General features: G+C 46.4%; 2 protein-coding genes and 1 pseudogene across 3 annotated transcripts in view; all 3 read left to right on the forward strand.

Moving 5' to 3' along the window:
- LOC121461509 (apolipoprotein L3-like) overlaps window positions 1-593 on the forward strand; it is a 9693-nt gene extending 9100 nt beyond the window's left edge. For both annotated transcript variants that reach the window (XR_005976184.1, XM_041672597.1), the window contains one exon: window positions 1-593. This exon is cut by the window's left edge and continues 924 nt beyond it. The gene's annotated coding sequence lies outside the window, so the exon portion shown is untranslated.
- Window positions 594-30803: 30210 nt separating this feature from the next.
- LOC121461459 lies at window positions 30804-31646 on the forward strand (annotated as a pseudogene).
- Window positions 31647-48660: 17014 nt separating this feature from the next.
- On the forward strand, window positions 48661-57696 carry LOC121461524 (apolipoprotein L3-like). Its single transcript, XM_041672616.1, has 4 exons — window positions 48661-48728; window positions 51288-51370; window positions 53753-53879; window positions 56850-57696. Exons 2-4 carry the CDS (start codon window positions 51361-51363, stop codon window positions 57661-57663), a joined length of 951 nt encoding a protein of 316 aa, XP_041528550.1. The 5' UTR covers window positions 48661-48728; window positions 51288-51360; the 3' UTR covers window positions 57664-57696.
- Window positions 57697-72089: the final 14393 nt, after the last annotated feature.

Consider the following 72089-nt stretch of genomic DNA (forward strand, 5'->3'; position numbering starts at 1 on the left):
GGTCTGATATGCAGAGCAGTACACGAACAAGCCATGAGAACCTAGGAAACCTGGATGGCTGAAGATGGGAGAAAGCCAGAGTAGGCACTGAAGCCAGAGCAGGTGACCACATCCCGTTCCCTGAGGGCAGGGTCCCTATGACCTCTAGGTGATTCTTCCCAGCATCAGCAGGATCAACTCACCCTTGTGTCTTCTAGGAAGTAATGTCTGGATAGTGATGGTGATGGTGATGATGATGGGGATGTAGATGATGTTGAGGATGGTGGTGGTGACAGCAGAAAAGATGGAGTTCCTGAGAAGTAGTCAGTCCTCCAGGGGGACAGGGTCACCAGAGAGACCAATGACATCAAAGTGAATGTCTATGCTGTGCGGTGTCATTATTGGGTCTTTTGAGATAGAGAGTCGAGGCAGATGTACATAAGATGTCAAACAAAGTATTGTTTGGGGTCAACATGTTTGTGACAAGAGACTCAGTCTGTGACCCTCAGCTTCCTCTCATACTGTGTGTGTGGGGGGGGGTGTGATGGCCAAGATAGTGTCTAGATAACCTGGATTTTGTCCTCTTGTCTTTTATAATTTTTGTTCAATAAATATTTACTGTGGTCTAGAAAATGGAGTATATAGCAGTCAATGACAGCAGAAGAAGGTGGCATGGGACCAAAGACAAAGGCGGTCAGGATAAATCAGACTGATCTGAGGTAGAAAGATATGGGCAAACACCAGGCTGAGGAAGGTAAGAAGGCTGGTGGGTTGCCACAGCTCTCAGAGGGAGGAGTGGTGAGCAGGATAATCCTGACATTAACCAGAGTCAGAAAGTGTCTGTTCTAGTCTCAGCTAATGACACCAATGTCAGGCTTGGTTCTAGCACTGGCTGCACTTGGGACCCCTCACAAACACCTACAGTCCACTGCAAAAACGGGGGCCCATGCAGGCAGAGCAGGTTGGGGTTTCTTGTCGTGGCTCTTGATGGTTGGACTCAAAACAGCTGAAGTCAGGCCAAGATGGATCCCTGCACTGACACATTGAGCCTGTGTAATGTTGGCTCACTGGCGCCTCTAGACACGGGTCTCCTCACTTCCCTTCACCACAGGACAACAATGTCATGGTGTTTGAAGTGTCCTGATGCATCTCAAAGTCTCAAAGACGAGAATCACATGAAACCCTTGAGAGCTCAGGGATTTCACTTCTTCTGGGGAAACAGACTGGTTCAGAATGGGCTGTCGGTATGGCATGAAATTGCCTTCTCTGTGTTTGTGGTCCCAGGTGGTTTGTCTGTTTTAGTTGCTCAGATGATTACACCAGTCATGATGTCACTATTGATATGGAAGATTCCTGTCTCCTTTAAGATCTCTACACAAAGGGAGGCTGCATGAAAGGTCGATGCTCTCTGATACAGGTAACAACATGCCTGGTCCCGTTGGTCTGAGACAACCCTCTTCTCTAGAGTTCTGAATAGGGTAGGGTAACCTTGGTGGCCTGACTCCTTTGTGCTGATCCCCCACCCCCTGAAAATGGGAAGGTTAATATTTATACAGCATAGAAATAGGTTACCTTCAATTGGATTCAGATCACATTTCATTGGCTGAAGTTTCCTCTAGACAACTCTGAGCTGGCAAATGTTTGCAAGACTGTCTTGTGATGTCACTGTTGATGTAAAAAGTTTCCTGGAAGATCTTCAGGATCTCCAGGTGGGATGAGATCTGCTCGTGTTGTTGGAGTTACAGATGGCAGGATGGGGTTGTCTTGACCCCTGACTTAAGAGTCAGTAGCCCCATCCTGACTGTTAAAAGTCTATGAATGTTCCAACCCATTCCCCACCATGTTTGGCCTGTGGCTCAGGAGACATTTACATGGTCCTGACTCTCACTGTGGTTTCCTCTACTAAGCTAAAGTCATGCTGATGAAAAGGCAGAATCAAGAGTAAGAAGAGCCTCATCTGGAGAGCTCAGCACAGCTGAGGAAAGAGGTTCCCTGCCTCAACTTCCAGGAGCAGGTCAGGCCAGACACCATCAGAGATCCCTGAAAGCATTTACCCAGGGGACAGTCATCCAAGAAGGCAAGAAGGGTGAGGTCCAAGGCAGGTTCAGAGCTGACCAAGAGAGCCTTCCTCCATCTCAGCGCGGAGGATTCAGGGTGTTGCATGCTTGGGAAGTGGGCATGTCCACAGCCCTATACGAGCATAGAAGACCAAGACCCACAGTGCAGATGCTGCTAGGCAAGTGTGGAGTCACCCAAGATTCCATCTCATTATCCCATTTGCCCGTTCTCCCAGCTCTGTTTGGCACATGGTCCTCATGTCTAAGGGTCTGAAGGGGGCCATGGGAGCATACAGTAGGTGACAATTAGTGTTCAGTAGGTCAACCCACCAGATGAATGACTGTCATGGGGAGTCCTACCTGGGAACGTCACGGAATCATTGAATATAAGTGACCCGTTGCTTCTGTCTGTAATTTCTCTCTTGTACCACTTCGTTTCTTCCTTCCCTGAGAACTGGATGGGTTTTTCCCTCTGCTTGTGTGTTTCTCTCATGTGTATATTCCATATATTGGGCACACGTACAGCTGTGGATGGTCAGGATGATGATTTCTGCATAACCTGAGATGATTTTGATAAGTAGAAATAATGCTAAGATATTTTACATTGTTCAGACTGACATAGGAAAGTAACTTTATTTTCAATCACAAGAACAGCTAATTTTAGACTTCAGAACAAATTCAAAGCAACTGGTTGCCCTGGCAATGAATACACAAGGTGAATTCCCAGGTGTTTATTACCGATTCAAATCAGACTTGAAGCAACTTTGGTAGACAATAGTAATGGATCTCATGGACATACTCCATACCACTCAAGGTTCAACCAACTACTTATTGTTTAAGTCCTGAATTTCAACGACACTTTCTGTCTGGAACCCTCACCAATGTAGAGCCATGTGCATAGCCCTGCGTTCCACACTGGACAGTTAATGTGACCTCCCTAGCCTAAGAGAAACTCTGATTTATCTTGTGTTATGAAAATGAGTAAGGTCCTGGAAAGGTAACATATAATTTTCCAGAATTTGGATTGAGGAGAGACTGTGTAGAGCTACATAGAGAGCTGTGGAAAATGATATAGAAGAGCAAGAGAGATTTCCAGAGAGGATTTTTTTCAAGAGAAATAAAAGAGAAAGATACCATCAGATAGCATTTTTTCTTATCCCCCCCCCCCCCCCGCCGGAGAGGAAATTTTGGAAGTTGCTTGATTGCACTTCTTGCTTCCTCTAGTAGAATTGCAATTCATACAATGTTGTTCCTACCAATCCAAGAGAATGGGGGATCCCTCCATTTCCTTGTATCCTCTTCAATTTCTTTCTTCAAAGCCTTAAATTTCTTGTCAAATAGATCTTTCACTTCCTTGGTTAGAGATATCCCAAGATACTTCATGCTATTTGTGGCTATCGTGAAAAGTCATGTTTCTCTGATTTCACTCTTCTTTGTTCTTTGTGTATCGGATTTTTTGGAGTTGATCTTGTATCCTGCCACATTACGAAAGGTATAGTAAAAATTCTAACAAGGTAATCTATAAATTCAATGCAATCCCCATCATCACAGCTACATAGAGAGCTGTGGAAAACTATGTAGAAGAGCAAGAGAGATTTTCAGAGAAGATTTTTTTCAAGAGAAGTGAACGAGAAAGATACCATCAGAAAGCATGTTTTTCCTTATTTTCCCCCCTCAGATAGATAAGAATATTTCCTAAGACATCACTGAATTCAGGTCTGTTTTTGTATGCCCTCGTTCTGACTGGAGGCCGGCTCCCCCGGTAGCAATCGGGGTACTACAGCCTGTGAGGCAGGAAGAACTGTGAGGCAGGAAGAAAGAGAAAGGGACAGCCATCCATCCTGACTCACCTATGTCTTTAACAAGAGCCCCCAGAACTCCTTTAGCAAGTTTCCCTTCATTTCTGCCCATGTCACACAGTCACTGTACGTTTTAACACATCCCACAACTAGGGCTATGGATGTCCAGTGTCCAACAGGAGAGGCAGGCATGGGGAGGAGATCAGAGGAGTGGCTTCTGGACAGGTGGATGCGCATCAGCGTCCTCGGGAGCCACTGGGCTGCTGTGATGAGGCAGTGAGCAGCCAGTGAGGAAAGGAACCTTTGGGAGCCAGGTTCCCTTTGACTGGCTTCACAGGGACACCTCCCAGATGCCTCGGTTTATTCATTCCTCCTACAAGACACTAGCAGCATATGCCAGTACAGTCCATGTCCATCAGCCAAAGGTCCCAAGGACACTCCTGCCAGAGTCAGGTGAGTCAGTCATGTGTTCTTCTCAGTGAGGGAGAAGGGTCACGCTGGCATCAGGATATTACTGAAGGTGATGGGAGAAGCCACTGTAGGAGCTGGGCTTTGGTGAACTTGGTTGGAAGTGACCACACCACCCTTCAATACATTTCCTCATGTTATGGTGACCCCAGCCATAAAATTGCCACTTCAGAACTCTCATTTTATGGCTGTTTTGAGTCTTTTGCTTTTTTAATTTTTTGAGATAGGACTTCTCTGTGCAGCTTTGTAACCTGACCTGGAACTCATTCTGTAGACCAACTTGGCCACAAAATAGCAAGTGCTAGGATTAAAACCATGTACCACCACCGCCCAGGCAGTTATGAATCTTACTGTAAATATCTGATATATCCAATGGTCTTAGGAGACCCCTATGAAAGGGTTGTTTAACTACCAAACATCTTGTCTACAGTGTCTGCTGCAGAAAGTGAGAGATGGATCCACTTACACGTGTCTCCATTAATCCTATCTCTACAGACAGACAGCAGAGAGGGAACACCTTCAAAACGTCACTCTGTCTTGAAGGTCAAAACAAATCTCTTCATCTATTCTGAGACACCGACAGGATGAAGCCTATAACTAGCTAATTAGGAAGAATGAAGTTCTGTGTAGCTCATGGACCAGAGACTGGAGTCCGGGAACACGGCACCAGCTCGGCCTATGATTCTTCATCACACACAGGATAGAGCAAGCATGAAGGTTCAGGGTTCCCGTCCTTTTCTTCATTCTTAATTTTATTCTTTAAGTGTTTTATTAACATATATAAGTTATATATAATAGTGGATTTTATTATTACATTTTTATCCATGTATTTTATACATTTTGATCAAATTCAGCACAATGACCCACTTAGGCCCCTCTTACACCCACTGACCCCTCCCTCTTACCAACTAGCCAAGCTTCAACTTTCCTGTGTTGGTTTTGAGACAGGGTTTCTCTGGGTAACAGCCCTCGCTGCCCTAGAACTGACACTGCAGACCAGGCTGGCCTTGAACTCTATCAGATCCACCTGCCTCTGCCTCTGAAATGCTGGGATTAAAACAATGTCTCCCCACCACCCAGCCCCTGATTAGTTTGTGAGTGTGGTACTATTGTATCACTAGGGTTCACCTGTGACTTTATACCTAGCAGCTCTGTTTTCGGGACTTGTTCCGTCAGTTTGGGTGTTCACACATGTAGAATTGTGATCCCTTCTTGACCAATTTCTCTGATAATCTGAGGCCATCTCTCTCCTTTCACAGTCGTTTCTGTTTGAAGTTTATTCCGAGAGACACTAGAACAGGTGCTAGCTAGTTCCATTTGCCTGGGTGGCTGTCTTCCCTCTTTTGACTTTACCGGGCATCTGTCTTTGATCACCATCACCCGTGTGTTTTCGGAGGCAACAAGCAGAGTCTGTGTAGCTCTGTTTTTAATCCAACCTGCTTGTCTGTCTTTTGATTGGGGAATTGAGACTGTTTATATTCAGGGATAGTAATTACTGAAAGTATGAATTCTTATCATTTTGCTCAGTTAGTAATGTTTGATATTTTCCTAGTTCTCATCTACTTAACCAGGATTCTAGTGTGATTTTTTTCTCTCCGGTAGACTCTTGGATATATTGACCTTCCTCCTCACTCTGAAAGAATCCTTCCAAGATCCATTACAAACCTGGCTGTAATCATGAATTCTCTTATCCTGCCTTGATCATGATATGTTTCCCTTTTTCTTTGCATCGCGACAGTAATTTGTCTGGGTATAGTGGAGTGGGTGAACAGCAATGGTCTCTCAGCGCTTGAAATCCATTGTTCCAAGTCCTTCTGCTTTTCAAGTTTTTCTGTTAAGAAATCCTTGCTAGTCTGATGGGCCTATCTTTATACATGACTCACTCTTTCTCTCTTGCAGCCTCTCATATACTCTCTGTCTTATATATCGAGTGTTTTAACTCGAAGGCTGTGGGGAGTTGATATTCTAGCCCTGTTGGATGGTCTATATGTCTCTAGTACCCATCCAGATGGGCACCTCTCTCCTCAGAGAGAGGGCAGAGCACTCATGTTGTGAACATGCATCAGCGTCCAGATTTGAACTCATTCCATCTTGCAGTGACACCTGCTCCTGGAAACCCTAAGTCCTCCCCACAGTGCTCGCAGCACACAGATCCTCTGCAGGGTGAGTGTCATGAGTTTTCATAGGAGATGCAGGACTCATTCTCAGGAGCTGACAAACCTTCTGTGCACAAGATCACACACAAGTGTCTTCCCGTGTGGTGGGGAATTTGGAGTGTCCTCAAACACTAGGAGTTGTCACTAAGTCACATGCCCTGTTGTCCCTCACTTCTCCAGGCTGTCCTGGCAATATGGAGAGGCAAAGGAGGGGGAAGATGTCCCTAAGCATGTGTCCCAAGACAGAGCCAAGAAGAACAGCCTTTAGCCAGTTTCAGGAGACACCCCCCCCCCCCCGCTTAGTCCATGTTGGGGTCTCCTTTTCTTTTTTTTTTATTGAGAAAAGGAGAAAAAAAAACATAAACAAAAAACAAGTTTCCACCTCCTCCCAGCCTCCCATTTCCCTCCCCCTCCTCCCACCCTTCTCCCCCTCCTCCCACCCTTCTACCCCTCCCCCCACTCCTCTCCCCCTCCCTTTCCAGTCCACAGAGCAGTCCGGGTTCCCTGCCCTGTGGTAAGGCCTAGGACCTCCCCCTTCCGTCCATATCTACGAAGGTGAACATCCAAACTGGCTAGGCTCCCACAAAGCCAGCATATTAAGTAGGATCAAAACCCCGTGCCATTGTCCTTGGGTTCTCATCAGCCCTCATTGTTCGCCATGTTCAGAGAGTCCGGTTTTATCCCATGCTTTTTCGGTCACAGTCCAGCTGGCCTTGGTGAGCTCCCAATAGATCAGCTCCACTGTCTCAGTGGGTGGGTGCACCCCTTGTGGTCCCGACTTCTTTGCTCATGTTCTCCCTCCTTCTGCTCCTCATTGGGACCTTGGGAGCTCAGTCCAGTGCTCCAGTGTGGGTCTCTGTCTCTATCTCCATCCATCACCAGCTGAAGGTTCTTAGCCAAGAGGATAACTATATGTTTTTCCTTGGGTTCACCTTCTTACTTAGCTTCTTTGGTTTCTAGCCATAAATAAGGGTCACGGAGTCTACAATGGGGTCTCCTTTTCTATCCTCAACTCATCAGGCTCTTATGTGGAGGCCCTAGGTTCTAGTCCATGCTCAGGAAACAGCCAGAGAAGAAAAGTCGGTACCTCTGGGGTCCATGAGGGCTGCAGTGTTTCTGAGACCAGGTGTGGGGTGGCTCACTGGTCTTCCTCACAGCTATATATGGGTCCAGGCTGGAAGGAAGAGAAAAGCAAACTGTTGGGACGGAGTAGGGACAACTGTAATGGAGGCTGGGGTCTCATGGCTCTGTCTGAGAGAGCAGAGCAACTAAGATCAAAGAGGGTGTCTGCGCTGCTGCTAAGGACTCAGTCCTGGGCCTCCCTCACTCTTCCATCACCCTAGCCAGAGCACAGGCTCCCGTCCTGCTAGGTCCAGGGAAAAACAGGCATCTGGAAACATGTCCGTGTAAAGGGACTAAAGCTGCTTGGGAGAGATGTGCTGAAATCTGGGTTGGGAGCTGTGCATAGCAAGGAAGGCAGATAACATCAGCTGAAGAAATATTGGCTTCCTTGCTCATGTTCTCCCTTCTTCTGCTCTTCATCTGGACCTTGAGAGCTCAGTCCAGTGCTCCAGTGTGGGTCTCTGTCTCCATCTCCATCCATCGCCAGATGAAGGTTCTACAGTTATATGCAAGATGTTCATCAGTGTGGCTATGGGATAAGGCCATTTCAGGCACCCTCTCCTCTGCTGCCCAAGGACCTAGCTATGGACATCTCCTTGGACACCTGGGAACCCCTCTAGAGCCAAGTCTCTTGCCAACCCTAAAATGGCTCCCTTAATTAAGATATCTTCTTCCCTGTTCCCATATCCACCCTTCCTCCATCTCAACCATCCCATTCCCCCAAGCTCTCCCCAATCCTCCCCTTCTCCCTTCTCTCTCCCCATCTTCTCTTCCCCCCACCCCACTGTGAGGGGTGCGTCCACCCACGGAGATGGTGAGACTCATCTAATCGGAGCTCACCAGACCCGTTGGACTGAGACTGAACGAGCATTTGATCAAACTGGACTCTCTGAACGTGGCTGACAATGGGGTCTGACTGAGAAGCCAATGACAATGGCATGGGATTTGATTCTACTGCATGTACTGGCTTTTTGGGATCCTAGTCTGTTTGGATGCACACCTTCCTAGACCTGGATGGAGGGGGGAGGGCCTTGGACTTCCCTCTGGGCAGGGCACCCTGACGTATCTTAGGACTGGAGAGGGAAGGGGAGTGGGGGGAGTGGGAGGGAAATGGGAGGAGAGGAGGAGGTGGAAATTTTTAATAAATAAATAAATGTTTTAAAAAAAGAAATATTGTCTATGGATCTGGACTACTGTGCTAGAGCTCATGGCACTGTGAGAAGAGAAAGAAGCCCTGAGTCTGCACACTAGCTCGGTCCTGCTGTGTAAAGACAACTTCTTCTGGGGCATCAAGAAGGTCCTGGCAGAAACAAGAGTCGTGCCCGGTGGAGCAAGTTTTTCAGGATCACCAGCCCATGACATGGAGACTTAGTACTAGTTATAAATGTCAGCTCTTCATTTAGGTTTGTTTCTACCCAGCTTTTTTTTTTTAAACCTAATTTATTCTGTTTCTGTTTAGCTCCTTTTTTGCTCAGGCCTTTTTGCCTTTCTTTCATTCTGTATGTCTTACTTTCTTGCTTCCTCCATGTCTAGCTGGTTGGTCCCTCCCTGGCTGGCTGGAGCCAGGTATCTTCCTGACTTCCTCCTTCTTTTTTTTTTCTGCCTCAAGCCTAGATTTCTCCTTCCTCTTATTCCCTCTGCCTGCCAGCCCCACCTATTCCTTCTTTTCCTAGCTATTGGATGTTCAGCTTTCTATTGAGGCACCTTAGGCAGGCAACGTAGAAGAGAAACACATCTTTACATAATTGAACAAATGCCATCCTCTGAACCTCCCCAACCTCGTACGTGTGCACTACATGAGCAGTTATCTCAGGAAGTCATGTCGGCACAGTTAGCTTCTCATAGTCCCAAATGTTACATTTATCTCTGGAAGTCATGTCGGCACAGTTAGCTTCTGATAGTCCCAAATGTTCTGAGTCCCTCTTACTGGAGAGGAAGATGAGTGTTCGTCTTTGCCAAGTAGGGCTTTACCTCCTTGATGGAGGAAGGTCATTGGCTAATAAAGGCACTGCCCTGGCCCATTTTATTGGTTAGAGGATAGGTGGGAGGAGAAAACAGGACAGAACGCTGGGAGGAAGAGGAAGTGAGGTCAGAGACTCCACCGCTGTCCTCTCGGGAGCAGACGCCTGAGAGAGACGCCATGCCTCGCTCCCGGGCAGACACACGGCATGAAGCTCCAACCCAGGATGGACTAGGCTAGAATCTTCCCGGTAAGACCGGTTCTCACAGATTATTAGAGATGGGTTGATCGGGATGTGAGAATTAGCCTGTAAGTGCTAGAGCTAAAGGGCCAAGCAGTGCTTAAAAGAATACAGTGTCTGTGTAATTATTTGGGGGCATAAGCAGGCCGAGCAGGCGCGCGGGGTGCTGGGAACGCAGCCCCGCCGCCCGTATTACTACACCTCCTGCTCTTTGTCCACAGACAGGGCTTCCACGGATACTCCGGACACAACTGGCCCTCACTTCCTGCAGCACACATCTAGACTCTCCTTCAAGCTTCCCCTGCCAAAGCCTGGTCCTGACAGGTTCTGTCTACCAGGCTGGTCCAGGCGTGGATCTCACATGAGTCTTCACTTTCACCGAGAATAACCACACAGGCTGACTGGACGACAGGAGTGTCCTTAGCCTCTGGACATGAGACACTGACTCCACAGACACCTGCTGCTTTTGTCATGTGGGGAGGGAGCAGGGAGGCCAGGCTGTGATAAGAACTTACTGCCAGGACACAACAGCTTCCTTTTTTCCCTTACTCACAGCTGCCCTGGCCATTCCCAGGATAGTCCATGTGCAGCTGGTCTTGATGTACCTCAGTAGGAGAGCGGCTATGAGAGCCACAGATGCCTGGCCACCCTGTGTGGAAGCCATACTCCTCTAGGTTGCCCTTCCTTCTGGACTTCATGTTTTCCAGACATTAGTTTCCAGACTTGGGAACAATAACACAGTGACCAAGTGACCCAGCTGAGACTAGCCAGACATAAGGAAGGCTGATAGTACAAGCTCTTGCTACAGACACTAATGTGACAAGATGGCTGCTGTCCCTACCTCGTGTGCCCTGTTTTATAGACTACAGGACTCCAGAGGCTGTCAGGAAGAAAGACTGGCATTTGGGGTGATCTTATACTTGGGTGAAATGTCTGTACTCTCAGTTTCCGGTGTCACTCTGTGCTGGTGGCCTAGCCCAGTGGTAAAGCCCTTGTTCAGTGCATAGGTCCAGGGCTGACACCTAGTACCACAAAAGAAATGAAAGGAAAAGAGAAAGGAAAGGTCAGCTCTCCTTCATGCTTTCCTTGAGCCCTCCCACACACTTAATCAGCTACACAAAGAACCCCTTAGCATTGGCATCCTATGGATGTGAGCCAAGAGGAAGTGTGGGTGGCTCCAGCCCTTCCCTCTTCATAGCCAGCTGAAGCCCAGGCTGGGAGCCTCCCTTCCCTAGCTGTGCACAAGCTCTTCAGAGGAACAAATAGAGGCTCTCAGCAAGTCTTGATTCCCAGTATCTGTGGGAAATCTTCCTAGGGAAAGGAGACAGAGGCTCAAAACAGCATAAACCTAAGAATTTTTATCAGCTGTCAGGGTCACATTCAAGCCCATGTACACTGGACAGAGGATTTCCTGCTACCTCAGCCCCTCCCTTCACTCCATTCCCTCCATTAGACCCCTGACCCCAAGCAGTCCCCAGAACTCCAGGCCTGTGCTGAGTCTCCTTCACAGGAAATGTCACCCAGTCACACATGGTGCCAGGACCAACCAGGACTGCCTCATTCCATGTGAACAGACTGCTGTTCTCTGGACTCTGGAGACATTCATTGGACATCAAATCACTAGCTGCTGAGGAAACAGCCCCATTACAGGAAACAGTGTGGATTAAAAAAATAAGAGTTTCCAGGACTTTCTTCTGTTACAGACACACAGGTAATCAATCTCCTCTCCCCCGACCTGCCTGCGGTCTGGCCTTGGACCTTGGGGTGCCAAGACTCATAGTTCTGAAGATGTGTTTGTGCAGCTTCTCCCTCCATGCCCCACACTGTGCCCTGTCCACCCAAGCACAGGACAGCCTGTCTTCCTTCTCCACCCCTCACAGGCTGTGCAGGGGCTGGGGAGGCCCAGAGGGAGGTGGGCTTTTCGCCCACCTGCTCAGCCTGCTTCACTGAATCCTCAACAAGACTCAGATTCCCATGGAGCCTCACACAGATGCACGCTCAGAGATACAGTGAGAGGCACAAGTCCTGGGCACCTTGAATCTCACCAGTCAGTATCCGTCCCATTTGGTCCTGGCAGCAATAACCACTCTGGGCAATCCTCAGGGTACCAAGGACTCAGAAACTGCAGTCTGTACAGTGGGGACCCCCAAGAGCCACCTTCTCCTGGGAGTCTGCTGGCCAGGTCTTAGGCAGACTTCAGCAGAGCCCTGGGGCCTTGTTAACCTCATCTGAGGGTTTCCACATTTTGTCATGCTTATGACAGAGGGAGAGAGGCACAACCAGAGCCCAGCACGGCTGCATGTCTACCTGGTGTCCAGGACTGATGTCTGATTTGATCATCTTTCTCTTCAAGAGCTGCTGCGAGGATGATCAGGTAGGGAGCTTAAGAGATCCCCAACTTGCTGGAAAATCTTCCCATGGTTGAGCCGGAAGGGAACACAACTGTCCTTCCCATGGCCAAATCAGGACCCCAATAAGCAGCTGCCTGCTGGTTCAACCCAGCCACCGAAAATGAAAGTCCCACCTCTCCCAGCAAGGTCAGACCCACACAATACAATGGCCACTTGTGGGGAAGCACCCACAATCCTGACATCCTTGTTTACCCAGGGAAAGGAATGAAGTAGCTGCACATCCCAAGTCCCCCTCAGTCCATGACACTTTGCTAGGGAGTTCTCTGTGGACTTCAGGAAGACCTGCCACCAGAGACCTTAATGCAATGGGAAGCAGCCCCGCTATGGCTCTGGGAGGCAGAGAGTGAACACCAGCACCACCTAGTGGAGCCCAAAGGGGTCAGCACCCAAGGCACAGGGCCATCATGGTCACCACTGCACAGGCTACAGTCTGGAGAGGACAGAGCTCAGACAAGGTGGATACTGCACTGGCTGCCTCAGAACAGAGGCTACCTCCCTGCTGACCTCCCTTTCTCCAGGTTCCATGCAGGAAGCAGGTATTGTCCAACAGAGCATGTGACACGGAACATCTGGAGTCACACAAGGCATCGACACAGACAAACCTGCCAGGGCTGCAAAGCACAGGGAAGGAAACTGGATCCCATGTTGACGTCCCTGGGTGACTGTGTGGGACTGGAAGTGTCCCGACACTCAGCCTGGCTTCCACACTCATCCTCGGGACAACACTAATTGTCTTTGCTCACATAGAGCATCTATCTTGAATTATGTGGGAACTTAATGAGAAATTAGAGCTAAGTGTAAGACGATAGAATTGAACCCACGAACTTAGTATTTCCTGATGGAGCGCAGATAACTCTGCCCTCTGTGAGATGCACACCGTGCTCACAATAGTCGGGAGCTTCAGACACGTTTGCTGAGTGGACACAGCCGCCTTGCAATCCTGGTTAAACAGGATTAAAAACTGATTCAGAGGCTGGTGTTCACCTTGAAGACTCTCCTGAGTACTGAGGGAGCTGCCAGTGAGTGGTAGAGAGAGGATGAGACCTCAAGTTCAGAAGATCCCCACATAGATGGAGAAGAGGGGTTGGGGGTCAGGGACCGGGATGGGGATCTAGCACAGCCGGCAGCTCCGCATCGTTGGCCACCACAGTACTCAGTCACCAAGGAGGGTCACTGTCGTGCCGGGCATGGCCTTGAAATCTGTCACACTTAACTTTGGTAACCAGGGAGAAGGCTTTCCCTGCTTCCTGCTCCCTGCAGCCTGGAGTTTGCCTGTCACCTCCTAATAAACGAGCAGTCAAGGCCACCCTCTCTGCATATTTCTTTGGTTCCACACCACCTTCTCCAGCAGCAAGTGTTTTATATTCATTTTCCCAGTCAATGGCTGTGTATTGAACCCGAGTCCATGGAGCAGAAGGCAGAGCCAGTTGACCTGAGACATCATCTTGGCCAGTTCTGCTGCAGAGAACCATTTCTTCAATATAACCGCGCAGGGTCTTTTTAACACATTATATTACACTTGTTTACATGTGGGTATGTATAACACATTATATTACTTGTGTGTGTGTGTGTGTGTGTGTGTGTGTGTGTATGTCTGTGTGTAGGAAGGAACACATGTGGAGATGCTGAGACAACTCTAGCCAGGTCCTCCTGCCACCATGAGATTTCCAGAAATCTAACTCAGGTTCTTAAGCCCAGCAGCAAGTTCCTTCATTCCTTGAACATCTGCCAGGGTGGAGACTGTCGAAGAAACCAAATGGCTGGGATGTTTTTATCACAAGTTGTGACCCATTACTCAAATATGTCTTTACTCTCCACCCCCAAATCCACCCTTGGTGCTGCACAGCAGAGAACATATTGATTCTTTTTACTGCACTGGTCTCTCAAATCACCCTGTCCTTATGGAGGACAAGCCTTTTGTCTAGAACACGACCTACTGTGTATAGTAGGGCTATTGTTTGTGTGTGTGTGTGTGTGTGTGTGTGTGTGTGTGTGTGTGTGTTAATCTTGTACCCAACCATTTCGCTGAAGCTGTTTGTCGGGTATAGGAATTCCTGGGTATAATTCTTGGGGCCACTTATGTATGCTATTCTATTATCTGTGAATAGCGATAGTTTGACTTCTTCCTTTCCAAACTGTACCCCCTTGATCTCCTTTTGTTGTCTTGTTGCGTTAGCTAGAACTTCGAGTACTATATTAAATAGATATGGAAAGAGTGGATCCTTGTCTTGTTCCTGATTTAGTGGAACTGCTTTGAGTTTCTCTCGATTTAATTTGATGTTGACTACAGGCTTGCTGTGAATTCCTTTTATTATGTATAGTGTTTCTCTTGTATCTCTGATCTCTTTAAGACTTTTATCATGAGAGGATGTTGGATTTTGTCAAAGGCTTTTTCAGCATCTAATGAGATGATCCTGTGGTTTCTTTTTCCTTTCAGTATGTTCATATGGTGGATTATATTGATAGATACGTTTTGTGTGTTGAACCATCCCTGCATCTCTGGGATCAAGTCTACTTGATTGTTAGATGTGCTCTTGAATTCAGTTTGTAAGTATTTTGTTAAGTATTTTTGTATATAACTTCACGAAAGAAATTGGTCTGTAATTCTCTTTCTTTGTCAAATGTTTATGTGTGGGGGGTATCAGGGTAACTGTGGCCTTATAAAAATAAATTTGGCAATGCTCCTTCTGTTTCTGTTTTGTGGAGTAATTTAAGAAATATTGGCATTAGCTCTTCTATGAAAAGCTGGTAGAATTCTTCACTAACACCATCTAGCCTTGGGTTTTGGGGGTTTGAGAGATTTTAATGATGGCTACTATTTCTTTGGGGTTATAGATCTTTTTAAAGGGTTTACCTGATCTTGACTTAACTTTGGTAAGTGGTATCTATTGATAAAATTGTCCGTTTCTTTCAGATTTTCCAGTTTTGTGGAGTACAGCTTTTGAAGCATGAGGTAATGATTCTTTGTGTTTCTACAATGTCTATTGTTGTACCCCCTTTTCTCACTTTGTTGGTTTGGGTGTTCTTTCTGTGTCCTTCAGTTATTTTGGATAAGGGTTTGTCTACTTGATCAGATCCTGTTGATTTTCTCAAAGAACCAATCTTTCTTTGTATTCATCTCTGTTTCTATTTTATTGATTTCAGCTTTCAGTTTATTTCCTGCCACTGGCTACTCTTCTTGGTTTGTTTGATTCTTTTGTTCTAGAGCTTTCAGGTGTTCTGTTAAATTGCTGGTATGAAATCCCTCTAATTTCTATATACTTAGAGCTATGAACTTTCCTATTAGCATTGCTTTCATGTGTCTTATAAGTTTAGGTTATTGTACATTCATTTCCTTGGAATCTAGGAAGTCTTTTAACTTCCTTTTCTCTTTCTTTAACCATCAGTCATTCCGTAGAGAGTTGTTCAGATTCTATGAGTTTGTAGACTTTCTGCTGTTGTTAAAATACAGCTTTAAACCACTGTGATCTGATAGGCTACCGGGGGTTATTCCAGTTTTCTTGTAACTGTTGAGACTTGCTTTGTAACCAAGAATGTGGCCAGTTTTGGAGAATATTCTGTGAGGTGCTGAGAAGAATATTCTTATGTGTTTGGGTGAAATATTCTGTAGATATCTGTCAGGTCCATTTGGATCATAACATCTCTGAGCTCCATTATTTCTCTGTTTAGTTTTGTCTGGATTATCTGTTCTTTGCTGAGAGTGGAATATTGGAGTCTCCCATTAAGTGAGGGTTTATGTGTGAATAAAGACTGAGTAATAATTCTTTTGCAAATATGGGGGTTACCTTTCATCCAGGGTATAAATATTAAGGATTGAAATGTCATCTTGGTGAATTTTTCCTTTGATGAATATGAAAAGTCCTTCATCATCTTCTTTGATTAACTTTGGTTTAAAGTCTATTTTGTTAGATAGTAGAATAGGTACAGCAGCTTGCTTCTTGGGTCCAGTTGCTTCGAAAATCTCTTCCCAGCTCTTTACTCTGAGGTAATTTCTATCACTGATATTGAAATGTGTTTCTTGTATGCAGCAGAAGGATGGATCTTGTAATCATACTCGTTCTGTTAGCCTGTGTCTTTTTATTGGGGAATTGAGTCCATTGATATTGAGATATATTAATGACCAATGTTTGTTAACTCCTGTTATTTTGGTGGTGGTGCTCATTGTGTGTGTGTGTGTGTGTGTGTGTGTGTGTGTGTGTGTGTGTGTGTGTGTCTTCTTTGGGCTTTTGTGGTGTGAGATTATGTATTCTTTGTGTTTTTTGTGAGTTTAGTTAACTGCTTTGCCTTGGAATTTTCCTTTTAGTACCTTCTGCATTTCTGGAAAGATATTGTTTCAATTTGACTTTATCATAAGTTACATTATTATGTCCATCTCTGGTAATAGAAAGTTTTGCTGGGTATGGTAGTCTGGACTGACATCTGTGGTCTCTTAGAGTCTGTAGGACATTCAGGCCCTTCTGGTTTCTAAGTCTCCATTGAGAAGTCAGCTGTAATTCTAATGGATTTGCCTTTATATATTACTTGGTCCTTTTCCCTTGTAGCCCTTGATTGTCTTTTTTTGTTCTGTATGTTAAACTTTTGATTATCATGTGTCATGGGACTTCCTTTTCTGGTCTAGTCTATTTAGTGTTATTTAAGCCTCTCTCACCTTTATAGGAATGTCTTCCTTTAGGTTTGAACATTTTACTTCTGTAATTTTCTTGAAAATATTTTCTGAGCCTTTGATCTTGGATTCTTCTGCTTCTTCTATTTCTATTACTCTTTGGCTTTGGCTTCTCACGGTATTCCACATTTTGAGAATGTACTGTTTTAGGAATTTTTCAGATTATACATTTTCTTTCACCAATGTATCTATTGCTTCTATTGCATCTCTACCCCTGAGATTCTTTCTTCTGTCTCTTGTATTCTGTTGGTGATACTTGTGTCTGTAGCTCCTGTTCACTTACTAGATTTCCATTTCCAGAATTCCCTGTTTTTGTTTTTTTACTTTTTATTATTTAATTGAAATTTTACATACCAGTCCCAGTTTCCATTCCCTCCCCTCCTCCAGTTCCCTCCACCTTCCTTTCCATCCCATCCCCCAACCACTCCTCAGAGAGGATGCAGCAAGGTAGCAAGGAGAACTCTAAAAGAAACATACTTGGATCCCCCTGGGAAAGGGAAATAAACAAGATCTTCTAAGTTTGTGGGGATTTTTTTGTTTGTTTCTATTTCCATTTCCAGGTCTTGATCTCTTTGCCTTACCTGTTTGCATTTTCGTGACTGTCCTGGCATTATTTAATGGATTTGTTTATTTGCTCCAATTTTGTTTGTCTTTCCCCAGATTTCCCTTTTTTACCCATGAGTTTTTTTTTTTGTTTTTTTTTTTTAGGCATTTAGCTTGATGTTTATTGCTCTGTGAATTATTTTTTTTTAATAATTTTTTTTATTAAGAAAAGAAGAAAAAAAAACATAAACAAAAAACAAGTTTCCACCTCCTCCCAGCCTCCCATTTCCCTCCCCCTCCTCCCACCCTTCTCCCCCTCCTCCCACCCTTCTACCCCTCCCCCCACTCCTCTCCCCCTCCCTCTCCAGTCCACAGAGCAGTCCAGGTTCCCTGCCCTGTGGTAAGTCCTAGGTCCTCCCCCCTCCGTCCATATCTAGGAAGGTGAACATCCAAACTGGCTAGGCTTCCACAAAGCCAGCACATTAAGTAGGATCAAAACCCCGTGCCATTGTCCTTGGCGTCTCATTAGCCCTCATTGTTCGCCATGTTCAGAGAGTCCGGTTTTATCCCATGCTTTTTCGGTCACAGTCCAGTTGGCCTTGGTGAGCTCCCAGTAGATCAGCTCCACTGTCTCAGTGGGTGGGTGCACGCCTCGTGGTCCCGACTTCTTTGCTCATGTTCTCCCTCCTTCTGCTCCTCATTGGGACCTTGGGAGCTCAGTCCAGTGCTCCAGTGTGGGTCTCTGTCTCCATCCATCACCAGATGAAGGTTCTATGATGATATGCAAGATATTCGTCAGTATTGCTCTCGGATAGGGTCATTTCAGGTTCCCAATCCTCAGCTACCCAAGGAACTAACTGGGAACCCTAGAGGGGCTCCCAAGTGCCCAACATGAGGTACCCATGAGTTTTTGATTCTTTGTGAGTTTCACATCGTGAACACCAATCCCAAATCTTTTCCAGTCCTTCCATGTCTACTCTCTAGTCTTGCAACCTCCCCTCTCCTAAAAAAAATATAGAAAATAAACATTAAAAATTAGAAGAAAGTCTTGCTGTGGAAGCTGTGGTGTGTAGTTGGAAGTGGTTAGTTTGTTCCCGGTGGCTCAGCCCTGAAATAATCACTCAGAAATTATATTATTTGTAATATTTTTTGGCCAATGGCTTAAGTGAATTTTTGGCTAACTCTTGTATCTTAAACTAACCCATCTGGTGCTGGAGAGATGGCTCAGTGGTTAAGAGCACTGGCTGCTCTTCCACAGGTCCTGAGTTCAATTCCCAGCAACCACATGGTGGCTCACAACCATGTGTAATGAGATCTGGTGCCCACTTCTGACATGTGGGCATACATGGAGGCAGAATGTTGTACTCATAATAAATAAATAAAATCTTATTCACCTGGAAGAAGGATCAGATCTCACAGGTTGAGGGCCATGACTGCCTTGGAACTTCAGAACATAATAGAACATAACAAGTCTATAGTGATAGTTTTCTTGTGTTTTAGTAAATAAAGCTTGCCTGAAGATCGGAGTGCAAAGCTAGCCACACTAGTCAGCCCAACAAGCCAGGCAGTGGTGGCACACACCTTTAACCCCAGTAACCACACTTCTAAGCCACAGAGGCCGGGCAGTGGTGTACACCTTTAATCCCAGCACTAAAGAAGCATATAAGCCAGGATGAGACAGGAAATTTGCTCTCTTTTCAGTCTGAAGATTTCATAGAGGCAGGAGCTCTCTACTGGCTTGGATGTTTTTCTTTTCTGATCTTTAGCTTGAACTCCGCCCCCCAAAAAAATCTTAAAAAACAACTAACCCATCTGCATTAATCTGTGCATCACACAAGGTCGTGCCCTAGCAGCAAAGTTTCCTCAGGCTCCAGCACAGGGACCCCGGTGGCAGCTACATGACTCCTCTCTGACTCCGCCTTCTTTCTCCCACCATTCAGTTTAGTTTTCCCACCTAGCTCTATTCTGCCCTATCACAGGCCAAAGCCTCTTCTTTATTCACTAACCAATGGTATTCACAGGATGCAGAGGGGAATCACACATCACTGGTGTGTTACGGGGTGTCACACAGTACACACATTTGCCAAGAGGCTTTACTTGCAAATGTTCTTTGCAATGAGCCGTTGGGGTTTTTGTTGCTCTGTTTTGTTTTTATTTTTGTTTGTTTGTCATTGTTGTTATGTTTTGTTTTTGTATTTGAGGCCTCTGGATTCTGCTACACCATTGATAGTGGCCCCTCAGTGAGACTCCTGGAATACCCTGCTATTGCCCTGAGTTCTGGAGATCCTGAGGCTATGGTTCTACAGGACCAGTTCCTTCATGTGCTCCAGCAGTTCATTGACTGGTTAGGTAGTGGGGTATGCCATTTTACAAGCCCTGGGTCTGGACCAGTCTATTAGCTGAGTTGTTCAGTCGACCAGCTCTCTCACTCGCATGCCACCAGGGCCAGCTCTCCTGCAGTGCCCAAGAGAGGGGCAGAGCCATCTCTCCTGCACCCATATCACTGCCGGCACCACTGTGCCACAGACATCGACACATACCTGTGCTGCAGACATGGCCCTTGGGGGCAGAACAGATGCAATATCGCCGTGGTCCAAGGTGGCAGAACAGGCCTCTCACATCAGGCTGTTCTCACTGCCTGCGTGTCTCCACTTCTGACTCTCTTCATAGTGCACACCACTCTGCTTCTCTTTCTCTCCCATCTCCCATCACATGCTTGCTCATCGTGGTGGTGCCTGCCCTGGTCTGTGCTAGAACCGCCTCGTTCCTAGTTTCTTCAAGGGAATTTTCTATTTCTTCTTTAAGGGCCTATATCATGTTCATGAAGTTGGTTTTAAGGCCATTTTCCTGTGCTCCAGCTATGTTGGAATATTCTGGTCTTGCTATTGTAGTCTAACTGGGCTTTCGTGGTGCCATATTTCCCTGGCTGCTCTCCATTGTGTTCTTACACTGGTATCTAGGCACTTGGGTTTGGATGATTATATGTCTAGGTACTGATTTCTGAGTTTATCTTTATTGGATGGGTGTTTCATTCTTTGGTTTCTGTTTCCTCTTTGGTCTCCCGGACTTTGTGACCTGGATATCTGGCAACTGACCTCTGATCTAGTACGGAGTCTCTGTCTAAGTTGGGGGCTGGACTTGTGGCAGCTGGCTTGGCCTTTGGTGCAGCAGGAAGTCTTTGCCTACATTGGAAGGTGGGATACAGTGATGAGAAAGGGAGTGAAGGTTGGTGGCCCTGAGTGAGTGGAGGAGGTCTGCTTCAGGGCTGCCTGTGTGTGGTTCTGGTGGCAGCTGTGGTGTCTGGTCCAGCAGGCAGTCTGCCTGAGTTCGCCTGTTTTTCTAGCTGATGTGGCCTGCCCCAGTTCTACTAACTGGTGTGGCCTGCACCTGTTTTCTTTTACTAGCTTGGACTGATGCTGGTGACAGTTGGAGTCACCTGAGTTACAGCAGGAGGAGGAGTACAGCTGCAGGAGGGAAGAGGGGTGGGTCAGGACTGAGTGGGAGAGTGGGATTGGTCTTTGGGAGCCAAATCTCAGGAGTGAGACAGTTCAGCTGGAAGATGGGTCACTCACCTGTTCTTCTGACTGGTATGTCTTGAAACTGAGCAGTGAGTATCCACCATAATTAGGGACCAAGAAAAAAATTTTAATGAAAAAAATAACTCTCTAAAGAGTGCATCATGTCTAAGACTCCATCTTGGCTTGACTCATGGCTCAGTCTTCTTTGAGATATGGAATGAAAGCTGAGGGTTCGGTTCTCACTCCAGTCTCCCCACCTGCAAAATTACAGCACAGCCCCATAGAGCATGTGATAATTACACACTGATTTGTAAAATGGAGAAAGATTTGCATCTTAAAGAATGATCGTAAAACTCCAAATAGTGAAATGAACGTATTGCAAACTGTAGTGTATGGGTCCTGAGTAGTCACCTGCTCTCCCTTCTTCAAGCTGTGAGGACGTGGCCATCCAGCCCCAGTGACATTTGTCTGTGATAAAATAGCTCGAAAAGAGAGAGTTTGTTGGCCCCTGGTGTCCAGGTCCTCTTAGTCCCTTCTCCTGGGACAAGTCAGAGATGTCTCATAGCCTTTCAGCTGTAGGTCTCTGACAGAGCAGAGGATTTTGGTGTGTCCATGAAGGATTCCATGAGAGCAAGGCATGAGGTAATGGTCTCTGTCGTGGAGGATGCTGGGAACTAATGGAGGAAGCAATGTAGGATGGTTCTAAGCAAAGTTGGATTCCAAGCACCATGTTCAACAGCATCAGCTCCATCCACTCCAGAGCCCAGTACTGCATGAGGGGCTCGAGGGGCTCGGGGAGAGAACAGGCTGGTCAGAACCCAGGAGCTGTGGAGAGTGATCTGTGGTAGGTCCCTAAGCCTCTAGTGCAGTGATTCTCAACTTTCCAAGACTGCCACCTTTTAATCAGTTCCTCCTGCTGCAGTAATCCCCAACCCTAAAATTACTTTCATTACAACTTCATATCTGGAATGTTGTAACTATCGTGAATCATAGTGTAAATATCTGAAATGCAAATGATCTTAGGCAATGAAGGGGCCATACGACCTACTCTGGTGGCATACTCTGTTTTCTTTTGTTTGTTTGTTTTGTTTCGTTTTTGAGCTTGGGTATAAAGTTTTATTTAAGAAGAGGGTATTGGGTGGGTAAGGAGAATTGAGAGGGAGGGAGGGAGATGGGGAGGGAGGGAAGGAAGGAGAGAGGGAGGGAAAGAGGGAGAGAAGGGGAGAGAAAGAGACAGAGAGCTGCCTCCTACTCTATTTTCTTAAAGACCATGGAAAACCTACAAACAGCATGGGTAGGCAGAGAAGAATCTAGAAAGCCTGAGGCTGGTCCTGTGAGAGGGTGGACACGGAAGTGCAGTGAGGGTGGGGCTCAACAAGCTGTGTCTGAAGTTTCACTTGTATCTGAGCTGCACAGCAGAGGAGGTTTTCACCCTTCCTTGAGCTCTGACCTTTGTCAGATAATCACAGGCACAGGCAGAGGCACCCACACTCCTGAGAACCTGAGTCCTGCTCAGCTTGGGAGATCAAGACTCCTCGGTAAGTATGGGAAGGTGTGCAGTTCCCTCAGTGCTCATCTTCACTGCAGCTCTAGAGGATGTTATGGACCATTTTACAGACGCACTCAAGGGCAGTGAATCTGTACTTACATCCGAGTCGGGTCTGACTGTTCTTCCTAAGCCCAAGAAGTTGGGGAACGCATCAAATGGGATCACTGATCTTCAAGGGTTCACCTTGGAGAACAGAATGTTTGGGGCATGACAGGGAACTGCAAAAGGAGGGTGTCTGGTGTGGGTTCCCACTCCATTGTGAAATGGAGAAAACAAAAAGATAGAGAAGGGCAGGGACCTAAGCCTGCCCATCTTAGGGGACTGGTAATTAAGCTATCTCTGGAGGGCTGGTTCTAAAGTTCATGGGGGCAAAGGCTGCCTTCTGAGATACAAGGAGCCCTTTCTGGTTGCTAGAGGGGAGTGGGAGATCTCTCACCCAACCTTTCTCTGAGACCCTAATCTATGGCAGTCTCTGTGTGTAAACTAAGGCTGCAGGAGACACACTCAGTGGAGAGTGGCTTGACCAGGATCCTGGAAAGGAGGCTGAGCAGAGGATGGCAGCCTTGTGTCCTCTGGGCCTCACCTGTTCTCTGCTCAGCCTGTGGGGGATGGGGAATGGCAGGCTCTGTCCTGTGTATTCGAGTAAATATGACAGACAACTGGGCATGGGAGGTACGTACTTTTAATCCAGCATTTAGGAGGTAGGGACTTTGAGTTCAAGGCCAGCCTCATCTATACATTGAGTTGCAGGGTACTGGAGGCTACATAAGGAGACCCTATTACCAAAAAAAGTGAAAAATGGGGCACACATGGGACACATGCACACTCTGGGGTCAGACCTAGCTAAATAAGTAAGCCATGTGTCTCACCTCTGTCCCGTGGGTCTCTATGGTTACCTACTTTCTGTCTATTATTTCCCAATGTTCTGTCTCAGGGCAGCAGAGCACTTCCTGGTGCTTGTATTCCCTGGTTTGATGGTCATCTTCCTTACGGTTCAACAGTCAGTTCTTCCTTCACAATTTGGACAATATGAGCTGCTCTGGCCCGACAGTGTCTCCATGGACATTCTCTGCTATCCCCCTGCTGTAGATGTGGGGAGCTTGTGGGACCCTTGCTGAGCCCTAGAGAGAAGGCTGCATAGTTTGTTCTGCTTCCCAGCACAGGGCTGCTACAAGGATCATGCCAAATCCACTGGTCCTGGAGGAGGAATTGGGGTGGGGCGGGTGGCAAGTCTAATGTGGAGAAGTGCCCTTAGTTATAGGATACCCAGGGCTGGGAGGGTCTGGACAAACCTGCAGATAGGAGCGATTTATCGTATCCATTTGTAGCACTAGGGATGATGCCCAGAGTCTCATACACACTGAGGGGTTCCACCACCAAAAAGTAGCCCTAGCCCCAGACACCATTGGTGTTTGTTGTTTATTAAAACTAAGGTCTCCGTGTGAAGCCTCAACTGTCCTCAAACTGCCATCAGCCACCTTGCCTCAGCCTCCCCAGAACTTTGGCTAACCCCTGTGCAATCAGATCTGTTATTTCAGGCTATTGTCCACTAGTAGCCTAGGGAGAATGTCCACCCTTGTGCACTGCCCATGGGAAAGCAGCTTCTCACACATTGTTGATGCAACATTGAGCCTCAGGCTATGAAAAAGTTAAATGTTGAAGCTCTGTGATCCAGTCATTTTTCTTCTAGAAACATCTTACAGGAAGCAATCTGCAGTGCAAAAATTTTTTTCAAGAGAGTGTTCATTTCACACGATGATTAGGAGCTGGCTAAGGTTGAATGTTTAGAGAAGAAAGCAGAGGACTGCATGGGCCCTTTCAGGGGCAGGGACTAATGGGACTCCAGGCCTGGTGGGATACAGGATCCTGCAGAACAAGGAGGGTATGAACTTTGGGAGATCACTGTGGCATCTGTGAATTTAACCATTCAAGAACACAGGCCCTGATGTAGGTGAGAAGGCCTTCACAGTCACATAGGGAGGGGAGGAGATGCTGTTGCCTTAGAGAGTGGAGAATCATACCTAAATGATGGGGTGCCAACAGAACAACTTGGGGTCAAGTCTCTGGTCCAGTATTATTGTGAAATATTGAGGGATGTCAACAAACTCTTATGATATTCCCTCCACTGTAAAATGGGGTTCACAGGAGTCCCCATCTCACGGAGGATGGTGGTCCTCTAATGAGGTGTGTATGAGGAGCCTTGTGTATCACAAACATACAGTAAATCTTTTCCATTAACATTAATTCACATGTGTTCCCACCAAATAGTTGGCAGACCATCCCTTCCCATTTCTCCTATGTGTAGATTGCATATTGCTTTTCTTCATTGCTATGCCCTTACTTGGTGACATGCCCCTTGGACACTGGCAGGATAAGAGGGTTCTGGCAAGGCCAAGATGAGAGGAGAAGGTAGACGAGATGGCTGGCATCTGTAAGCAGCAGTGCAGAGCCTACTGGTTGAGAAGTACTCTGGATGTCAGTCCTTTGGTCCTTTACTCCCACTCTGGTGGAACCACAGGCCTCTAGCCCCTCCCTCCTGACTTCACTCAGCTGTCCCCATGGCATCTTAAACTTCTTACTGGTGTTTCTTTCTCCTCCCCCCAGCCAGGACACGTGAAGAGCTGTAAGGAAAACCTACCTGAAATCCCAGAGCTGGTGCTGAGGACCCAGACGCCCTCGTGACTATGTCAGGTAGCTAAGTTCCACTTCTCTGACTGCCTCCAGTTCACAAAGACTCCAAAATAGAAAAAAATACTGCACCTATTACTTATCCACATCCGGTCCCTTTGGTCTTAGTGGTCCACCTATGTGTGGTGATTGTGTGTATAAGTGTACTTCCTGTTCTTACTATAAGATACCCCAGAGGCTCATGGATTGGAATACTTGGTCTCCAGTTGGTGTTGCCATTTGGGGAGGTTATGGAACTCATAGGACATGGAGCCTTACTGGAGGAGTTCATCCCTGTGCGTGGGCCTTTAGAGTTTATAGCTCAGCTGACTATAAAATTCAAGTCTTAATCTCAACACTAAGGAGTCTGAGGTAGGTGTGTCTCTGTGAATTTGACGTCAGACTGCTCTACACAGTGAGTTCCTGTAGGGGCGTAAACGACTGGCAAATAGAATTAACCAGGCTAGCTTTAATATCACCTTTATTAAGAGGAAGAAGGGGATAACTTACAAAACCAGGGTTCCAAAGATGAGCAGGAAATAAAAGGGGCAAACAGGCACACATGGATGGTTTTATAGGCTATTTGGGGCCCCGGGGCAAACACACCCCCCAAACAAGGTGATTGGTTGAGATTTCCCATCTAGTTCCAGGTCAGCCAGTGTTACATAGTGAGACACTGTCTCAAAAATGAACAAAATAAAATAGAGTTTTTAACCCCTTGCCCCATCAGTACATTCTATGCATCTTAGGTATAGAAGATCTCTCAGTTTCCAGCACCTGCTTCTGTCCCTTCACTGCCACTTTGGACATCTAACCCTGTGGGGCTGGAAGCCAAATGAATCTTCATTAATGCATTTGTGTCATAGTGCTTTATCTCAGTATCAGAAAAGTAACTAGTATAGAAGTTGGCACCAGAGAATGAGCCCATGCTGTGAAAAACTCTCCACCACCACCTCTCTGTCTACCTATCGATCGATCAATCTATTGATTTCTCTACCTATCTATATCTATCTATCTTTCTGTCTCTATTTCCTTTTATCTGTGCACACACACAGACACACTCACAAACATGTAAATGTATAAAATATACAGTAAATATTTGCTGTATTGATTGATATTATATGTGAGGAATGTGGGAGACTTTGGAACATTGGACTAGACATGCAGTTGAATACTGTAAGCAGAGCCCAATGGGTCAGTTTGGCAAGATCGTGGAAGATAGTCGTGCTGAGAGCAATACAGAAGTGGGGATTCTGGCTCATGCTGTTTCAGAATGATGCAAGGACTTTATTGACAACAGGGACAGAAGTCATTCCTCTGACATTTTGGCAAAGAACCTAAGTATATTCTATCCATATTCTGAGAATTTACAAAAGGCTAAATTAAAAACAATGAATTAATTTTCTTGTTGGGGGAAGGTCAAGACATCATAATATTGAGTCTGTGGAGTGGTTATTAATGGTGACTCCTTACACAGGTCTACAGTGAAAGAGCAGGTGGGGCAGTAAAAAATGACAAACGTTTGGAAATTTTGCACTGGAGACAAAAGGAGCACTAAGAGGCTCAATGTCACTGAGTAGCTATGACTGTCAATGAGATTGGGAGACTAACCGGAGGCTCCTGCCCTGCGGTGGAACAGTGGGAGGATGCCATCTAGGCTCCAGCTTAAGAATGGAGAAAGCCCAGAGCTTTCTTGGTCCTGGAAAGCCATTGCTTCAATGTTCAAAGATGCTGCTAGTGTGGTTGAATGGGCAAGGGTCCATCCCAAGCTGACAGCCAAACCTGGCAATACTGTTTGTGGGTACTGGCTGTGGAGTCATGAAAGATACAAGAGTCAAGTAGTGATGAATGCATGCTCCATGGTGTCAGAGCTCCCTACGTCAGGAAACAACCCGAGTCACTCCATGTTCAATAGACTATGATGTTAATTCCATATTTTTTTAAATTCTACTATTGACACAATGAGCTAATGGAGAACCCACTTGGCTTGAACGTCACATCTGCAGAAGCGGGTACCACATTTTTTGATGATTTAGAAACTGTTGGTGGGCACAAAAAGGAATTCAACAAAAGAACAAAAGGTCTGTCAATTCCCTCAGCAACAGAAGCCCATATCTATAAAGAATATGTGGAAATTTGGTCCCAATACATCCTCTTCTTGCTGTGCAGAGGGAGAATGGTCACTACATCTTCACATGGTGTTTCCTCTGTATGTATAGACATAGACAGAGAGGTAGGTGGACACAGAGACAACCGTGTGTGCATATGATAGATAATGAAATGACAGAGAGATGACAGAGAACAGACCTCGGGTATCTCACTGTCATGAGGACACCAGTCCTACTAAGTAGCGCTCTATATTTAGAGCATCATTTGGTCTTCATTACTTTACTTCCTTAAAGGTTCTGTATCCAAGCACAGTTGTTGAGCCTAAGAGCTTTTACACATGAATTTAGGGAACATAATTGAATATACAACCCAGGATACCCCATTAAAATCCTAAGACAATGCTCGGGAACATGACATCTCATCCCTCCTGCTTCTTGCCATTTAACCTCTTCCATGCTGTCTTCTAACCTCATTCTTTTTTTTTTTGGTATATAGTGTTGTTAAACATCGTGAACAATATAACTACCATCATCACGAACAAACTGTGCAGAGATGACCTGAAGCTGTTGATAAATGAAGATAAAACCTGGAAGGCGTTTGTGAAGAAAGCAAAGTTGTCAAGGTTACCTGCGTGGTGCACCAAGCACTGCCCACCACACCATGAGGATGAGGGCTTTCTGGGCGGGCATACCCACTCTAGGCAGTCCCAGGGGTGGGTTGTGGACATTCCTTCTCAACAATCCAGGAGGGATGTTTCCACTATTTTATCCCTGGTGGACATCTCCTCAGGTTGACTGAAGATGTTGCTCAAGGTGTCAGGACCAATTCTGCCATCTACTAGTTCTGTGACCTTGGCAAGTTAGTTAGCACTTCCTGAGAGTCACCACCATGAGACTGCAGTGTGAGAAAATAAGATCATGTGTGTGCAGCTCTCAGCATGTGGCCAGTACACAGTGGGTGCCCCTGAAATTATCACTGAGAGCTACTATAGACATGGGAAGAAGCCAGGGCCAAGAGTCTCCTGTAGGACTGAGAAATCAAGAACTTACTGTGAGACAAGTGAGAAAAATGTAGACATGGTTAGCTGTGTCCTCAATTTCTGTCCCAGTCACTTTTCTCCAATGTGAGAAGCTGTGACAACAGCAGGATCCTCCTCTGGGATGAGGAGGCCGAGAGCCCACAGTGCAGCTGCACAGAACTGGGTTGACCCTGACTGTCCTTACTGGAGCCCAGCTGTGTTCAGTAGGAATAAAAGTGCAGGCTGATAGGACATGATGACAGCCTGGGATGAGCAGCAGGTCAGGGATGGGAAACCAAGTGCCAGCACCCTTCCCAAAGCACAGAGAGACCATGACCAGTGTCTCAGCCAGGGTCCAGGAAAGACTGAGAGTGACCCTAGAATGGAGGTGTAGGAAGGAGGCAAGGACAGCAGGGATGGAAGGATGGGGGAATTGGAGACACAGAGAAGAGGCCTAGCAGAGGACATGCATGATGGAGAAGAGTGTTTATCTCCTCGGCCCCAAACTCATGCTTTATGGGTATGCAGCTTTGTGTTTGGGCACACCCTCCATGTGCTGTGTGTGCCTAGAAATTCTCAGGTGTTATTACAGACTCTATCCTGTTATACACAGGGCTCCCTGAATACCAGAAAGGATGTGTGGCTAGAGGCAAGAGTCCACAGGCAATGTGGTTGGAGGACGGTTTGCAGAACCTGACAGTCTGAGGGGATCACATGTTACCATCTCAGAGGACAATATTTCCCTTATTGCCCTGTCCAGCTTCAGGCGATGTCCAGCCTGCTTGTCACTATTAGTGATCTCCAGGCCCCTTGTGTCTTTGCACATGGCCTTGCTGTGTTCAAATGTGACCCTGTCAGTAGCTGTAGTATCTGTTACCATGGTGACCTCTGTTTGCAGGGCTCTGACTAGACCTGGTCAAGAGTGAGTGAGCGGTGTGAGTCAGTATGGATCCAGGGTTAATAGCAGCTGTCCTGTCTCAGTCACCTCAGGCAGCCACTTGACCTTGTGAGATCCAGTGAAGGAGGGAAAGGAATTTGGTAATCTGCAGAGAGCAGACAGCAGGCAAAAGGTTCGGGTAGGTCTCTTGTGGCTCTGAAGTTTTGTTTTGGGTTTAATTATAGACTCTCAAAAATAGCTAAATGACAAAGTCTGAGGAAAGAGTCCCAGTGAGCCTTCTTTTTATATTTGACACCAGTCCCTAATGAAGGACAACTCTAATCAAAACAGGGCTGAGAAATTGCAAAAAACCACACAAAGAACGCACATATAAGACAGTTGGCACATAGTAACAGTTGATCACGGAGCACAGAGGGTTAAAATGTGCTGATGGAAACATCGACCAGATAAAAATGTGAGAACTTCAAGCTTCAGTGTGGAGTTTTGTCCGGCATTGAGTGTGTGACAAATCACACAACTACTGCACACAAGAAAATCACATGACTACTGCACATTAGCAAATCACATGATCACTGTACACCAGGAAATCACAGGATCATTGCACACCAGGAAATCACATGACCACTGCACACCAGGAAATCACATGACCACTGCACACCAGGAAGTCACATGACTACTGCACACCAGGAAGCCCACCCTAGGAAAGAACCTTCATCCTGAAGTAGGTCCAAGAAGCCAGGAGAACACTGCTCAGGACTGTTGCCCTCAGGGACAAACATGGAGCCATACTGTACACACAGAGAGCTGGGGACTTAGAGACACCTGTCAGGAGGGCAGGACCACAGATCCCTTACATGAACATCAATAAGAAATCAATTTCAGTGACACATCCCTCAGGGGAATCTTCCTAAGGTCAGTGTTTTGGCTTCCAGTTCCTCTGCAGGTCAGAAATGTCATCAAAGTTCCTGCATCTTTCAGGTTGAGCATTTTCATAGGAAATTCTTGGGAACAGATGGATTTCAGATCCTGCATTTCCCACTTTGAAACATTTGGTGATACACAGTGGAGTTTCTTACAGATGGGACCCGAATCTACCGGAATGCTGACACTATGTACGGGATGGAGGAGTTTTGTGTAATTCTCTTAAATCAGTTGTGCTGTCACTATGTATTGTCCCATGAGGACAGATGTGGAGTTTTGGTTGCTAGGTTTGGAATTCATTCAGAATGAGGAATCCACACTTGGCTTGAACTGTGAATGTTCCATTGCAGACCTCCCTGGCAAACACAGGCATTCCTGCCAGCTGGATACTGCATGAGCTGCAGATGACTTCAGGGCCACCAGGGACAGAGAGGAGACTCTTGGGAAAGGGGAATTCCATACAACACGCACAGTTCTCTGACTTAAAGAGTAATTGCTCTAAGCCCACATGTGGCACTCATCTATGGGGCTTCCACAGATAGTGATGACATTGGCTTGACCTTGAGTGAAATCATTTCATCAGTGCCTCTAATTTTGTCAAGTGTCCTGATTTCACACACTGACCCCTATGGACTAAGGCCCTGGACATCTATGCTGTAACAGATGATCCAGGTAGAGGGCAAATTACAGATCTCTGCTGCGTTGCTCCTGCTGGGTCTGTAGTATGAAAGTGAGGTATGCACAAGGTTTTAGCTTTCAAAAACTAACTCTTTTATTCATGAACTTGATCTCTTCTGTCACAGCGAGGAGGAAGCTGCCCTGCGTGATGCACTGAAGAAGCATTTAGTACAGAAGCCCGCAGATGAAAATGATGAAACAGAAAAGAGGCAACAGAAAAAAAATTTTCTGAAAGAATTTCCTGAGTTGAAAAGGAAACTTGAAGAACACATCGGGAAGCTCCGAGCTCTGGCTGACCATCTTGACAAGGTGCACAAGGGCTGCACCATCTCCAATGTCGTCTCCGGCTCCACCGGCATCGCTTCAATCATTGGAATAGTTCTGGCACCCTTCACAGGAGGGGCTTCTCTGCTGATCTCAGTAGGTTCAGGGATTCTAGGATTAGCATCAACTGTAACTGGTGTCACCACTACCGTTGTGGAAGAATCCATCACAATGGCAGATGAAAGTGAAGCCAGGTGCCTGATTGGAGCCAGCATGGACATAGTGGAAAGAATTTTTAAGATCATGCCTTTGATTGCATTCAAAGTTAGTAGTTCAGGTGTGGATTTATTCTGTGCCTGGAAAACCCTCAAGGATCTTATTAAAGGCATCAGGAAAGGCAGAATCAGGAACTTCACAACGTTTGGAGAAGGTATTAGGCAGTTGAGAAATCTCATATCACACAATATTCCCCTACGAACCAAAGTGGCCAAGATTGCAAAAGGAGTCGGTTCTCTTTCACTATTTGGATTTGATTTGTATAACCTTGTGATTGACTCCAAGGATTTACACAAAGGGGCAAAGACAAAGTCAGGAGGAGCGCTACGGGAGCTGGCTAAGAATCTAGAAAAGAAGTTGCGTGAATTTGAGCAGGTCCACAAGGATCTACAGTCATTCTAGCCTCAGTAATCCCTCCACCAAGCAGTTAAGAGTTCAGGGGAAATGACATGTACAGGGGTAGGGATAAGGGGAGGGGGACCATACTGTCACAAGGGAAATAACACATGATCAAGTTTATAGACCTGAGGGTTGAGGATTTTATATCTCTGGCTGAGCAGAGCAAGGTCAACGCAGTGCTTTAAGAAGACAGAATCTGGAGTCTAAAATAAGGGGCCAGAATGCCTAGAGAATGAGACTAGGACTGCAATACAGAGGGTCTGATATGGAAAGCAGTACAGGAACAAGCCATGAGAACCTAGGAAACCTGGAGAGCTGAAGATGGGAGAAAGCCAGAGTGGGCGCTGAAGCCAGAGCAGGGGACCACATCCTGTTCCCTGAGGGCAGGATCCCTATGACCTCTAGGTGATTCTTCCCAGCATCAGGAGGATAAACTCATCTTTGTGTGCTCCAGGCAGTGACTTCTGTGTAGAGAGAGTGATGGGGATGATATTGAATATGATGTTGAGGATGGTGGTGGTGACAAGTAGTTCTTGAAAAGTAGTCAACCCTCTAAGGGGACAAGATCACCACAGAGACCAATGACATCAAAGTGATTGTCTGCTGTGATGTGTCATTATTGGGTCTTTGGAGATAGAGAGTCAAGGCAGATTTACATAAGATGTCAAACAAAGTATTGTTTGGGGTCAACATGTTTGGGACAAGAGACACAGTCTGTGACCCTCAGCTTCCCCTCATAGAGTGGGGGGTATGATGGCCAAGATAGTGTCTAGATGCCCTGGATTTTGTCCTCTTGTCTTCTATAATTTGTGTTCAATAAATATTAACTGTGGTCTAGAAAATGGAGTATATAGCAGTCAATGACAGCAGAAGAAGGTGGCATGGGACCAAAGACAATGCGGTCAGGATAAATCGGACTGATCTGAGGTAGGGAGATATGGGCAAAACGGCCAGTAGCCGGGTGGCAGGAATGCGGCCTGCAGCTCCCTCAACAGGCTGGGGAAGGTAGCAAGGCTAGTAGGCTGCCACAGCTCTCAGAGGGAGGAGTGGTGAACAGGATAATCCTGGCATTAACCAGAGTCAGAAAGTGTCTGTTCTAGTCTCAGCTAATGCCACCAATGTCAGGCTTGGTTCTAGCATGGGCAGCACTTGGGACCCCTTACAAAGTGACCTACAGTTCACTGCAACGGCAGGGACCATGCAGGGAGAGCAGGTTTGGGTTTCTTGTGGTGGCTCTTGATGGTTGGACTCAAAACAGCTGAAGTCAGGCCAAGCTGGACCCCTGCACTGACACATTGAGCCTGTGTAATGTTGTCTCACTGGCTCCTCTAGACACGGGTCTCCTCACTTCCCTTCACCACAGGACAACAATGTCGTGGTGCTTGAAGTGTCATGATGCATCTCAAGGTCTCAAGGATGAGAATCACATTTTCAAAACCCTTGAGAGATCAAGGATTTCACTTTTTCTACGGAAAAAGACTGTTTTGAATGGGCTGTCGGTATGGCATGTAATTGCCTTCTCTGTGCTTGTGGTCCCAGGAGGTTTGTCTGTTTTAGTTCCTCTGATGATTACAGCAGTCATGATGTCACTGTTCATATGGAAGATTCCTGTCTCCTTTAAGATCTGTACAAAAGAGAGGCCATTTGAAAGGTAGATTCTCTCTGATACAGGTAATCACGTGCCTGGTCCAGTTGGTCAGAGCAAACCCTCTTTAGAGTTCTAAATAGTGTAGAGTAACATTGGTGTCCTCGCTCCTTTGTGCTGACCCCTTCCTGCACATGGAAAGGTTAATATTTGTACAGCAAGGATACCTTCAGTTGGATTCAGATCACATTCCCATTTGCTCAAGTTTTCTCTAGACAATTTTGAGCTGGCAAATGTTTGCAAGACTGTCTTGTGATGTCACTGTTCATGGTGAACAGTTCCCTGGAAGATCTTCAGGATCTCCAGGTGGGATGAGATCTGCTCGTGTTGTTGGAGTTACAGATGGGAGTATGGGATTGTCTTGACCCCTGACTTAAGAGTCAGGAGCCCCATCCTGACTGTTAAAAGTCTATGAATGTTCCAACCCATTCTCCACCATGTTTGGCGTGTGGCTCAGGTGACATTTACATGGTCCTGACTCTCACTGTGGTTTCCTCTACTAAGCTAAAGTCATGCTGATTAAAAGGCAGAATCAAGAGTAAGAAGAGCCGCTGGCCTGCTGCCGCCGTCGCCTCTGTCAGTGCCAGAGACCACGCCCTCCTAAAAGGTTGCTGTGAACACCCTCAAAAATTTACTTCAGACACCGGGCGGAGGAAGGCGGCCGGAACACCGGGCAGCGGAAGGCGGCCGGAACACCGGGCGGCGGAAGGCGGCCGGAGGACACCCAGCGCAGCCGGCAGGGACCAACTGGGACAGGCTGGAACCGGCTGGGACCAGAGCGGCAGCAGAGAACACAGGCTGCTGGCGGCGGGAACCATCCCAGCAGCAGAAGCAGGCTGCAGGGACCGCGCGAAACACCGAGAACAGATTGCCCCACTACAATTAAACCAAAGAGGTAGGCCTTTGGTTGGTGAGGTCCCTGGCAAAGGAGGATCCGGGTCCTATTCCTGAAGACCCTTCTGAGGGGTGAGAGGGAGCTTGGACCCCGGCAGGAATCAGGAAACAGAGCGAAGGCATTTTGTAAGAGGAGCCCCTGGCCAGCAGGGAAACCTGAACCAGTTTTAACAGACCCCGTAGATAGCATCGATAGGAGGAGATGGGCAGGCACCAAGGCAAGAATTCACCCAATAATCTGAAAATCAGCATGAAAACACCAGAACCCAATGATCTTACAACAAAAGGTCTTCAACACCCTAACACAGAAGAAGTGGAAAAAATTGACTTTTTGAAAGCAGTAGAGGCCCTTAAACAACATGTGAAAAATGCCCTTATAGAAATGGATGAGAAGTATAACCAAAAATTTGAAGAAATGAGTAAATACGTACATAATACCCTGGGAAACCAAGAAAGAACGATCAAACAGGTAATGGAAACAGTTCAAGAATTGAAAACTGAAATGGAAGCAAAGAAGAAAACACAAACTGAGGACCAGCTGGATATGGAAAATCTAGGTCAACGAGCAGAGCCTACAGAAACAAGCATAATCAATAGAATACAAGAAATAGAAGAAAGAATCTCAGATTCTGAGGACACCATAGAGAAAATAAACGCTCTGACCAAAGAAAACTGCAAAGCCAACAAATTCTCATCACAAAACATTCAGGAATTATGGGACACAATAAAAAGACCAAATCTAAAAATAATAGGAATATAAGAAGGAGAAGAGTCACAGCTCAAAGGCCCAGAAAATATTTTGAACAAAATTATGGAAGAAAACTTTCCCAACTTAAAGAAAGATATTCCTTTGAATATTCAAGAAGCATACAGAACACCAAACAGATTGGATCAAAGATAAACATCCCCTCACCATATAATAATCAAAACACAAAATATACAGGTTAAAGAAAGAATACTAAGGGCTGCAAAGGAAAAAGGGCAAGTAACTTATAAAGGTAAACCGATCAGACTTACACCTGATTTCTCTATGGAAACAATGAAAGCCAGAAGGTCCTGGATAGAAGTACTGCAGAAGCTAAGAGACCATGGATGCAAGCCCAGACTACTATACCCAGCCAAGCTTTCGTTCACTATAAATGGAGAAATCAAGACATTCCAGGATAAGAACAAATTTAAACAATACATAGCCACGAATCCAGCCCTACAGAAAGTAATAGAAGGAAAACCGCAACCCAAGGAATCCAACACTGCCAACACTGCCTACAATAACTCAGGCATCTAGCGACCCTTCACTAGCACAACTCAAAGAAGGGAGACACACAAATTCTACTTCCAAAAACAACAAGAATATCCGGCATGAACAACAACTGGTCATTAATATCACTTAATATTAATGGGCTCAATTCACCTATAAAAAGGCATAGGCTAAGAGATTGGATACGAAAACAGGATCCAACATTCTGCTGTTTGGAAGAAACACATCTCAACCACAAAGACAGGCATCTACTCCGAGTAAAGGGTTGGGAAAAGGTCTTTCAAGCAAATGGTCCTAAGAAAAAAGCAGGTGTGGCCATACTAATTTCTAACAAAACTGACTTCAAACTAAAATCAATCAGAAGAGACCGAGACGGTCACTTTATACTTATAACAGGAACAATCCATCAGGAGGACGTCTCAATCCTGAATATATACGCCCCCAATATAAAAGCACCTACTTATGTAAAAGAAATATTACTAGAACTCAAGGCAGACATCAAACCACACACACTAGTAGTAGGAGACTTCAACACACCTCTCTCTCCAAGGGACAGGTCAATCAGGCAGAAACCTAATAGAGAATTAAGAGAACTATTGGAGGTAATGAAGCAAATGGACTTAACAGACATCTATAGAACATTCCACCCATATAGGAAAGAATATACCTTCTTCTCTGCAGCTCATGGAACCTTCTCAAAAATTGACCACATACTCGGAAACAAAGGAAACCTCCACAGATACAAAAAAATATCAGTGTCCACCTGTGTCTTATCAGATCATCACGGATTAAAGTTAGAAGGCAACAACCACGCTGCCCCCAAAAAACCAACAAACTCATGGAAACTGAACAGTCAACTACTGAACCACACCTGGGTCAAGGAAGAAATCAAGAAAGAAATTAAAGTCTTCCTTGAATATAATGAAAATAAAGGGACAACATACTTAAACCTATGGGACACAATGAAAGCAGTGCTAAGAGGAAAGTTCATAGCACTAAGTGCCCACTTAAAGAAAACGGAGAATGCATACATTGGGGACTTAACAACACACCTGAAAGCTCTAGAAAAAAAAGAAGCAGATGCGCCCAGGAGAAGTAGAAGACTGGAAATAATAAAACTGAGGGCTGAAATCAACAAAATAGAAACACAGAAAACAGTCCAAAGAATCAATGAAACAAAAAGCTGGTTCTTGGAGAAAATCAACAAGATCGACAAACCCCTATCCAAACTAATTAAACGACAGAGAGAGAACACGCAAATAAATAAGATCAGAAATGAAAAGGGGGACATAACCACAGACACAGAGGAAATTCAGAGAATCATTAGATCTTACTACAAAAGCCTGTATGCCACAAAACTGGAAAATACAAAAGAAATGGACATTTTTTTAAATAAGTACCATATACCAAAGCTAAACCAAGACCAGGTGAATGATCTAAATAGACCGGTTACTCGCGAAGAATTAGAAATGGTTATCAAAAATCTCCCTTCAAAAAAAAGCCCAGGACCAGATGGTTTCAATGCAGAACAACATAAAGGGATCAAGGGGATTCGTATCGGAAAAGAAGAAGTTAAGCTCTCATTATTTGCAGATGATATGATAGTATACATAAGCGACCCCAAAAACTCTACCAAAGAACTCCTACAGCTGATAAACACCTTTAGTAATGTGGCAGGATACAAGATCAACTCCAAAAAATCAGTGGCCTTCCTATACACTAAGGATAAAGAAACAGAGAGGGAAATTAGAGAAGCATCACCTTTCACGATAGCCACAAATAGCATAAAATATCTTGGGGTAACTCTGACCAAGGATGTGAAAGATCTACTTGACAAGAGTCAAGTCTTTGAAGAAAGAAATTGAAGAAGACACCAGAAAATGGAAAGACCTCCCTTGCTCTTGGATTGGGAGGATCAACATAGTAAAAATGGCAATTCTACCAAAAGCAATCTATAGATTCAATGCAATCCCCATCAAAATCTCATCAAAATTCTTCACAGATCTGGAGAAGACAATAATCAACTTTATATGGAAAAACAAAAAACCCAGGATAGCCAAAACAATCCTATACAATAAAGGATCTTCTGGAGGCATTACCATCCCTGACTTCAAACTCTATTACAGAGCTACAGTAATGAAAACAGTGTGGTACTGGCATAAAAACAGAGAAGTCGACCAATGGAATCGTATAGAAGACCCGGATTTTATCCCACAAACCTATGAACACCTCATTTTGGATAAAGGAGCTAAAAGTATACAATGGAAGAAAGAAAGCATCTTCAACAAATGGTGCTGGCACAACTGGATGTCAACCTGTAGAAGAATGAAAATAGACCCATATCTATCACCGTGCACAAAACTCAAGTACAAATGGATTAAAGACCTCAATATCAGCCCAAACACACTGAACCTGATAGAAGAGAAAGTGGGAAATACCCTACAACAGATGGGCACAGGAGATCGCTTCCTATGTATAACCCCAGAAGCACAGACACTAAGGGCATCATTGAATAAATGGGACTTCCTGAGGCTGAGAAGCATCTGTAAAGCAAAGGACACTATCACTAAGACAAAAAGGCAACCTACTGACTTGGAGAAGATCTTCACCAACCCCGCAACAGACAAAAGTCTGATCTCCAAAATATATAGAGATCTCAAGAAACTAGACTTTAAAATGCTAATTAACCCAATTAAAAAATGGGGCACTGATCTGAACAGAGAATTCTCAACAGAAGAAGTTCAAATGGCCATAAGGCACTTAAGGTCGTGCTCAACTTCCTTAGCAATCAGGGAAATGCAAATCAAAACAACTTTGAGATATCATCTTACACCTGTCAGAATGGCTAAAGTCAAAAACACCAAGGATAACCTTTGCTGGAGAGGCTGTGGAGGAACGGGTACCCTCATCCATTGCTGGTGGGAATGCAATCTTGTGCAACCACTGTGGAAGTCAGTGTTTCGGTTTCTCAGGAAATTCGGGATCAACTTACCCCTGGACCCAGCAATACCACTCTTGGGAATATACCCAAGAGTTGCTCTATCAAATGACAAAAGCATTTGTTCAACTATGTTCATAGCAGTATTATTTGTAATAGCCAGGACCTGGAAACAACCTAGATGCCCTTCAATGGAAGAATGGATGAAGAAAGAATGGAATATATACACGCTAGAGTACTACGCTGCGGTAAAAAACAATGACTTCTCGAATTTTGCATGCAAATGGATGGAAATAGAAAACACTATCCTGAGTGAGGTGTCCCAGACCCAAAAAGATGAATATGGGATGTACACACTCATAATTGTTTTCTAGCCATAAATAAGGACCACGGAGTCTACAATAGGAGAACCTAAAGAAGCTAAGGAAGAAGGTGATCCCAAGGAAAAACATATAGTTATCCTCTTGGCTAAGGGAAGTAGACCAAATTTCCGGGGAGAAAATGGGATCTTGGGGGTGGGGTGGGATGGGGGTAAGGGGAGATGGGTAGAGAAAAGGTAGAAGGGAAGGAGGGGGGACCTGGGGAAACAGGAGAATTGGGATAAAGGAAAGGTGGATAGGGGAGCACGGAACCACAATTCTTAGTTAAGGGAGCCAGTTTAGGGTGGGCAAGAGACTTGACCCTAGAGGGGCTCCCTAGTGCCCAAGATGAGGTTCCCAGTTAGTTCCTTGGGCAGCTGAGGATTGGGAACCTGAAATGACCCTATCCTAGAGCAATACTGACGAATATCTTGCATATCATCATAGAATCTTCATCTGGTGATGGATAGAGATAGAGACAGAGACCCACACAGGAGCACTGGACTGAGCTCCCAAGGTCCCAAGGAGGAGCAGAAGGAGGGAGAACATGAGCAAAGAATTCGGGACCACGAGGCGTGCATCCACCCACTGAGACAGTGGAGCTGATCTACGGGGAGCTCACCAAGGCCAGCTGGACTGTGACCGAAAAAGCATGGGATAAAACTGGACTCTCTGAACATGGCGAACACTGAGGGCTGATGAGACACCAAGGACAATGGCAGGGGGTTTTGATCCTACTTAATGTGCTGGCTTTGTGGGAGCCTAGCCAGTTTGGATGTTCACCTTCCTAGATATGGACGGAGGGGGGAGGACCTAGGACTTACCACAGGGCAGGGAACCCGGACTGCTCTGTGGACTGGAGAGGGAGGGGGGGAAGGAGCGGGGGGAGGGGGAGAAGGGTGGGAGGAGGGGGAGAAGGGTGGGAGGAGGGGAAGGGAAATGGGAGGCTGGGAGGAGGTGGAAACTTGTTTTTTGTTTATGTTTTTTTTCTTCTTTTCGCAATAAAAAAAATTTAAAAAAATGTAATGTATATAGGTTGTTAATAGATAATCATAATAGTCAAGTTTGTAGTCATGTTAGTTAAGATTTTCTTACATAGATATATTTTATATAGGCATTCTTCATATCTTTCAAAGATTATAGAATATGGCATTTTAAATGTTTTAATAACTTAGGGTTTTTCATGACAATGAGACAATCTGCTCCCGGCAGCACCAATCTACTTCAGGAAGAAGATGGGCATCGAAGAGGATCCTTATAGAGTTTGATAGCCATTTGGGCAAGAAACTGCTCTTGCCTGGACTGTTGCATAAACTGGACACAAAGAACCCACAGAGAGAGGACTGCTGAACTTGCCTAAAGGTGAGATGATCTTTCGGGGTTCCTGATTCATGAAGGAGTCTGCAAGACATTCTGCAGGACACAGCAGATAGTGACTGAACTGCCTTTGAAATTTCCTGCTTCATTGAAATGTCTGCTGGAAACTATGGGCCTGTAGGCTGAAGATGGATGCCCCAATGGTACAGAGGAACTTTGGGTGACTGTCCAGGCAGCGAGATGTCTCTGTGATTTCTAGAGTTTTGTAAGTTGCTTACTTCTCATTTACTTAGGTCTTTGATGGAGTTGAAAAATAGATAGTTATAGTTTTCCTTAGTTACAATAATGATAAAATAGATATAAATATTTTAATTCTTACTTGATAACTGTTTTGTTATATGTAATTTTGCTATGGTAAGTTAAAGCCTTCCTTTTCTTGTTTAAACAGAAAAAGGGGAAATGATAGAGGAAGGTTATTGGTTAATTATAATAAACGGCTTGGCCCTCATAGGTTAAAACATAGGTGGGAGGAGTAAACAGAACAGGATGCTGGGAGGAAGAGGAAGTGAGCTCAGAGGCCATGCTCCCCTCTCCGGGGCAGACGCAATGAACTCCAACACAGGATGGACATAGGCTAGAATCTTCTCGGTAAGCGCACCTTGGGGTGCTATACACATTATTAGAAATGGGCTAGTCCAGGTGCGAGAGTTAGCCGAGAAGAGGCTAGATATAATGGACCAAGCAGTGTTTAAAAGAAAAAAAAAGAGTAAGAAGAGCCTCATTTGGAGAGCTCAGCACAGCTGAGGAAAGAGGTTCCGTGCCTCAACTTCCAGGAGCAAGACAGGGCAGACACCATCAGAGATCCCTGAAAGCATCTACCCAGGGGACAGTCATCCAAGAAGGCAAGAAGGGCTAGGTCCAAGGCAGGTTCCGAGCTGACCAAGAGAGCCTCCCACCATCTCAGCGCTGAGGATAAGGGTGTTGCATGCTTGGGAAGTACTGTAGCACTGGGGCACGTCTACAGGCCCATAGGAGCAATGAAGACTGAGACCCACAGTGCAGATGCTGTTAGGCAAGTGTGGAGTCACCCAAGATTCCATTTCATTATCCCATCTGCCAATTCTTCCAGCTCTGTTTGGCACATGGTCCTCATGTCTAAGGGTCTGAAGGGGGCCATGGGAGCATATGGCAGGTGACAATTAGTGTTCAGTAGGTAATCCACCAGATGAACGACTCTAATGGGAGTCCCACCTGGGAAGGCCATGGAGTCACAGAATGTAAGTGACTGGTTGTATCTGTCTGTCATTTCTCTCTTGTACCACTTCTTTTTTCCCTAAGAACTACATTGCTTCCCTGAGAACTGGAAGAGTGTTTTCCCACTGTTTGTGTGTTTCTCTCATGTATATATTCCATATATTGGGCACATGTATAGTTTTGGATGGTCAGGATGATGGTTTCTGCATAACCTGAGATGAATTTGATAAATAGAAATAATGCTAAGATATTTGACATTGTTCAGACTGACATAGGAAAGTAACTGTATTTTCAATCACAAGAACAGCTAATATTAGACTTCAGAACAAATTCAAAGCAACTGGTTGCCCCTGGCGATGAATACACAAGGGGAATTCCCAGGTGTTTATTACCGATTCAAGTCAGACTTGAAGCAACTTTGGTAGCCAATAGTAATGGACCTCATGGACATACTCCCTACCATGCAAGTTTCAGCTAACTGGTTATTGTTTAAGTTCTGAATTTCAAGGACACTTTCTGTCTGGAACCCTCACCAATGTAGAGCCATGTATATAGCCATGCATTCCACAATGGACAGTTATGTGACCTCCCTAGCCTAAGAGAAACTCTGACTTATCTTGTGTTAGGAGAATGAGTCTGGCCCTAGAAAGGTAACATATAATTTTTCAGAATTTAAATTGAGGAGAGGCTGTGTAGAGCTACATAGAGAGCTGTGTAGAAGAGCAAGAGAGATTTTCAGAGAGGATTTTTTTCAAGAGAAGTAAAAGAGAAAGATACCATCAGAAAGCATGTTTGTCCTTACCACCACCACCCCACAGGAAATTTTGGAAGTTGCTTGATTGCACTTCCTGCTTACTGTAGTAATATTATTTCCCTTCTCGGATTTTCGATGGGGTTGAAGACTAGATAGTTGTAGTTACTTTGGTCTCATGACTTTGCCAAGTTATTTCTTATACAAGACTTAACCTAGTTAGGATAGGATAATTATTAAATATATTTGTTCTTATTGTATATAACAATGTATTATGCTTAGAACTCTCTTATTTAAACAAGAGGGGGAGATGCTGTAGGAAGTCTTCCAGCTTGTGGTTACCTGTCCACTGGGGTGTGGCCTCTTTGACTATATATGGTAATGCAGAGCCTGCGTCCAGCCTCTTTTCCGGCCACTCTTTCCAGTTTCTGGACTCGGTCTCTGTTCCGTTCAAGCAGAGGATTCTGATTTGTTAGTTTCCCCCTAAATAAATAACCATCTATTTCTCATTTCTGAGCTAGTGTGGTGCGGGGAGCCGGACAGGATCGCCATTACAAGATGGCACCGACATCCCATCTTGTTGGAAATAAACAACTCCATATTTGGCTATGCCTTTGGGAGCTGCGTGTCCCTGCTTCCCGCATGCTCGGTGGATATGGGCCCTTGGGCCTATCCTGACGCAGTCTAGTGTCAGCTGATGGTGGCAGCCAATCACAGGGCGACCCGTGTGCCTACTCCCTATATAAACAGCTGCTTTAGTGCTCTCGGGCCCCTCGCTTCCTGCTCTCCCTCACCCAAGAGGAACTCCATTAAAGCGTGATCTGAGAAGAATCCTCGTGTGGTGGTTGTTCTTCCTCGCTGGTAGAGAAGTTCACCACAGTGTGGGATTTCTTTTAAGCGTCCTTCCACAAGACTTCAAACAGAAACGACTATAAAAGAATCGAGATGGCCTCTGATTATGGGAAACATTATTCAAGAAGGTATCACAATTCTACATGTGTGAACTTCAAAAGAGGCAGAACAAGACCCGAAAACTGAGCTGCTATGTGTAAAGTCACAGGTGAACCCTAGTGATACAATAGTAACACACACACACACACACACAATCTGGGGCTGGGAGGTAGTGGCACACCAATTTAATCCCAGCATTTCAGAGGCAGAGGCAGAGGCAGGTGGATCTGATAGAGTTCAAGGCTAGCCTGGTCTGCAATGTCAGTTCTAGGGCAGCCAGGGCTGTTACCCAGAGAAACCCTGTCTCAAAACCAACACAGGAAAGTTGAAGCTTGGCTAGTTGGTAAGAGGGAGGGGTCAGTGGGTGTAAGAGGGGCCTAAGTGGGTCATTGTGCTGAATTTGATCAAAATGTATTAAAAACATGGATAAAATGTAATAATAAAATTTACTATTATACATGACTTATAGATGTTAATAAAACGCTTAAAGAATAAAATAAAGAATGAAGAAAAGGACGGGAACCCTGAGCCTTCATGCTTGCTCTATCCTGTGTGTGATGCAGAATCCCAGGCGGAGCTGGGGCCATGTTCCCGAACTCCAGTCTCTGGTCCATGAGCTACACAGAACTTCATTCTTCCTAATGACCTAGTCACAGGCTTCATCCTGTCGATGTCTCAGAACAAATGAAGGGATTTGTTTTGACCTTCAAGACAGAATGACGTTTTCAAGACGTCCTCTCTCTGCTGTCTCTCTGTAGAGAAAGGATTTATGGAGACAGATGTATGTGGATCCATCTCTCACTTTCTGCAGCAGACACTGTAGACAGTATTCAGCAGTTAAACAACCATTTCATAGGGGTTTCCTAAGACCATTGGATATATCAGATATTTACAGTAAGATTCATAACTGGTCAGGCAGTGGTGGTACATGGCTTTAATCCTAGCACTCAGGAGGCAGAGGCAGGAAGATCTCAGTGACTTTGAGGCCAGCTTGATCTACAGAGAGAGTTCCAGGACAGGCTCTAAAGCTACACAGAGAAGTCCTGACTCAAAAAACTAAAAAACCCAAAAGACTCAAAACAGCCATAAAATGAGAGTTCTGAAGTGGCAATTTTATGGCTGGGGTCACCATAACATGAGGAAATGTATTGAAGGGTTGGGTGGTCACTTCCAACCAAGTTCACCAAAGCCCAGCTCCTACCGTGGCTTCTCCCATCACCTTCAGTAATATCATGATGCCAGCGTGACCCTTCTCCCTCACTGAGAAGAACACATGACTGACACACCTGACGTTGGCAGGAGTGTCCTTGGGACCTTCGGCTGATGGATATGGACTGTACCGGCATCTGCTGCTAGTGTCTTGTAGGAGGAATGAATAAACCGAGGCATCTGGGAGGTGTCCCTGTGAAGCCTGTCAAAGGGAACCTGGCTCCCAAAGGTTCCTTTCCTCTCTGGCTGCTCACTGACCTCATCACAGCAGCCCTGTGGCTCCCGAGGACGCTGATGCGCATCCACCTGTACAGAATCCACTCCTCTGCTCTTCTCCCCATGTCTGCCTCTCCTTTTGGACACTGAACATCCATAGCTCTAGTTGTGGGATGTGTCATTGTCAGCCACATTCAGAGAGTTCCTTTTGATCACATGCACATTAGGTCCCACTACAACTGGCCTTGGTGAGCTCCAATGAGATCAAGCACACTGTCTCAGTGGGTAGACCAATCTCTTGCGGTCCTGACTTCCTTGTTCATCTTCACCCTTCTTCTGCTCTTCAACTGGACCTTGGGAGCTCAGTCCAATGCTCTGATTAGGGTCTCTGTCTCTATCTCCATCCATCGCCAGACAGAGGTTCCATGGTAATATTGGAGATATTCATCAGTGTGACTATGGGACAAGGCCAGTTCAGTCACCCTTTTTGGGACTAATGAGTCCTGGCCTTCAGATGGAGCTTGGGACTAATGAGTCCTGGCCTTCAGCTGCTCTTCCCTGCTAGAACCTTCTAATTGAAGTTCCTAGAAGCTGTGCCTAGCTAAAGGATCAGAGGATGGGATTTTCACCTTTTGGCCATTGACTACAGTGTATTTAAGCCTCCATGGTGTTAATTAAAGAGGGGCTTTCTGAACCAGTGTTGAGAGGTCCGTGTGTTGGTCTGTCTCTGTTTGTGTCGGTCCGTCTCTGCGTGTGTATCCCCAACCTCCAGCCCCTTGACAGAAGCTCGCCAACTGGGTTCTAGGACACAGAGCACAGACAAGGGATTGCGGTGTGCAGCACACCCTCTCCTCTGCTGAACAAGCACCTAGCTGGGGACATCCCCTTGTACACCTGGGAACCCCATTAGAGCCAAGTCTCTTGCCAACCCTAAAATGGCTCCCTTAGATAAGATATTTTCTTCCCTGCTCTCATATTGACCCTTCTCCCAAATTCCCCCTCACCCCCATGCTCAAAACTTTTGCCCCGCGAGCTTGTCTACTTCCAATATCCAGGAGGATAAATATATGTTTTTCTTTGGGTTCACCTTCTTATTTAGCTACTCTAGGATCACAAACTATAGGCTCCATGTCCTTTGTTTATGGCCAGAATCCACGTGTGAGTGAGTACATACCATATTCCTCTTTTTATATCTGGGTTATCTCACTCAGTAGAGTGTTTTCTATTTCCAAACATTGCATGCAAAATTCAAGATGTCATTGTTTTTCACCGCTGAGAAGAACACTAATGTGTATATGTGCCACACCTTTTTTATCCATTCTTCTACTGAGGGGCACCTAGGTTGTTGCCAAGTTCTGGCTATTACAAATAGTGCTGCTATGAACATAGTTGAACAAATGCTTTTGTAGTATGATTGGGCATCTCTTCATTTTAACACACGTGCACACACATACATACACACACACAACACATATACACACACACAATTAGATCTCTTAAGTAAGGGAGATCATTCTCTACACGGCGTATACTGACGCACCTTAGGTGTACTTCCAGATGATATTTTCATTGCACCTGACTAAGCTCACTCACTGCACATCAGGGCCCCAGTACGAAGGAGCTGCCTGCCCATTATACCCTGGAGCTCCATCCGTGTGCTTTTACCTGCACCAACCATGCACCTGGCTTCAGCTGCAGCTGCCTGCCTGCACGATTCCTCCATAACTGCAGTGCTAGCACCATCACAGCAGCTGTGGCTAGCAGCCACAACCTAGCTGCTGAGAGCAGTAGGCTGCCCCTGCTGTGTCAGAGCTAGACCCAGGATGCCAGGACTCCTGAGGTAGTGCTGGAGGAGTTGAGCACGACATTAGAGAGAGCACAGTCCCTGTGAGCCTACTCAAGATGATCACCGGGCTGAGACTTTCCGGAGGGGCTCTTTGATTTTTCCTTTCAATCAAGGAAAACTTCCCAAGCTCTCTTCCTGTCATGCCTTTCCAGTGAAGATTTCTGTCGTCAGCCACGCCCATGTGTGCTGTGTGCTTCTTCAGAGCATCAGACACGGCAGCTTCCTCCTCCCCGTGACAGCAGAGGTCAAGCCCTTGAGAAAAGGTTGGCTTAGCTCTAACATGGGCCCTTAACACCTGTCTAATTTAAATCACACTAAATATTGTCAAAAATCAGTTAACCTAGATCCATGATTTTGCCATGAACCTTTGATACAACAGAGATACCTATGATCCTTAGTGCACAGAAACAGTGTGTAAAGTAGTGTCAAGACACCTTGGTGACAGGCACTTGATAAGATGCCCTCACTCAATGACATCACTACCAAAATATTTGTCCACTGGTGACTCTGGGAATGAGCACAGGGATGTGGGATCAGAGCAAATCTCCAAGCTCATAGAGTGTTAAAGAGTCGTGAGGGTTTCCCCTTTCCAGAGAGTCTTCCCTCTCTTGGCTGCTGGGAAGTCATCTGCTGCCCCAAGGCTTCCATGCAGCAGGAATGTCTGTGCTTGCCTGCAGAGCTCTGCAATGGAACCAAACTAGGTGAGCATATAAAGAGGATAAAAATCTAAATAAGAGCCACCGTCCAGTATGAAGCTGTCTCAGCATTGCTCTGACACCTAGGCAAGCCACTGTCATCTTCCTTAATTAGTGATTGATGTTGGAGGGGCAAACACATTGTGGGTGGCAATACCCGTGGACTGCCCTAAGAATTCAAGCAGAGAAGGACACTGGGAACAAGCCAGAAAGCAACAGTTTCCATCACTGCTGTGTCAGCTTCTGCCACCAGGATACCGCCCAGTTTGAGTTCCTGTCCTGACTTCTTCCCTTCATGGGGCATGACAGGGACGTGTTAGCTAAACAAACCCTTTTCTCCACAATTGCTTTTGGTCATGGTGTTCATCACAGCAACAGAAACCCTACCTAAGACATTATCAGAAAGATACAAGCAGCTAATTGAGACTGTTGTTTTAGACTTGGCTAACTTAAGTACTCCTGGCAACTTACAATGCAGTTGAAAACTAAAGCCTCTCAGAGCCATAAGTGAGGCCCCACATCTATTTCCTGCGGAAGGCTCTATACAGATGCCCACAGCCCACTCCCCCCATCTATAAAGCACCCAGGGTCAGCTGCTGAGAGCAGAAGATCTCCACTAACCCTGGCTCCAGGATGACTCTCGTCCCTCACTGGCTTTAAACCCCCATGGCAGGTCTCGTTCGAGATCCTGCAGACAGATGTCACCAGGCAACAGACACCACACTAGGTGCCAGTGTTGCACTGGAATAAAGCAAGGCTGCCTGCAAGGACGAAAGTGGCCAGGAGACCACCAATCATAAAGTGCAGCTAGGAAATCCACTCAAATTGTGAGAGGCAACAAGGGAAGAGTTTTCATCTGAGAGGGGACATAGGACCCACTCATATGCTGGATTTATGAAAATCTTCCTTCAATCACACTGACTTTGGGAGTTATCTGTAGCCACACATTCTTTGTGATGTTCTGGGAACTCTGATTAAATCAGAAGACAGGCACTAATATCATCATGGACCCCTCAGAGCAGACAGTGTGTAGAGGACACCCACGCACAGCTCTGCAGCTCATGAAGCCTGAGGTCAGAGCTGGGAGGGAAGCAATGTCCCTTGTGCCTCTTAAGTGCCCTCTGCTAGACCTTGACTGCCTTCCTAGTGGTGCCCTCCTCCCTGGCCACCCTCTCCTCCCAGCCCTGCTATAGTAAGCTTCTATTACTCTGAACCTTTCCATCATCAGAAAGTCCTGAGAGATGCATGAGAAATGTACCCATGACTGTGGCGAGTCCCAAGTTTATTCTCTCTCCTCCAATCCATGGAAACAAGGTTGGTCCCTGTTGTGAGACCAAGCATTCTCTTATCATCACAGTCACAAATGTGCTCTTTTCCTTGGAATTGGGCACAAAGCTGAAGCCACATCAGCAACCTTCATTCTTGGTCTATTCTTATCTCACCCAGCCCAGACGTGTTATTGGTCATAACAGCTCCTGGCCATGGGGCATCAGTAGGGTGGTGCCTGGCAGGCATCATGCCTGCTAGGTTGTTTTATCATGAGAGACCACAACCAGAAATTTTTCTTTCACTTTCAGGCACTGGGGATATAGAGCCTAGATCTAGTCTGTTTGTGTCTCACGCATTCAGCCGGTGACTGGTTCCACATAGCTAAGGACAGCTGGGACCCATCATCCCTTGGTTACGGGAAGATTCCTAGGTGAGTTTGAGGATCCTTGTCCCCACATATTTATCCTTTCAAGTGCTCTGGAGGAGGAGGGTAATAGCCCCATTTTATGGCTGAACTCAACAAGGTTGGACAATGGTTCAGGTCGCAGACTCAGCAGCAGCATGGTTGGACCTGCAGTCAGAACGAGGTCTGTCTACTTCTCTCTATTCCTCTGCCCTCATCCCAGGAGAGGGTGTGGGATGCCTCAGATGGGATCACCACACTGCTTGGGCCCTGACAATCCTTGCAGGTCAGCCTGAGACATGATCAGGGACCCTAGAGGGAAGGTAGCCATTTTTCTTGGTCTGTCATTTTAAATAGATAAAAAACAGAAGAAGAAACTGGAAGAGTTTGGGGGACACAGGGATAGCAACCTGTGCTGCATGGACAAACAACACTTGTCTTGGGGTGCTGTCCTTGGATCAATGAGAATAATATTTCAGTAAGATGTACAGGATGACTAAGGGGTGCTGGCTCATGTGGTCCTTGTTGACTATGCTATGTCAGGAACTGTGGAGAAACTGAGGCATAGCAGAGAGTGACCTGTGTAGAGTACCTGGATGTAGGCTGACCAGGTGGGTGAGAGGCTCACTCCTTGTCCTCACCTACCCTCTGCTAGCCTGTGGGGCACAGAGGAGGAAGCCAAGGCTGTCCTGTGTGTGCAGGTGTGGAAGGGACTCAGGAAACCGGACTGAGAGTGGACTCAGTGTAGAATCCCAGGATCATGGCACCCCAGTCTAACACTAGGTGCAGACTGTGCAGCAGAATGGGCTCCAAAAGAGCAGAGGGACCCAGAGTGTTAAATCCACAGGATTTCTCTGCAGTTCAGAGTCGGGGCTGTTGTTTACCTCACCTCACTGCTCTGCGTGCTGTGTGACATGGGGTTTGTCACACTTCTCCATGTCCCTGTTTTAATCCTCTGATAGAGGGAGCTGGATTGCCTGCCCCACTGAGTCCCGCAGGCTGCTCTCCATCTGTGGTTGCTGCAAGGCTGAGCACTGGTAGAGAGGAAAAAAGAGACACAGGTCCCTAAGCTGTCAGAAGTATGAAGGGGAGGAGGACGACTGGTGTGGACATGTCACTGGTTGGAAGGCAGGGAGGGGGCTACAGAGAGAGGGGAACAGGGACACAAATAGCAAATACATTAAAGATCATTGGAAGCATAGAGTCTGATATCCTGCACGAAGCCTTAGAGAATCTGGGGTTCTGAGTGTTCAGGCCCCTGCCACCTCCAGGTCTCCATGCATGTGCCTTCACTATAGTTGCCCCTGGACTTGATGGATGCCCCTCTGTACCTGACATGCATGGAAAGGCAACCTTACCGCAAACCTCAGTGGTGATGGTCCTAAGTTAGATCTACTGTCTGCATGAGAAGCCTCCGCTGGCCTCAAACTGTCAGCCCCCACCCTGCCTCAGCTTCTCCACATGCAGTCAGATTTGCTGTTTCAGGCTACTGTGCACTACGAGTCCAGGGGGAATGTCTGCCCTCATGCACTGCCTGTCGGAGTGTGGGTTCTCACACATTGTGTCTACAACAATAAGCTTCAGGTTATGAAAAAATTAAAGATAGATACTACATGATCCAGGCATTTTGCTTCTAGAAATACCTTACAGAAAATAATCCCAGTGCAGACGTTTCTCACAAGAGAATAGCCTTCCACTGCTGTTCACATGATTAGAAACGACCTAAGGTTGAACACTTAGGAAGAAGGCCGAGGAATAGATGGGCCAGGGCAGGGACTGACAGGACTCCAGCCCTGGGGGAATACAGGATCCTGCAGAAACAAAGAGGGTATGGGCTCGAGGAGCTGCCTGTAGCATACAAGAATTTAAGGTGTCACAGGGACCCTGCCCTGGTTTGAGTGAGAAGGCTCTGGCAGTCACATGGGACATAAAAGAAGTGCTACTGTGTGTTTAAGGGTGTGGGGAGTCATACCTAATAAGGGTGGTCCCAATCAGGTTCAATCTGTGTTATAGCATTACTGGGAAATATGGCGGACTGTTGTCAGCAACCTTTAGGATCTTGAGTTAGCTTTACAATGGCGCTCATGAGTGTCCTCATCTCATAGAGGATGTTGGTCACCTAGTGAGGTGTATTAGGAGCCCTGGGTATCAAAGACATACAGAAAACATCTGCTTTTACCTTCAGTTCCCATATGTGCCCACCTAGGACTTGACAGAGTATCTCTTTACATATTTATATAAATATATATACACACATATACACACATATATGTATATATTTATATATATCTTGTATATAGATTGTATGTTGTTTTCCTTCATGGCTATGTCCCTAGCTGGAGACATTCTTCACGGACAATACAGCACATGAAGGCTCTGTTGTGGCAAGGGAAAGGGGAGAGGGTAGACCAGATGACCAACATCTCTAAGCAGCAGCGTGGGGCCCACAGTAGGAGAAACTCTGGCTGCCAGTTGTTTGGTCCTTTATCCCCACTCTGGTGGAACCACTGGGCCTCTGTCCCCTCCCATCTGACTTTCCTCAGCTGTCCCCATGGCATCTTACAGTTGTTTTTCTCCTCCCTCCAGCCTGGACACGCGAAGACCTGTGAGAAGAACCTATCTGAAGTCCCAGAGCTGGTGCTGAGGAAGGGATGCAGTCATGGCTTCTGGTAGCCAACTACCTTTATTCTTTCCTTCTTCCATCTCACAAACGTTCCAATGGGGGAAGGAAATGCTGCAACTTTTACTTGTCCAAACCAGGTTCTTTTTGTCTTCATGGTTCGCCTGTGTTGGTGCTTGTGTGTATAATTGTGCTGGCTGTTCCAACTAAAGATACTCCAGAAGGTCAAGCATTTGAATACTTGGTTCTCAATTAGTGTTGCCATTTAGGCAGTTTCAGAACTTACAGGACATGGAGCCTTCGTGAAGGAAGTCCATCCCTGAGGGTGGGCCTTTAGAGTTTATAACCCACATTATTGAAGTACCCATGCCTTAATCACAGCACTGGGGAAGATGAGGTAGGAGGATCTCTGTGAATTTGATTCTAGTCTAATATACATATTGAGTTCTAGGTCAGTCAGAGCTTCATGATGAGACTTTATCTCAACAATAAAATAAAATAAGGCTAAAAAATAAAATAGAATCCATAATCTTGCAACTTCCAGTATATTCTGCACTTCTTAGGTGCAGTAGAGACGTGATCTCTCAGCTTCCAACACCTGTTTCTGTCCCTTCACTGTCACTATGGACATCTAACCCTGTGGAGCTGGAGGCCAAATGAGGTTCGTTAAAGTAGTCGTAGTGTTCATGACAACAGAGAAGCAATCATCCAGAAATTCTCACCAGAGAGTGGGTTCCTTCTGTGAAGAACCTGGTTACAAGCACATGTGTGTGTGTGTGTGTGTGTGTGTGTGTGTGTGTCTGTCTTAGTGTGCGTGTGTGCCTGTGTTTGTGCGTGTGTGTGTGAAGTATATATAGCAAATAGTTGCTGTATATGTATAGAAAGAGAGTGAAGAGAGAGGAATATACATATATGCAAGAAATGTGGGAGGCTTTGCAACACCGGACTAGACATGCAGTTGAACACTGTAAGCAAAGACCCAGGGGTCAGTGGGGCAGGATCCTGGAAGGCAGTCCTGCTGAAAGCAACGCAGAAGTGGGTATTCTGGTTCATGTGGTTTAAGAGATGCAAGGAATTTATTGGCAATTGGGATAGAGGCCATTTCTGTAATATCTTGGAAATAACCTAGGTGCTTTCTGTCCATATTCTGAGAAATTAAAAAGCAATGGATAATTTCTTGGTGGGGTAAGGTCAATATGCTGTAATATTGAGTCTGTGGAATGGTTATTCATGCTGACTCTGTATGGAGGTCAACAATGAAAGAGCAGGTGGGGCTGTAACAAATGACAAGTGTTTGACATTTTGTATTTGGAGAGAAAAGGACACTAGGAAGCTCAGTATTGAGCAATGGCTGTGACTGCCAAGGACACAGGGACACTGAGGGGCATTGTGGGAAGGCTCCTGCTCTCAGAGAAGTATGGGAGGGTGCATTCCAGGCAAGGTGCTGGCCAACTAAGTTTCAGTTTGGAGTTTCAGCTATGGCCCAGAAAAGAGAAAGCCCAACATTTGCATCCTCCAGGAAAAACACTGCTTCACTGTACAAAGCTGCTGCTGCTGTGGTCGATGGGACAACAGTCTGCCCCAAGCAGGCAGCCATACCTAGCAGTAAGGCTAGTAGTAGTTAGTGGGTACTGGCTGTTGAGTCATGAATGATGCAAGAGTCCAGTGGTCCTGGATGATTTCTTCATGGTGTCAGAGTGCCCTGAGCCAGGAAACAACCCGAGTCCCTCCATGTTCTGTAGACACTGATGTTGATTCCATATCTCTTTAACATTCTACTACTGACACAATGAGCTAGTGGAGAGCTCACCAGTGGATGGACAGTCACATCTGAAGGCGCTGCTACCACAGATTTTGATGTGTTAGAAGCTGGTGGTGGGGGCAACAAGGAATTCAACAAAAGCTCTGTCAATTCCCTCAACAATGGAAGCCCATATCTATAATGAACATTTGGAAATTTAGTCCCAATGAGCATCCTCTTGTTGGTATGCAGAGGGAGAAGGGTCACTAACTACATCTGCACATGGTGTCTCCTCTGAATGCATAGACATAGACAGAGAGGTAGGTGGACACAGAGACAACCGTGTGAACATATGATAGATAATGAAATGACAGAGAGATGACAGAGAACAGACCTCGGGTATCTCACTGTCATGAGGACACCAGTCCCACTGAGTAGCGCTCTATATTTAGAGCATCATTTGGTCTTCATTACTTTACTTCCTTAAAGGTTCTGTATCCATGCAACACTTGGTGAGCCTAAGAGCTTTTACATATGAATTTAGGAGACATAATTGAACCTACAACCCAGGAGACCCCATTAGAACCTGAAGAAAAATGCTGGGGAACATGGAATCTCACCGCCTGCTGCCATTTGCCCTTTAACCTCTTCCATACTGTCCTCTAAACTCTCTCTTTTTTTTGTATATAGTGTTGTTAAGCATCGCGGACAACATAACTACCATCATCACTAACGAAGTGGGCAGAGATGACCTGAAGCTCTTAATAACTGAAGATGGAGTCTGGAAGGCGTTTGTGGCAGAAGCAGCATTGTCAAGGTTACCTGTGTGGTACACACAGCACTGCCCACCAGACCATGGGGATGAGTGTTTTCCTGGGCGGGCATACGCACTCTAGGCAGTTCGAGGGGTGGGGTTGTGGACATTCCTTCTCAACAATCCAGGAGGGATGTTTCCTCTATTTTATCCCTGGTGGACATCTCCTCAGGTTGACTGAAGATGTTTCTCAAGGTGCCAGGACCAATTCTGCCATCTACTAGTTCTGTGACCTTGGCAAGTTAGTTAGCACTTCCTGCCTGTCACCACCATGAGACTGCAGTGTGAGGAAATAAGATCAAGTGTGTGCAGCTCTCAGCATGTGGCCAGTACACAGTGGGTGCCCCTGAAATTATCACTGAGAGCTACTTTAGACATGGGAAGAGACCAGGGCCAGGAGTCTCCTGTAGGACTGAGAAATCAAGAACTTAGTGTGAGACAAGTGAGAAAAATGTAAACATGGTCAGCCCTGTCCCCAGGTTCTGTCTCGGTCACTTTCCTCCCATGTGAGGAGCTGTGACAACAACAGGATCCTCCTCTGGGCTGAGGAGGCCAAGAGCCCACAGTGCAGCTGCACAGAGCTGGGTTGACCCTGACTGTCCTTACTGAGATCTGGAGCCCAGCTGTGTTCAGTAGGAATAAAAGTGCAGGCTGATAGGACATGATGACAGCCTGGGATGAGCAGCAGGTCAGAGATGGAAAACCAAGTGTCAGCACCCTTCCCAATCCCACAGAGACCAAGACCAGTATCTCATCCACGGTCCAGGAAAGACTGAGAGTGACCCTAGAATGGAGGTGCAGGTAGAAGGCAAGGACAGCAGGAATGGAAGGATGAAGGAATTGGAGGCACAGAGAAGAGGCCTAGCAGAGGACATCAAGATGGAGAAGAGTGTTTATATCCTTGGCCATGACCTCATGCTTTATGTGTGTGCAGCATTGTATTTGGGCACACCCTGAACGTGCTGTGTGTGCTCAGATGTTCTCAGATGGTATTGCAGACTCTATTCTCTTCTACCAAGCACTCCCTGAATATCAGAAAGGATGTGTGGCTAGAGACAAGAGTCCACAGGCAATGTGGTTGGAGGACGGTTTGCAGAAGCTGAGAGTCTGAGGGGATCACATGTCACCATCTCAGAGGGCAATAATTCCCTTATAGCCTTGTCCAGCTTCAGTCGATGTCCAGCCTGCTTGTCACTATTAGTGATCCCCAGGCTCCTTGTATCTTTGCACATGGCCTTGCTGTGTTCAAATGAGACACTGTCACTAGCTGTAGTATCTGTTAGCATGGTGAGCTCTGTTTGCAGGGCTCTGACTAGACCTGGTCAAGAGTGAGTGTGGGGTGGGAGTCGGTGTAAAGCCAGGGTTAATGGCTGCTGTCCTGTCTCAGTCACCTCAGGCAGCCACTTGACCTTGTGAGATCCAGTCAGGGAGGGAAAGGAATTTGGCAATCTGCAGAGAGCAGACAGCAGGCAAAAGAATCGGAAATGTCTCTTGTGGCTCTGAAGGTTTGTTTTGGGTTTAATTTTAAATTCTCAAAAATAGCTTAATGACAAAGTCTGAGGAGAGTCCCAGTGAGCCTTCTTTTTATATTTGAGACCAGTCCTTAATGAAGGACTACTCTAATGCAAACAGGACTGAGAAATTGCAAAAACCACACAATGAATGCACATATAAGACAGTTGGCACATAGTAACAGTTGATCACTGAGCACAGAGGGTTAAAATGGGCCAAAGAAACATCCACCAGATGGAAATGAGAGAGCTTCAAGTTTCACTGTGGAGTTTTGTCCGGCATTGAGTGTGTGACAAATCACATGAACACTGCATACCAGGAAATCACATGACCACTGCACTCCAGGAAGTCACATGACCACTGCATACTTGGAAATCACATGACCACTGCACACCAGGAAGTAACATGACTACTGCACAACAGGAAGCCTACCCTAGGAAAGAATCTTCATCCTGAAGTAGGTCCAAGAAGCCAGGAGGACACTGCTCAGGACTGCTGCCCTAGGGGACAAACATGGAGCCATACTGTACACACAGAGAGCTGGGGACTTAGAGACACCTGTCAGGAGGGCAGGACCACAGATCCCTTCCATGGACATCAATAAGAAATCAATTCCGGTGACACAGGCCTCAGGGGGGTCTTCCTAAGGTCAGTGTTTTGGCTTCCAGTTCCTCTGCAGGTCAGAAATGGCACCAAAGTTCCCACACCTTTCAGGTTGAGCATGTTCATAGGAAATTCTTGGGAACAGATGCATCTCAGACCCTGCATTTTCCACACTTTGAAACACCTGCAGATATTTCGTGAAGTATATTACAGATGGAACCTGAATCTGCCTGAATGCTGACAGTGTACAGGAGATGGAGGAGTTTTGTGTAATTCTCTGAAATCAGTTGTGATGTCGCTGTGTATTGTCCCATGAGGACAGATGTGGAGTTTTGGTTGCTAGGTTTGGAATTCATTCAGAATGAGGAATCCACACTTGTTTTGCCCTGTGAATGCTCCATTGCAGACCTCCCAGGCAAGCACAGGCATTCCTGCCAGCTGGATACTGCATGGGCTTAGATGACTTCAGGGCAACCAGGGACAGAGAGGAGACTCTGGGGAAAGGGGAATTCCATACAACACGCACAGTTCTCTGACTGAAAGAGTAATTGCTCTAAGTCCATGTGCGGCGCTCATCAACAGGGCTTCCACAGATAGTGATGGAATTGACTTGACCTTGAGTGAAGTCATTTTATCAGTGCCTCTAATTTTGTCAAGTGTCCTGACTTTACACACTGACCCCTATGGACTAAGGCCCTGGACATCTATGCTGTAACAGATGATCCGGGTAGAGGGCAGATTACAGATCTCTGCTGCGTTACTCCTTCTGGGTCTGTGGTATGAAAGGAAGGTTTGAACAAGGCTTTAACATTCAAAAAGTAACTGTTTTATTCATGAACTTGATCTCTTCTGTCACAGCGAGGAGGAAGCTGCCCTATATGATGCACTGAAGCAGCATTTAGCCCGGGAGCCTGCAGATGAAAATGATAAAACAGAAAAGAGGCAGCGGGAAAAAAATTTTCTGAGAGAATTTCCTGAGCTGAAGAGGAAACTTGAAGAACACATCAGTAAGCTCCGAGGTCTGGCTGACCATCTTGACGAGGTGCACAAGGGCTGCACCATCTCCAATGTGGTGTCCGGCTCCACCGGCATCGCCGCCACAATCGCTGGATTAGTTCTGGCACCCTTCACAGGAGGGGCCTCTCTGGCTATCGCAGCAGCAGGTGTAGGAGGAGCAGTAGCTGCGACTGGTCTCACCACTACCATTGTGGAAGAATCCATCAGAGCGGCAGATGAAAGTGAAGCCAGGCGGCTGGTTGAAGCCAGCATAGACATAGTGAACAGAATTTTGAAGATCACGCCTTTGATCACGTTCAAAGTTAGTAGTAAGGGTGTGGAGTTATTTTGTACCTGGAAAACCCTCAGGGATCATATTCAAGCCATCAGGACAGGCAGAATCAGGAACTTCACAACGTTTGGAGACGGTATTAGGCAGTTGAGGAATCTCATCTCACACGATATTCCCCTAGGAACCAGACTAGTCAGGATTGGAAAAGGAGTCGGTAATGTTGCACTACTTGCATTTGATGTGTATAACCTTGTGACTGACTCCATAGATTTACACAAAGGGGCAAAGACAGAGTCGGCAGGAGCACTACGGGAGGTGGCTAACAATCTAGAAGAGAGGTTGCGTGAATTTGAGCAGCACCACAAGGATCTACAGTCATTCTAGCCTCAGTGATCCCTCCACCAAGCAGTTAAGAGTTCAGGGGAAATGACATGTACAGGGGTGGGGACATGTAAAAGGGGGGGGGAACATACCATACAAGGGAAATAACGCATGATCAAGTCTATGGACCTGAGGGTTGAGAAACCCTTGAGAGCTCAGGGATTTCACTTCTTCTGGGGAAACAGACTGGTTCAGAATGGGCTGTCGGTATGGCATGAAATTGCCTTCTCTGTGTTTGTGGTCCCAGGTGGTTTGTCTGTTTTAGTTGCTCAGATGATTACACCAGTCATGATGTCACTATTGATATGGAAGATTCCTGTCTCCTTTAAGATCTCTACACAAAGGGAGGCTGCATGAAAGGTCGATGCTCTCTGATACAGGTAACAACATGCCTGGTCCCGTTGGTCTGAGACAACCCTCTTCTCTAGAGTTCTGAATAGGGTAGGGTAACCTTGGTGGCCTGACTCCTTTGTGCTGATCCCCCACCCCCTGAAAATGGGAAGGTTAATATTTATACAGCATAGAAATAGGTTACCTTCAATTGGATTCAGATCACATTTCATTGGCTGAAGTTTCCTCTAGACAACTCTGAGCTGGCAAATGTTTGCAAGACTGTCTTGTGATGTCACTGTTGATGTAAAAAGTTTCCTGGAAGATCTTCAGGATCTCCAGGTGGGATGAGATCTGCTCGTGTTGTTGGAGTTACAGATGGCAGGATGGGGTTGTCTTGACCCCTGACTTAAGAGTCAGTAGCCCCATCCTGACTGTTAAAAGTCTATGAATGTTCCAACCCATTCCCCACCATGTTTGGCCTGTGGCTCAGGAGACATTTACATGGTCCTGACTCTCACTGTGGTTTCCTCTACTAAGCTAAAGTCATGCTGATGAAAAGGCAGAATCAAGAGTAAGAAGAGCCTCATCTGGAGAGCTCAGCACAGCTGAGGAAAGAGGTTCCCTGCCTCAACTTCCAGGAGCAGGTCAGGCCAGACACCATCAGAGATCCCTGAAAGCATTTACCCAGGGGACAGTCATCCAAGAAGGCAAGAAGGGTGAGGTCCAAGGCAGGTTCAGAGCTGACCAAGAGAGCCTTCCTCCATCTCAGCGCGGAGGATTCAGGGTGTTGCATGCTTGGGAAGTGGGCATGTCCACAGCCCTATACGAGCATAGAAGACCAAGACCCACAGTGCAGATGCTGCTAGGCAAGTGTGGAGTCACCCAAGATTCCATCTCATTATCCCATTTGCCCGTTCTCCCAGCTCTGTTTGGCACATGGTCCTCATGTCTAAGGGTCTGAAGGGGGCCATGGGAGCATACAATAGGTGACAATTAGTGTTCAGTAGGTCAACCCACCAGATGAATGACTCTCATGGGGAGTCCTACCTGGGAAGGCCATGGAGTCACTGAATGTAAGTGACCAGTTGCTTCTGTCTGTAATTTCTCTCTTGTACCACTTCGTTTCTTCCAAAAGAACTGCATTCCTTCCCTGAGAACTGGATGGGTGTTTCCCTCTGCTTGTGTGTTTCTCTCATGTGTATATTCCATATATTGGGGACACGTACAGCTGTGGAAGGTCAGGATGATGATTTCTGCGTAATCTGAGATGATATTGATAAATAGAAATAATGCTAAAATATTTTACATTGTTCAGACTGACATAGGAAAGTAACTGTATTTTCAATCACAAGAACAGCTAATTTTAGACTTCAGAACAAATTCAAAGCAACTGGTTGCCCCTTGCGATGAATATTCATGGGGAATTCCCAGGTGTTTATTGCTGATTCAAGTCAGACTTGAAGCAACTTTGGTAGACAATAGTAATGGACCTTATGGACATCCTCCCTACCACTCAAGGTTCAGCTAACTACTTATTGTTTAAATCCTGAATTTCAATGACATTTTCTGTCTTGAACCCTCACCAACATAGAGCCATGTGCAGAGCCATGCGTTCCACACTGGACAGTTAATGTGACCTCCCTAGCCTAAGAGAAACTCTGACTTATCTTGTGTTATAAAAATGAATAAGGTCCTAGAAAGGTAACATATAATTTTCCAGAATTTGGATTGAGGAAAGGCTGTGTAGAGCTACATAGAGAGCTGTGGAAAACGATATAGAAGAGCAAGAAAGATTTCCAGAGAGGATTTTTTTCAAGAGAAGTAAAAGAGAAAGATACCATCAGAAAGCATTTTTTCTTATTCCCCGCTCCCCCTACTCCCGGCCAGGAAATTTTGGAAGTTGCTTGATTGCACTTTCTGCTTACTCTAGTAGAATTGCAATTTATACAATGTTGTTCCTACCAATCCAAGAGAATGGGGGATCCCTCCATTTCCTTGTATCCTCTTCAATTTCTTTCTTCAAAGCCTTAAACTTCTTGTCAAATAGATCTTTCACTACCTTGGTTGTTTTACCCCAAGATACTTCATGCTATTTGTGGCTATCGTGAAAAGTCATGTTTCTCTTATTTCACTCTTCTTCTTTGTTCTTTGTGTATCAGATTTTTTGGAGTTGATCTTGTATCCTGCCACATTATGAAAGGTATAGTAAAAATTCTAACAAGGTAATCTATAAATTCAATGCAATCCCCATCATCACAGCTACATGGAGAGCTGTGGAAAACTATGTAGAAGAACAAGAGAGATTTTCAGAGAAGATTTTTTTCAACAGAAGTGAACGAGAAAGATACCATCAGAAAGCATGTTTTTCCTTATTTTCCCCCCTCAGATAGATAAGAATATTTCCTAAGACATCACTGAATTCAGGTCTGTTTTTGCATACCCTGGTTCTGACTGGAGGCCGGCTCCCCAAGTAGCAATGGGGGTCCTACAGCCTGTGAGGCAGGAAGAACTGTGAGGCAGGAAGAAAGAGAAAGGGACAGCCATCCATCCTGACTCACCTATGTCTTTAACAAGAGCCCCCAGAACTCCTTTAGCAAGTTTCCCTTCATTTCTGCCCATGTCACACAGTCACTGTAAGTTTTAACACATCCCACAACTAGGGCTATGGATGTCCAGTGTCCAACAGGAGAGGCAGACATGGGGAGGAGATCAGAGGAGTGGCTTCTGGACAGGTGGATGCGCATCAGCGTCCTCGGGAGCCACAGGGCTGCTGTGATGAAGTCAGTGAGCAGCCAGTGAGGAAAGAACCTTTGGGAGCCTGGTTCCCTTTGACAGGCTTCACAGGGACACTTCCCAAATGCCTCGGTTTATTCATTCCTCCTACAAGACACTAGCAGCATATGCCAGTACAGTCCATGTCCATCAGCCAAAGGTCCCAAGGACACTCCTGCCAACGTCAGGTGAGTCAGTCATGTGTTCTTCTCAGTGAGGGAGAAGGGTCACGCTGGCATCAGGATATTACTGAAGGTGATGGGAGAAGCCACTGTAGGAGCTGGGCTTTGGTGAACTTGGTTGGAAGTGACCACACAACCCTTCAATACATTTCCTCATGTCATGGTGACCCCAGCCATAAAATTGCCACTTCAGAACTCTCATTTTATGGCAGTTTTGAGTCTTTTGCTTTTGTAATTTTTTGAGATAGGACTTCTCTGTGCAGCTTTGGAACCTGACCTAAACTCATTCTGTAGACCAACTTGGCCTCAAAATCCCAAGTGCTAGGATTAAAACCATGTACCACCACTTCCTGACCAGTTATGAATCTTACTGTAAATATCTGATATATCCAATGGTCTTAGGAGACCCCTATGAAAGGGTTGTTTAACTACCGAACATCTTATTTACAGTGTCTGCTGCAGAAAGTGAGAGATGGATCCACATACACGTGTCTCCATAAATCCTATCTCTACAGAGACACAGCAGAGAGAGGATGTCATGAAAACGTCACTCTGTCTTGAAGGTCAAAACAAATCTCTTCATCTATTCTGAGACACCGACAGGATGAAGCCTGTGACTAGGTAATTAGGAAGAATGAAGTTCTGTGTAGCTCATGGACCAGATACGAGTCTGGGAACATGGCACCAGCTCCGCCTGGGATTCTGCATCACACACAGGATAGAGCAAGCATGAAGGCTCAGGGTTCACGTCCTTTTCTTCATTCTTTATTTTATTCTTTAAGTGTTTTATTAACATCTATAAGTCATGTATAATAGTGGATTTTATTATTACATTTTTATCCGTGTATTTTATACATTTTGATCAAATTCAGCACAATTACCTACTTAGGCCCCTCCAACACCCACTGACCCCTCTCTCTTACCAACTAGCCAAACTTCAACTTTCCTGTGTTGATTTTGAGACAGGTTTCTCTGTGTAACAGCCCTCGCTGCCCTAGAACTGACATTGCAGACCAGGCTGGCCTTGAACTCTATCAGATCCACCTGCCTCTGCCTCTGAAATGCTGGGATTAAAACGATGTCTCACCACCACACAGCCCCTGATTTTTTTGTGAGCGTGGTACTATTATATCACTAGGGTTCACCTGTGCCTTTACACCCAGCAGCTCTGTTTTCGGGACTTGTTCCGTCAGTTTGGGTATTCACACATCTAGAATTGTGATCCCTTCTTGACCGATTTCCGATAATCAGAAGCCATCTCTCTCCTTTCACAGTCTTTTCTGTTTGAAGTTTATTCCGGGAGACACTAGAACAGGTGCTAGCTAGTTCCATTTGCCTGGATGGCTGTCTTCCCTCTTTTGACTCTATGGGGCATCTGTCTTTGATCACCATCACCCGTGTGTTTTCAAAGGCAACAAGCAGAGTTCTGTGTAGCTCTGTTTTTAATCCAACCTGCTTGTCTGTCTTTTGATTGGGGAATTGAGACTGTTTATATTCAGGGATAGTAATTACTGAAAGTATGAATTCTTATCATTTTGCTCAGTTAGTAATGTTTGATATTTTCCTAGTTCTCATCTACTTAACCAGGATTCTAATGTGATTTATTCTCTCCGGTAGACTCTTGGATATATTGACCTTCCTCCTCACTCTGAAAGAATCCTTCCAAGATCCATTACAAACCTGGCTGTAATCATGAATTCTCTTATCCTGCCTTGATCATGATATGTTTCCCTTTTTCTTTGCATCACGGCAGTAATTTGTCTGGGTATAGTGGAGTGGGTGAACAGCAATGATCTCTCAGTGCTTGAAATCCATTGTTTCAAGTCGTTCTGCTTTTCAAGTTTTTCTGTTAAGAAATCATTGCCAGTCTGATGGGCCTATCTTTATACATGACTCACTGTTTCTCTCTTGCAGCCTCTCATATACTCTCTGTCTTATATATCGAGTGTTTTAACTCTAAGGCTGTGGGGAGTTACTATTCTAGCCCGGTTGGATGGTCTATATGTCTCTAGTACCCATCCAGATGGGCACCTCTCTCCTCAGAGAGAGGGCAGAGCACTCATGTTGTGAACACTCATCAGCGTCCAGATTTGAACTCATTCCATCCTGCAGTGACACCTGCTCCTGGAAACCCTAAGTCCTCCCCACAGTGCTCACAGCACACAGATCCTCTGCAGGGTGAGTGTCATGAGTTTTCATAGGAGGTGCAGGACTCATTCTCAGGAGCTGACAAACCTGTGAAGCCTTCTGTGCACAAGATCACACACAAGTGTCTTCCCGTGTGGTGGGGAGTTTGGAGTGTCCTCAGACACTAGGAGTTGTCACTAAGTCACATGCCCTGTTGTCCCTCACTTCTCCAGGCTGTCCTGGCAATATGGAGAGACAAGTGAAGGGGAAGATGTCCCTGAGCATGTTCCCCAAGACAGAACCAAGAAGGCGAACACCCTTTAGCCAGTTTCAGGAGACCCCCCCCCCTTTGTCCATGTTGGGGACTCCTTTTCTATCCTCAACTCATCGGGCTCTCATGTGGAGGCCCTAGGTTCTAGACCACACTCAGGAAACAGCCAGAGAAGAGAAGTTGGTACCTCTGGGGTCCATGAGGGCTGCAGTGTTTCTGAGACCAGGTGTGGGGTGGCTCACTGGTCTTCCTCACAGCTATCTATGGGTCCAGGCTGGAAGGAAGAGAAAAGCAAACTGTTGGGACGGAGTGAGGACAACTGTAATGGAGGCTGGGGTCTCACGGCTCTGTCTGAGAGAGCAGAGCAACTAAGATCAAAGAGGGTGTCTGCGCTGCTCCTAAGGACTCAGTCCTGGGCCTCCCTCACTCTTCCATCACCCTAGCCAGAGCACAGGCTCCCGTCCTGCTAGGTCCAGGGAAAAACAGGCATCTGGAAACATGTCCGTGTAAAGGGACTAAAGCTGCTTGGGAGAGATGTGCTGAAATCTGGGTTGGGAGCTGTGCATAGCTAGGAAGGCAGATAACATCAGCTGAAGAAATATTGACTTCCTTGCTCATGTTCTCCCTTCTTCTGCTCTTCATCTGGACCTTGAGAGCTCAGTCCAGTGCTCCAGTGTGGGTCTCTGTCTCCATCTCCATCCATCGCCAGATGAAGGTTCTACAGTTATATGCAAGATGTTCATCAGTGTGGCTATGGGATAAGGCCATTTCAGGCACCCTCTCCTCTGCTGCCCAAGGACCTAGCTATGGACATCTCCTTGGACACCTGGGAACCCCTCTAGAGCCAAGTCTCTTGCCAACCCTAAAATGGCTCCCTTAATTAAGATATCTTCTTCCCTGTTCCCATATCCACCCTTCCTCCATCTCAACCATCCCATTCCCCCAAGCTCTCCCCAATCCTCCCCTTCTCCCTTCTCTCTCCCCATCTTCCCTTCCCCCCACCCCACTGTGAGGGGTGCGTCCACCCACGGAGATGGTGGGACTGATCTAATCGGAGCTCACCAAGACCAGCTGGACTGGGGCTGAACGAGCATTTGATCAAACCGGACTCTCTGAACGTGGTTGACAATGGGGTCTGACTGAGAAGCCAATGACAATGGCACTGGGATTTGATTCTACTGCATGTACTGGCTTTTTGGGATCCTAGTCTGTTTGGATTCACACCTTCCTAGACCTGGATGGAGGGGGGAGGGCCTTGGACTTCCCACCGGGCAGGGCACCCTGACTTACCTTAGGACTGGAGCGGGAGGGGGAGTGGGCGGAGTGGGAGGGAAATGGGAGGAGAGGAGGAGGTGGAAATTTTTAATAAATAAATAAATTTTTTAAAAAAAGAAATATTGCTTATGGATCTGGGCTACTGTGCTAGAGCTCATGGCACTGTGAGAAGAGAAAGAAGCCCTGAGTCTGCTCACTACCTTGGTCCTACTGTGTAAAGACAACTTCTTCTGGGGCATCAAGAAGGTCCTTCCAGAAACAAGAGCCGTGCCCAGTGGAGCAAGTTTTTCAGGATCACCAGCCCATGACATGGAGACTTAGTACTAGCTATAAATGTCAGCTCTTCATTTAGGTTTGTTTCTACCCAGCTCTTTTTTTAAAAAAAAAAACCTAATTTATCCTGTTTCTGTTTAGCTGCTTTTTTGCTCAGGCCTTTTTGCCTTTCTTTCATTCTGTATGTCCTACTTTCTTGCTTCCTCCATGTCTAGCTGGTTGGTCCCTCCCTGGCTGACTGGAGCCAGGTGTCTTCCTCACTTCCTCCTTCTTTTTTTTTCTGCCTCAAGCCTAGATTTCTCCTTCCTCTTATTCCCTCTGCCTGCCAGTCCCACCTATTCCTTCTTTTCCTAGCTATTGGATGTTCAGCTTTCTATTGAGGCACCTTAGGCAGGCAACGTAGAAGAGAAACACATCTTTACGTAATTGAACAAATGCCATCCTCTGAACCTCCCCAACCTCGTACGTGTGCACTACATGAGCAGTTATCTCGGGAAGTCATATTGGCATAGTTAGCTTCTGATAGTCCCAAATGTTCTGAGTCCCTCTTGCTGGAGAGGAAGATGAGTGTTAGTCTTTGCCAAGTAGGGCTTTACCTCCTGCTCTTCGTCCACAGACAGGGCTTCCACAGATACTCCGGACACAACTGGCCCTGGCTCTCACTTCCTGTAGAACACATCTAGACTCTCCTTCAAGATTCCCCTGCTAAGGCCTGGTCCTGACAGGTTCTCTCTGCCAGCCTGGTGGAGCCGCGGATCTCACATGGGTCTTCACTTTCACCGAGAATAACCACACAGGCTGACTGGACGACAGGAGTGTCCTTAGCCTGACTCCACAGACACCTGCTGCTTCTGTCATGTGGGGAGGGAGGAGGGAGGCCAGGCTGTGACAAGAACTTACTGCCAGGACACAACAGCTTCCTTTTTTCCCTTACTCACAGCTGCCCTGGCCATTCCCAGGATAGTCCATGTGCAGCTGGTCTTGATGTACCTCAGTAGGAGAGCGGCGGTGAGAACCACAGATGCCTGGCCACCCTGTGTGGAAGCCATACTCCTCCAGGTTGCCCTTCCTTCTGGACTTCATGTTTTCCAGACATTAGTTTCCAGACTTGGGAACAATAACACAGTGACCAAGTGACCCAGCTGAGACTAGCCAGACATAAGGAAGGCTGATAGTACAAGCTCTTGCTACAGACACTAATGTTACAAGATGGCTGCTGTCCCTACCTCATGTGCCCTGTTTTATAGACTACAGGACTCCAGAGGCTGTCAGGAAGAAAGACTGGCATTTGGGGTGATCTTATACTTGGGTGAAATGTCTGTACTCTCAGTTTCCTGTGTCACTCTGTACTGGTGGCCTAGCCCAGTGGTAAAGCCCTTGTTCAGTGCATAGGTCCAGGGCTGACACCTAGTACCACAAAAGAAATGAAAGGAAAAGAGAAAGGAAAGGTCAGCTGTCCTTCATGCTTCCCTTGAGCCCTCCCACACACTTAATCAGCTACACACAGAACCCCTTAGCATTGGATGTGAGCCAAGAGGAAGTGTGGGCGGCTCCAGACCTTCCCTCTTCATAGCCAGCTGAAGCCCAGGCTGGGAGCCTCCCTTCCCTAGCTGTGCACAAGCTCTTCAGAGGAACAAATAGAGGCTCTCAGCAAGTCTTGATTCCCAGTATCTGTGGGAAATCTTCCTAGGGAAAGGAGACAGAGGCTCAGGACAGCATAAACCTAAGATTTTTTGTCAGCTGTCAGGGTCACATTCAAGCCCATGTACACTGGACAGAGGATTTCCTGCTACCTCAGCCCCTCCCTTCACTCCATTCCCTCCATTAGACCCCTGACCCCAAGCAGTCTCCGGAACTCCAGGCCTGTGCTGAGTCTCCTTCACAGGAAATGTCACCCAGTCCCACGTGGTGCCAGGACCAACCAGGACTGCCTCATTTCATGTGAACAGACTGCTGTTCTCTGGACTCTGGAGACATTCATTGGACATCGAATCACTAGCTGCTGAGGAATCAGCCCCATTCCAGGAAACAGTGCTGATTAAAATAATAAGAATCTTAAAAAAAAAAAGAATCTTCAAGTATCCAGGACTTTCTTCTGTTACAGACACATAGGTAATCAATCTCCTCTCCCCCGACCTACCTGCGGTCTGGCCTTTGACCTTGGGATGCCAAGGCTCATAGTTCTGAAGATGTGTTTGTGCAGCTTCTCCCTCCATGACCCACACTGTGCCCTGTCCACCCAAACACAGGACAGCCTGTCTTCCTTCTCCACCCCTCACAGGCTGTGCAGAGGCTGGGGAGGCCCAGGGGAGGCAGACTTGTCTCCCACCTGCTCAGCCTGCTTCACTGAATCCTCAACAAGACTCAGATTCCCATGGAGCCTCACACAGATGCACGCTCAGAGTTACAGTGAGAGGCACAACTCCTGGGCACCTTGCATCTCACCAGTCAATATTCTTGGCAGCAATAACCACTCTGGTCAATCCTCAGGGTACCAAGGACTCAGGAACTGCAGTCTGTACAGTGGGAACCCTCAAGAGCCACCTTCTCCTGGGAGACTGCTGGCCAGGTCTTAGGCAGACTTCAGCAGAGCCCCGGGGCCTTGATAACTTCATCTGAGGGTTTCCACATTTTGTCATGCTTATGACAGAGGGAGAGAGGGACAACCAGAGCCCAGCACGGCTGCATGTCTACCTGGTGTCCTGGACTGATGTCTGATTTGATCATCTTTCTCTTCGAGAGCTGCTGCGAGGATGATCAGGTAGGGAGCTTAAGAGATCCCCAACTTGCTAAAAAATCTTCCCATGGTTGAGCCGGAAGGGAACACAGCTGTCCTTCCCACGGGCATATCAGGACACCAATAAGCAGCTGCCTACTGGTTCAACCCAGCCACCGAAAGTGAAAGTCCCACCTTCCCCAGCAAGGTCAGACCCACACAACAGAATGGCCACTTGTGGGGAAGCACCCACAATCCCAACATCCTTGCTTACCCAGGGAAAGGAATGAACTAACTGCACATCTCAAGTCCCTCTCAGTCCATGACACTTTGCTAGGGAGTTCTCTGTGGACTTCAGGAAGACCTGCCACCAGAGACCTTAATGCAATGGAAAGCAGCCCCGCTATGGCTCTGGGAGGCGGAGAGTGAACACCAGCACCACCTAGTGGAGCCCAAAGGGGTCAGCAGCCAAGGCACAGGGCCATCATGGTCACCACTGCACAGGCTACTGTCTGGAGAGGACAGAGCTCAGACAAGGTGGATACTGCACTGGCTGCCTCAGAACAGAGGCTACCTCCCTGCCGACCTCCCTTTCTCCAGGTTTCATTCAGGGAGCAGGTATTGTCCAACAGAGCATGTGACAGGGGACTTCTGGAGTCACACAGGCATCGACACAGACAAACCTGCCAGGGCTGCAAAGCACAGGGAAGGAAACTGGATCCCATGCTGACGTCCCTAGGTGACTGTGTGGGACTGGAAGGGTCCCGACACTCAGCCTGGCTTCCACACTCATCCTTGGGACACTAACTCTTTGCTCACATAGAGCATCTGGCTTGAATAATGCGGGAACTTAATGACAAATTAGAGCTAAGTGTAAGACGATAGAATTGGACCCATGAACAGAGGGAGGTGACTCCACATGCTGCCTCTTTGAATTGCTCTACTCTGGGCTTGACAGTGTAGATCCTTAAGAGGTATCCTGCACCTGAGTGTGTGATTAGGCAGGGAGTCTCCCAGTGGTTATGATGATCCTGGCATCTGCTCTCAAGTGAGGCCTGCCTCTGGCCATCAGAAGGAATGCACATTCCGAAGCCCTTCAGATTTATGATGATAGTTTTGGTTGCTTTAAGAACATTAAGGGTAAGGTCTAAGGTCCCTGAAGCCTCATGTGTTGTATCTATGCCTACTCCAACTAGGTGTCTGGCTTCAGCGTCAACAGACTACCTGCTTGTTTCTTCCACAGTCCCAGGGATAGCACAAATACAGTAGCAGCTGCTTCCAGCCCAACCTAGTTGCAGAGAGCAGCAGACTGCCCCTGCTGTGAAGGGCATCAGAGCTAGACCCAGGATGCCAGGACTCCTGAGGCAGTGCTGGGGGAGTCGGCCACCACACCGGAGAGAGCACCGACCCTGTGTACCTGGTCAAGATGGTCAGCCAGGGCTGGGAACTTGTGGATATGCATTTTAAGTTTCTTACAACCAAGGAAAAGTTTCCCAAGCCCTCTTCCTGTCCTGCCATTCTTTCTGAATGCTGTCCCTGTTACCCACAGCCATGTGTGCTGTGTGATCCTTCAGAGCATCACCTAGGGCAACTCCTTCCTCCTCAGACAACATAGGTTAAGTTCACAAGAAAGAGGAAAACAGTGTGTTTAGCTCTAACATGGGCCCCTTTAAATCACACTAAATATTGTCAAAAAAAATTTGCCTAGTTCCATAATTTTGCCATGAATATTGGTACAACAGAGATACCTATGGTCCTTGGTTCACGGGGAACAATGTGTTGAACCAAGAAACCTTGGTGACTGGCACTTGATAAGATGCCTTCATTCAATGTCATCACTGTAAGTCCTGGGCTCTGGCCTCCATCTTTGGAGGTCCTGTCTCTGTGCCCGCCAAAACCTTGACACCTCCCCTGGAGTTGGGGCAAGGCAGCCCACCAAAATCTTGACTCCTCCCCTAGTCTATTTAAACTGCTCCCCAGAATGTCCCTTGGTGGCCTTTTCTCCCCATTCCCCGTGGTAGCATTTGTGGCTTCCAGGTTCCCTTCAAATCCACCCAAGAGCACAGGAATCCCATTAAATGTGGGAATACTTTTTTTTGTGGGAATACTTTTTAATTCGGCTCGTTGTCATTTGGCTTGATTGGGACTTTTGCATCGGCAGAGAGCTTGTGTTAGGAAAATTCCTAACAATCACTACCAAAATATTTGTCCACTGGTGACTCTGAGGATGAGCACAGGGGTGTGGGATCAGAGCAAAGATTCCGAACTCAGAGTGTTAGTGAATTGTGGAATGTTAGTTTAAGATGTGTTACATTTGTTTATGCTGTGGAATATTTGTTTAATGTTGCAAAGATGTGTTGCATTCTTTTATGCTGCATTTGTTTAACTCTGTGAAGCTGTCTAAAACACCTGATTGGTTTAATACTCAAACAGCCAATAGCAAGGCAGGAGAAAGGATAGGCGAGGCTGGCAAGCAGAGAGAATAAATAGGAAGAGAAAGATATACAGAAATAGAGAAAGGTAAAGCCCAAAGGCAAAAGGTAGGTAGGATAATTTAGGTTAAGAAAAGCTGGCAAGAAACAAGCAAAGCTAAGGACAGACATTCATAAGAAAGGATAAACCTCCTTGTGATTTATTTGGGAACTGGTGGCAGGCCCCCCAAAAGAGTAAAGAGAAAAAAACATTAGTGGGTTGTGAAGGATTCACCTTTCCCGAAAACCTCCCCCTCTTCGTCGTCTACTGGGAAGTCATCTGAAGCTCATGAAGTATCCAGTCTGCCTGCAGGAATGCCTGTGCTTGCCTGGGGTGCTCAGCCATGAGACCACACAGGTTGAGCATCCGAAAACCCTAAATCTGGAAGACTATCAAATGTTGAAGGTATCTCAGCATTGATTTGATACTGCAGAGGTTAAGTTTCAAGCTGCCCTCACAGCAGGGGTTATAGGTCATGTACCATCTAAACCAGTTGTGTACAACGGTGCCATCTGCCTGTATAAGGTCTCAATACACCTTAGTGAGTTCCTAGGCTACACATTGATCTCATTTGAAATTATGTCCTTACATGTCTGCAAAGAAGGGGTGTGGTAGAAACTTGGGTCATTTTTGACCCCCAGAGGCCCTGGAGAGGAAAGACATTGACCTTCTGGAGGGAAGAAGACCACAAGGTCTCCTTGTAAAGATGCCCGCGAGGACATGTACCCATGACTGGGAAGATTACCAGTTTATCCCTTTTCCACAATTCAATGAAAAGCAATATTCCTCCTTTTGAGAGCAAGCATTCTGATACCACAACAGTCAGAGCTGTGTCCCCTTTACTTGTGATGTCAAGCCCGACTGAAGCCTCATCTCTATGGTCTTCTTTCTAGGCTCTGTTTCTATCTCACCCAGGCCAGCATTGCTGCTGGCACTATCAGCTCCTGTCCAGGAGTCATCAGCAGGGTGGTGCCTGGAAGGCATCGTGCCTGGTGGGTAGTTTTATCATGAGGGGCCACAATCCAGAAAATGCTCTTACAATTTCAGGCACTGGGTCTATGAGGCCCAGACCTTGTATCTGTCTGTGTCTCAGCTGTGCAGCTGGTGACTGAATGCACACAGCTAAGGACAGCTGGGACCCATCCAAACTTGGCTACAGGAAGATCCCTAGGTAAGTTGGGGATCATCTCCTCCACATGTTTATCCTCTCAAGGGCTCTGGAGGAGGAGAGTTATGGCCCCATTTATGGAAGAGCTCAGCAAGGCTAGACACAGACTCAGGTCACAGACTCACTAGCATGCATGACTGGACTTGCAGTCAGAATGGGGTCTGTCTGTTCCTTTCTGCTCCTCTGCCCTCAGCCCAGGGGAGGGTGTGGGATCCCTCAGATGACATCACCACACTGCCTTGACCCTGACCCTGCTTGCAGGTCTGCCTGAGACATGATCAGGGGCCCTAGAAAGAAGGCAGTTGTTGTCTGTGCTCAGTCATTTTTGGAGAGCTACAAAACAGAAAATGGATGGAGGAAGTTGGGGACATTGGGCCCACCCTAATGTGTGGCATGGACACCCAAGCTGTTCTTGGGGTACTGCTGTTGCACCAATGGGAATAAGAATTCATTAAGGGATAGAGGATGACTAAGGGGTGCTGGCTCATGTGGTCTTTGTTGACTATGCTATGTCAGGCCCTGTGGAGAAACTGAGGCATAGCAGAGAGTGACCTGTCTATGGTACGTTAATGGAGGCTGACCAGGTGGGTGAGAGGCTACACTCCTTGTCATCAGCTGCCCTCTGCTAGCCTATGGGGGACAGAAGAGGAAGTCAAGGCTGTCCTGTGTGTGCAGGCGTGGAAGGGACTCAGGAAAGGGGACTGAGAGTGGACTCGGTGCAGAATCCCCAGGACCATCCCACACTGGTAAGCAGAGCTAGGATTGGCTGCCCCGCTGAACCCCATCAGGCTGCTCTCCACCTGTGGGTGCTGGGAGGCTGTGCAGCGGCACGGGAGACAC

The sequence above is a fragment of the Microtus oregoni genome, unplaced genomic scaffold (assembly GCF_018167655.1).
Source record: "Microtus oregoni isolate MIOR12 unplaced genomic scaffold, Mior012 000022F_ref0000154, whole genome shotgun sequence".
Taxonomy (NCBI): Eukaryota; Metazoa; Chordata; class Mammalia; order Rodentia; family Cricetidae; genus Microtus; species Microtus oregoni.

What these genes read in the sequence shown, in the direction of transcription:
- LOC121461524 (XM_041672616.1), top strand. An exon ending in GCAGAAGCAGCATTGTCAAG is followed by an intron (nt 53,880 to 56,849) that starts GTTACCTGTGTG and finishes CTTCTGTCACAG; the next exon opens with CGAGGAGGAAGCTGCCCTAT.